General features: G+C 40.7%; 1 protein-coding gene across 1 annotated transcript; it reads right to left on the reverse strand.

Annotated features, from left to right (window-relative positions):
- Positions 1–6,512: 6,512 nt before the first annotated feature.
- On the reverse strand, positions 6,513–45,927 carry Mp20 (Muscle protein 20). Its single transcript, XM_067143662.2, has 4 exons — positions 45,769–45,927; positions 28,438–28,649; positions 10,524–10,644; positions 6,513–7,100 (listed from the first exon to the last, which is right to left on the reverse strand). The coding sequence occupies exons 1-4, from the start codon at positions 45,796–45,798 to the stop codon at positions 6,909–6,911; spliced, it is 555 nt and encodes a 184-aa protein (XP_066999763.2). The 5' UTR covers positions 45,799–45,927; the 3' UTR covers positions 6,513–6,908.
- Positions 45,928–72,089: the final 26,162 nt, after the last annotated feature.

Genomic DNA, 72,089 nt, shown 5'->3' on the forward strand with positions numbered 1-72,089 from the left:
TTGAATACCTTGAAACTAGCCTGCCGTATGTATGGAAATTTTATCGAGAACGTATCCATGAGGAAGAGAAGGATGGAAAATGGATTTTGGCTACTGTTTCTCTAACATAAGCAGCTGTGTTTTAATTTCTTGTAGGCTATGATTTCTGGGGTGGTGTGCACATTCATGTTTTCACCAACATTGCGTGTTGATATTGTTTCTCTTGTTTTAGTGGACGTAACGGGGTTCTATCACCATGAACATTCAAGTTTTTGTTTTACTATTGACAACTCAGCTCTAGTAGATCTGTGACAATGTTTATTTCATCTTGGTGTACGAGGAAAGCACAGTACTACTGCAGTACAATGTACAGACAGGAATTAGTTAATACATAAACTAAAGACTGATAGTAATTGGACTGTGAACTTTCGTGGTCCAGGAGGCAGTACGCCTGCCTTTGACCACTGGGTTCCGTGGTTCAAATCCCGGTCACACAATGTGAGATTTGTGCTGGACGAAGCGGAGGCCGGATAGGTAACTCCTATTTTCCCTGTCATCTTTCATCCCAGCAACACTCTTCAATATCATTTAATTCCACCTGTCAGTCATTCACCATCACAACAGACCAGGTGAGTTGGCCGTGCGGTTAGAAGCCCGCAGCTGTAAGCTTGCATCCGGTAATACCTTGCACACCACTGTCGGCAGCTCGGAAAAAGGTTTTCCGTGGTTTCCCGTTTTCACACCAAGGAAATGCTGGGGATGTACCTAATTAAGGCCACGGCCGATTCCTTCTCACTCCTAGACGGTTCCCCTTATCCCATCACCGTAAGACCTATGTGTGTCGGTGCGACGTAAAGCAAATAACAAAAAAAAAACAAAAAAATTGCACCAGAAGAGTGCGACAGGCATCGGCGGCGGGCACAGTTCCAATCTTCACCGCTAGATTGGGCTTCATTCATTCGAATGACTGGAAGCAAGTTGAGGATTATCTTCTTTCAATAATAATAATAATAATAATAATAATAATAATAATAATAATAATAATAATAATAATAATATGCCTTTGCTGGCGAGATGTAGTGTTTACAGTGCACTGTGTCTTCTGGTATGGGCTATATCAAATTTGTTACTTTCATTGATCTGTCTCAGTCTCATCCTTGGCTTTGACAATATGAAAGTGACTGAGGTATGAGTGATGCTAGTAATACCATTGCTTATGCAGCCAGTCCCTGTTATGAATGGTGTGAAACTATCGCTCATAGGGTCGGTTGGTGCACGCATTTCAGTGGGCTTGGCAGACTGATATGTAATAGCAGCGGCTGGCTCGGTGAGGAAAGCAACGGGAAACTACCCCATTCCTCATTTCCCTAGTACGCCCTTCAGTGAGGCCTAGGCTATTTATGACAGCTCTTGGCGGAGCTGCAGAGGATCAAACCAGCCTTCGGGTTGAATACCCAACGTACAACATACAATAACAATAATAATAATGCCAAACTATAAATAATCATCAACAGTCATATGATGTCATATTTTAAATTGGGTGCCATTTAGACTGCCTGCGAATCAATTTCAACGTTCCCTTTCACTCCGCCAGATGTCAGATAATCGGATCCCTGCTGGGCGACGTACGAATGAATTTTAATATTTTGTTGGTTAAACATCGAATGTGTCACTGGAGATTGTTTACATGGGCTACTTTTCGGTTTTCAAAAATCTGGTTACCTCTGTCGTGTTTGGATCCACGACTTTTGGATCCTAAGACTGACACTCTACCACTGATAGACAGGGGGATGGGAGCTGGTTTTGTTCTACACATCATACATTTACTCAAGAACCAGCATAGGACAATGATTATCTGAGTTCTTTACACTTGTGACCCCCAATTCTTAAGTATGATGAGTTAATTAGACTTCAGTTCTTTACTCCATTTAGATTTATCTTGACAGTCAATCTGTAGTGAGAATTAATGATAGAATGATAGATTAGTTACAGACGTATTGTTTACAGAAGAATTGAACGATAAGTTGAAACTGAGTTCAGAGAAAATCAATTTGGCTTCAGAAGCAATCATGACTTCACGACTCATCTTAGAGGACCGAATGAAGAACGATACGCCCTCGTACTCGGCGTTCGTAGATCTGGAAAAGGCATTCGATAATGTTGTTCGGACCAAGCTATTGGAGATTCTGGAGGTGATCGGGATCTGATACAGAGAAAGAAGAATGATCTACAATCTGTATAAAAATCAGTCTGCAGTGATAGGAATCGAGGGCTTTGAAAAAGTAGCATCAATCCAGAGAGGAGTGAGGCAAGGCTGAAGTTTGTCCCTCTCCTTTTAAACGTTTATATAGAACAGGTGGTAAAGGAAATCAAAGAGGAATTTGGGAAGAGAATCTCAACCTAAGGAGAGGAAGTCAAAACCCTGGGATTTGCCGATGACATTGTTATTTTGTATAAGACTGCGGAAGATCTGTAGAATATGCTGAATGGTGTGGACAGAGTCTTGGGAAAAGAGTACAACATGAAAATCAATAGGCCCAAAACAAATGTAACGGAATACAGTCGAACTAAATTAGCTGATGCAGGAAATATTAAATTAGGAAGTGAAGTCGTAAAGAAAGTACATGCATGTTGTTACTTGGGTAGTAAAATAACTAACGATGGCAGAAGTAAGGAGGACATAAAATGCAGTCTGGCACAAGCAAGGAAGAACTTTCGTAAGAAAAGAATTTTGCACACTTCGAACATTGATGTAGGATTTAGAAAGGTGTTTCTGAAGACCTAGAACGTTGCATTGTATGGAAGTGAAACATTGACGATAATGATAAAGAATGAAATGCGGTGTTACAGAAAAATGCTGAAGGTGAGATGGATAGATCGAATTACGAGTGAAGAGACTGAATCGAATTGGTGAGAGGAGATCGATTTAACTCAATTTGGCGAGAAGAAAAACAGCATGATAGGACACAACCTAAGAGACCCAAGACTTCTTCAGTTATTTTTTGAGCGAATTGTAGACGATAAAAACTGTAAGGGTAAACCCAGCCGTGAATATAGCAAACACATTAGAGAAAATGTAAGACGTAGTAGTTGTGTAGTAATGAAACATATATCATATGCAATAATTTAAAAACTATTTCAGATATTTCCACGACATGTGTATTTTGTTTGTACGAACAACGAGCTCTGGTCCTTTTTATTGACAGAAGCATTTCAACTGTCTTTAAATGATTAGTACTGCAGAGTTAAAGGAAAAGGAAAGGAAAACTTAAAATAAAGGAACAGATAAAAGAAAGAAAGAAAGAAAGAAAGAAAGAAAGAAAGGCAAGGATTAAGAACATTTTTCTGAGGGAATCTCCTAGAGATTGTAGAGTATGTTGATGTAAATAAATTCTTTGAACTTACTTCCCAAGGAAGAATATGGAAGGGAAGACCAAGGAGAGCCTCGACGGAGACGGTAAAATCAGGTGTGGAGGAGAGAGGTCTCGGATAGGAAGATATTCCTTAACAGTACGAGACAAGGTGACATAATTGCCTTTGAAGATAATGGCAAGAAGTACTTCATCATCAGCCCGACCATTAGGTCTCGGCGCCTGATATAGGCCTCTCGTTCTACAAAAACGAGTACCAGCTAAATGAAATAAAGATTATCGACCTAATAGTTCGGGCTCTGGAACTCTACCTGCCTTGCTCATGGAATACTGGAAGAAGTTTGAGCTGCCTAGGAACAGCACTGAAAGTATAGTTACCACCACCATGTGTAAGCATTCTGACAGCTCACTTGTTTTGACGCCCGTAATTTAAATATTATTCTACCACTATATTTTTGTAAGGTACAAATTTCTGTACTCTGATAATCTATAATTTATCAACTGTGGCAACTCGTAATTGCGGGAAGTAGTTGATTAATTGAATAAATATGTATCGTCGCTGTTACAGCAATTTCTCGTGTCCCACAATGCTCTTCCTATCCATTATTTTCCTTGAGACTGATCGCGCTCCCCAGCGACATGTGTAGTCCATCAGTACAAGTTTCATAGATTCATTTTCCTATCCTAATGTGTAAAGGAAAATGAAACTTCAATGCACTATACTGTAGGAGTGTGTAAACATGTCATATAAACATACATTCCTACGGTGCTGTACGGTAAGGTTCCATTTCCTTTATGGATAACCATAGGAATATGAACACAACGAACATTGTTCTGATGGACTGCATATCCATAAGGGGCTGGGAGGCGTGACCAGTCTTAAGGAGAATGATGGAGAGGAAGAGCATTAGGAGACACGGGATTGTGCCGGAACAGCGACTATATATGAAGACAGAATGAGACGGTGAGCGCTTGTACACCACACCCGACAAACTGGGGTTGAAAAAATGATTGTAATGATATTGATGATGACGAATCATGTACATATTATAGTATTTATAGTGGGGACACCACTTAAGGGGGATTCTGAATGAAATATTGCGTTTCTTGACCAAAAATCGAATTTTTCATTTTAAACTTAAAAATCTCCCAATTCTTCCGTTTTTTTTTCAGATCCCGTTATTAGTTTTGCCCTGACGCTATGTTTAAACCTCTAAATGCCGGAAATAAATAGCGCAACGGTGTATAAAGAGCAAAGCCCACGCCTTTCATGCGGTCAGATAATATAGGCTTCAAAATTCTACGGACTACTATTTCCCTGTGGTGTAGGGGTAGCGTGTCTGACTCTTACCTGGAGGCCCAAGGTTCGATTCCCGGCTAGGTCAGGGATTTTTATCTGGATGTGAGGCCTAGTTCGAGGTCCACTCAGCCTGCGTGATTGCAATTGAGAAGCTACCTGACGGTGACATCGCGGCCCCGGTCTCGAGGGCACCTCATAATCTGCAGGCCTTCGGGCTGTGCAGCGGTCGCTTGGTAGGCCAAGGCCCTTGAAGGGCTGTTGCGTCATGGATGTGTTTTTTACTATTTCAATAATCCCGCTGGCAGTAGCGGTTTTGGGGAATTAAAAGTGCGAGAGCCAAAAAAGTGTACAGACAACAAACAGTGCCCGGGTTTGTGGGATATAGCGGACTATTTTTTCATAAATCTCTGAGCGAATTTCGACAAAAAGGTAAAGGGTTGACAGTTTACCAATTTAACTGCGGTAATAATAGTTTGTGAGATTGTCATTCAATGCTATACAATGAAACTTTCACCAAAGGAACAATGTTACAAATGTATTACAATTAAAAAGAAGTACGGTGTGATTATACAATTAAAAAAATAGTATTTGACTAAACAATAAAAACTAACAGACCCTAAAGAGACTGCCAGACTGACGAATGAGCGCGGCAAGTGGATGAACCATATCTCAGTGTCCATGACCTTTGAGAAAAGTATACCCCAGCTCCCCTTCCTCACAGCACATGCAAACTCTCCACTACTTACTGTGACGCTATAGAAATTGGTTACCCGCGACGAACGGTATTTTGTGCGTATTTCCGCTAATAATTTTGTTAATAATTAAATAAAATAAAGGAAAGAACTAGCTGATAAGAAAACAGGGCTTGTACAAATTGTTTTTTTAATAATTCCTGTAATTCTTAGTTTCAGCCGGCCAAAATAGACTAAAAATGTAATATTTTCTCCAGACAGTAGGGTGGGTGGGGGGCGAGTGCCTCCCCTCCCCCTCTGATCACCACTACTGCCCGCTGGAATGTATTTACCTTTTAGTAGACCTACGCTGTGCAAAAGAGTAGAAAGAAATCTCAGGGAGTGACTTACAGTCCAGAACTGTTTTAAAGTAACCTTACAATTGCAATTTTCTAGCTTAAATTATTTTCAGCTCTTTGCCATGCATAAAATGCTCCTTTCGACAGAATTCTTATCAGATTGACCTGCAATTTTCATATAATGTTAAAATATATACAGGAATTAAAAATAGTTCTCCATTTTATCATCAATTCATATTTTTTGCTCCTAAAGTAGCACCATACTACAGTTTTACCTATTGTATGAATAAAGGAAAAAATACGTATATGTTCAATAGTTTAAACCAGACTGGAAAACCCAGAGATTCTGTTAAGAGTATGGGTATTTTTGACAAGCGTGTCAAATTATAGCCGAAAATAATTAACACTGTGCTGCAACGAACATTTTCCGTGCAACAAATTAAAAATGTTCTGTCATAACTTGGCTACAAATTAACTAATCAACTCCAAATTTTCTGTTGTGCTATTAATATATACTTGTGTTTTAAATTTGGTTGTGATAAGTTCCAGATTTCACCCGTGACTAATCTTTACAGCTTTACATGCCCTTACTATGTTGTTAAAAAGTCTGAAAACAATTTATCGAATAGTTATAATTGTTTATTGATCCTATCAAATTTGTTTAAGTAGCATTTTTACTTGCCGAACCATAAATATTTAAATTTTACTAAATTTAATCTAGAGAAATGTGCACCTCTCCACTTAATATCCAACGACCATGAACGTTCACCACTGACTTAGAGTGAGAGAGATGATGCTGAAATAAGGTGTCTTGTTAAAATGTATAAATGAGTACACTCAAAACTCACAAATTTATTGGTTCTCACAGCAAACAGTTATTACATTTTTATGATAGTAATAAATTAAACGATCAGAGCATTGTCTTAAGCTAAAAGGTAAGATGACCTGTCAAACTTTAGGTTCTAGTACACAGAATATTATAATATACAGACACTCTGGGTATAGCATGATCCTTCTTTAGAGACAAGGGTTTACTGATGCCTACACACATGGACTATCTTAAATCATCCTCCAATGGGAGGGTCGATCGACTTATTTAAGTGGGTTCACGATCTAGTTGATGGTAGAATGTAGAACCAACTTGTTAGCTTTGTGTGCAATTTGTGATTTCTCTATATTTTTATTATCATTTTAGTTTTATTTACAAAATGTTGTTGCGGTGAGGTGTTCACTTGCCGAGCAGAATCTTACGGCCAGCCCCCATGTTCTGTCCTGCCTGAGTTGCGCCCTTGTTCTGTCCCGCCTGCAGACCAATGATAGTCTGGCCTGATTTTAGCTGCTCCTCGGTGAAGTCTCGCTTGCATTCTTCAGAGGGCTTGGGTCCTAGGTAAGGTCCCTGCCACTCGGGGTGCCGGTACGTCTGAAACAATGAGATCGAATTGTTGTCGATAACGTAGGAACACAGCAAATGGTCAAAGCCGGTTTAATAGATGTGGAGGGATGCAAAGTTTTCAAAGTAGTACTAGTAGTAGTATTTTTTCACTAATTTTGTTGTTTACATATTTGCAGCACTCTGATTCTTATATACATAACTCTTCTAATAACATTAATACTTCACCAAAATTAATCTTGTAACTAAGTCTTAAATTAAACTTGTAACTCTTTCACACATTAAATACATTATTATTATTATTATTATTATTATTATTATTATTATTATTATTATTATTATTATTATTATTATTATTATTATCATATAAAAATATAACACCAACCTCAACATAGTCGAGTCAAGGTATTAGTAAAATACCACGTAAGGTAAAACCTTGTGTGTGGTAATTTAGAATGTTAATTATATAGAAATAAACTTATTTAACAATGATGACTAAAGTGAGAGTATGAGTATGAGTGAATGATAGGTATGATCAAAAGCAAATCGTAGAGGATCCAATACAAATTGAATATGAAGTGATGTTTTCATTTAGTTATTCCTTCAATAACAGTTTTATTATCCTTTAAAAATGATTTTAGACGCTTCAGACTCATTTTCTGGCTTAATGAAGTTGCTTGTAAAAAATCTGAATGGACATTAAAGTATTTTGGAATTAAATACAAGGAATTGCGTTTTGTTATTCAACAAACAATGTTCTAGAACGATTCAATAACTGAGAAGCATTAATAGCGAAGTTTGGGCATAAATCATTAAATCATTAAAATCATTAAAAACTGAATTTTAGTTTTACCATAAGGGCCATATGACCTAAGCTCAAATAAACTGAAGCTGCCAATAAAAATCAAGAAGACAAGGCGTCCAAACCACGAACGATTTAAGTTGGGAGTGGGGGGTCATTTTTGTTTGGTAACTATTCTCTCAGAACAAATTAAGTAGAAACAAAAGTGGAAATAAAACTAAATTATTTATTCAATGAGCAGATGTGAAAATTATTAAAAAATGACGAAAACAAACATAATTCTATTAAGCCAAATTTGACGCAGACACATCAAAAGGGAGCGTAAGTTTCCTGAGTAACAAAGCACTTGAAATTCATATGCACTTGATTAATTCAGTCGAACACATAAAGCGAATCACAAGATCAACAGTATTGTTGTCATCGACTAGTTTGAATTCGAGTGTCTCTTGCGGACCGGGGCACTGGCTCTTGTTATATGATGAAAATATCAATTATTTTTATTTTGACCCCATATATATTTTAATTTTTTTATGTTTCCAAGTACGCATATTTTTTGGGAACGATCCGATTCTTGTAAGTACCTTTAATTAATAATTTTTAACAACTGAGCGATTTGGCCTTTTGATTAGGTGCCCCAGCTATAAACTTGCATTCGGGAAACAGTGGATTCGAACCACACCGTCGGCAGCCCTGAAGATGGTTTTCCGTGGTTTTCCATTTTCATACCAGTAAAATGCTGGAGCTTTACCTAATTAAAGCCACGGTCACTTACTCTCCACTCCTAGCCAATTCTAGACCTATCTGTGTCGGTGTGACGTAAAGAAAATTCTAAAAAAAACAAAAGCAACCTTTCATTTTGTGCTTTGGTTTCCATTTACCTTGTACACACGTTGAGTGCCGAGCCGATTGTAGCACACTATTCCACTGGTGCCAGGCTTGTTTTTGAATTGCATTCCGCTGGTGCCAAAGCAATTGTACGCGTTGTAGTCTGTTTATATAATATTGGGATATATTTATATGATGTACTAAGTAAATTTTATCTCACCATACCATGGTCATGTGTGACGCCATATGGTGTCACATCAATTTTTAGGAAAGATAAAATATAGCGTGACGCCATATGGTGTCACAGAATTTTTTGACATGGAATGTGCAATACGAATTTCAAATACGAGATATTTATTTGCTAATTCAAATTAACGCAATATTTATGAAAACCTAGTAAAATGCAAAACAAGTACTTATATTATATTACATATTGTTGATAACAGTTTTCTGATAACTCTAAACATTGAAAATATGCATCTCGGCACGCCCGAGTTCTTGTTACTCGTTGTAATTTTTCAAACCTTATTGGCATCGTTGTTCAAACATCGTCCTTTGTACACTTGTTTCATGTGCTGTTTTCATATTTACGTTTTGCACATCTGATCGGGAAGTTAAGGGGAACGCGTTAACCTTACGCTACCTGGCTGCTGGCGCAGCTCGACGCAGCCCGGTTGGTTCACGTCCGCTGCTTCGCTCCGCCCTACCTCTCCGCCACACCCCGATACTCCCGCGGCACTTCTAATTTTATGACTATTTATTTGTTCAATTTTGGCGTTTAAACTTGCGCTGGGTACATGCAGTTTTCACCTTAGCATTCTACTGTCTCCCACGAATATTCCTACCAAATTTCAACCGAATCCGAGTGTAACACATGTATGTGTTCCCTCGTAAGATTATTACCAATATCTTCCATTTTTTTATATTTTTGCACAACTATATAAACTGAGTGATAATACGTACGTAAACGAGGAATAAACAATGCCTGGCGCGCTTTCACCTGTGACAACGACCACAGGCCACTCAGTGGCTTCGGAAGAATACTGTGGCGCCATATGGTGGCATACAGTAAAAATACATAGCTGGAATAGACCCTGAAGTTCGTCCTTCACGTAGTACCAATTTTACGCGCATAGATGTCACAGCTGATTATCTACGGCGCATCGCCTGAAACTCAACTGTGCCGCCATATGGCGTCACGCCAACTCTGATTTCAAGAACGGTGTGCCGCCATATGGCGTCACGCCATCTCAAATTTGAAGACCACCGTGACGCCATATGGCGGCACGTGGCACCCAACGTGTTAATTGTGTATAATTGTTATACATTTGTGAGGTGTTTCTCTCTTTCGCAGTAAAATATGCCTCACATCATTTAAACTAGTTACTTGCCACTTTCTCTAATTCCTGGTTCGGTAATAGACTGTATTGCACGAGATTTTAGGCCTTCGGTTCCTCTATCGTAAGTAAGGGGTTTGGAGTTTACTTCGGTAAACTTTGCCCTTTAGGGTTCCCCAAAGATAATAATCACAGTGGAGTTTGAAGGAATTCTACAGTCGGGATATTTATGAGTTAATCTCCGAATGCACTTTCTTTAGCTATCATTTTTAAAGCAAAGCTCCTGCAAATAATTTCACTGTTCAGGCGAATTGTTCATTTACCAAACGCGTACCTAAAACACAATAATACAGAAGCAATATCCGCACACACGTTCTCAGAAGCAACTAACTGCTGGAATGTTTTGTATGGTAGAGGGAGCAGAAATCGGCCTGCGGCTGAATGTTGAGGGATTTTATGCGTTAAATGAGATCGGTGTGAGACACTTACCGTCCTGCCAAGGGCGAACAGGGTTGTTGTGACCTGGGCGATATCCTTCTTCTCCCACAAGTCGACGGTCTGGAAGACGTCTACGTCAGCGACACCGTAATCTTTCAACGCCTTCTGGAACCTGCATGAGAAAAGAAAAACAAACTATTTCAAGTCGGTGTTCTTACTTTACACTACATAAATATCTGAAATCGTTACAGCGAAGGGCTGCAAGGTGAGAATGATTGAGAAACTACGGTGGGAGACAGTGGAGGCCAGCAGTTCAATCTGTACGAATAAGTCAGTTCCGGGGCGGGAGGAGTTAATGGTTGACAAGAAAAGTCGAGGACCAATCAGTCGCGTAAAGTAAAAGGTCGACAGCAAAAAATTAACTATGATAAATATTCGAAAACCGGGGATTTCAAAATGGGAATGTGGGAACATTTCAAGGAAATCCCCTAATATCCTAAATTTTTTTATGTGTAGGCCTGTGTGATAATGTTTGTTTTTACAATGTTAAGCTAGTAGTAAGTAATTGTGCCGGCTCCGTGGTGTAGGGGTAGCGTCCCTGCCTCTTAGCTGGCGGCCCCGGGTTCGAATCCCGGCCAGGTCAGGGACTTTTGCCTGAACCTGAGGGCTGGTTCGAGGTCCACTCAGCCTACGTGATTAGAATTGAGAAGCTATCTGATGGTGAGATAGCGGCCCCGATCTAGAAAGCCAAGAATAACGACCGAGAGGATTCGTCGTGCTGACCACACGAAATCTCGTAATTTGCAGGCCTTCGGGCTGAGCAGCGGTCGCTTTGTAGGCCAAGGCCCTTCAAAGGCTGTAGTGCCATGGGATTTGGTTTTAGTAAGTAATTGTACTGCTCATTCTACTGAAAACGTAGTGTTATTGTCTTAGAATTATTCAAGGTATCTGTTTATTTGTATGTGACTGTCTTGTAATTATTATGCTAAGCTATAAGTAATGGATATTTCTTTTGCAAATTTTGGGTGATTTCCTGATTGACTACCGTATAATTATGTTGCAAGAAATCAGCTCGTCGCCATAAGACCTATCTGTGTCGGTGCGACGTAAAGCCCCTAGCAAAAAAAAAAAAAAAATCAGCTTGATTTCCCGTATCAAATCTTATTTACATTGAAGCAATGACAGTGAATTTCCACCTTTTTGATACTTCAGCAAACCAATTATTGTAATCAATTTATCGGACATGTTTGGTTCCATTTGAAATATCCTCAGCTATATTACAACGCTTAGGTGAAATTAAAAAATATATTATCTTCTTAAAACATCTTAATGATTACCTTGTTTTGCTTAAAATCTATGTGAATTTAAAAAATTAATATAATTAAAATCAATGTGGACGGTTCAATGGGGCTGTGGAATGGGAAGGAAAATGGATTTACCTATTTTAACCAATTTTAACCTATTCATTTCAACAGATGTTAAAATATGTTTTTGTTCTCAGCACTTTTCCACTATGATTTTCTAGTTGCCTACTAAAAAAAGTTTTGAAAATTGATTTTTCTTTGTCACTGTTCTATTTTTCACAAGGATGTTCTCTTCAATAGCTCTCTCCAATGCGAAAGTTGTTTATCTTAATGTTATAAAAGTGTCTCTTGAACTCAGTTAATGCAGAATCCATGAATCTGGTTGCTGCCATACTGTTATTAAAAGAGCTTCCCCGAAATCTTGTTGTTGATGACAAATCTACTGAGTCCTTGGAGGATGCAGCCTTCCGTCTTGTGAAGTACTGATCAAACAGGTGGAAATTTACTGTTATTGATTCAGTGTATATAATTATGTTGCACTTCTTGTAAGGAAATATTTTACGTTATAACGTAGACTTACGTTCCTCGCCAACGGGTTCATGGAAGGAAAACTATTAAGACGCTTTTAGTGTTTTGGGTAGAACGCGTAAATCGTCCAGAGTATTTAACTTACTATCGTGTTTAATGTCTTAATTGACAGATGAAAGATGATGATACTTGTTGCCAATAACAAAAAACAAAACAAAAGGATTGATAATATGAATCTTGGTCTTCATGAAACAGCGTTTCAAAGTAAGGCAAAATTTGTGCTAAATATGTCACGTCACACTCAAACTCTGTTATAAGAAGGCGCTGTGCTGACTCGCGCGCTAAGGTGGAGGTTAGCTGTCGTTGTGAATACATCGTGGTCAGTTTCTATTAAGAGAGAGTTACAAAAGGGACAACCTACAAACAGTATTTTTTCTCTAAATTTTGTGTGTTCTGTGCCGTTGTTTCTTATTGTTAAGCTACTCGTTTTACATTCCTTGAGATATTGCTTTATTTGTTGCTGTTATGTAATCGACATTTAAATTTAGTTTCACTGCTTACTATTGTAAACAGGCATTGCCACCGGGATATCTCCAAAGCACCATGTATTTGACAATAATACGAGGGCTGATCAACAAAGACTGAGACGGATTTTTTCCTGTAGTTTCCGTGATAGTTTCCTTTCTGTTACATAAATATTTGAAAAGAGAGGGTTTTTATGTATGATGTCCGTAGGCGCCAGCACTCTCGTATCGGTATTTTTTTAGTAACGCTCTATCTTGTAGACGCTACGTGCATTTCACATACAAGGCAATGCGTGCAGTTCCCCCTCACACTACTGTTACTACATGTCAGTAATGGCTACACTGAGGAAGCACATTGCAAAGAAACGACCAGAGCTGTCCCGGACTGGGTGGCGACTTTTGCTATTTGCTTTACGTCGCACCGACACAGATAGGTCTTATGGCGACGATGGGACAGGAAAGGCCTAAGAATTTGAAGGAAGCGACCGTGGCCTTAATTAAGGTGAAAATGGAAAACCATCTTCAGGGCTGCCAACAGTGCGGCTCGAACCCACTATCTCCCGATTACTGGATACTGGATACTGGCCGCACTTAAGCGACTGCAGCTATCGAGCTCGGTGGTGGCAACTTCATCATGACAATGCACGGCCTCACGTCGCAAATCAAGACATGCATTTTCTGGCTCGATTCAACATTACCTGTGTACCGCATCCACCTTATAGCCAAGATCTTGCACCCTGTGATTTTTTTATTCCCATCACTAAAGGAAAAGCTTAGGGGCATTCGATTTGAGAACTCTGAAGCAGTGCTCAAGAAAAGTGACGCGATTCTCAAGGACCTGACAAAGAATGGTCTGCAGCATGTGTTCAAGGACTGGCAGAGGCACTATAAAAAGTGCATTGAAATAGGAGGGAACTACTTTGAAAAATATCATGTAAACATTGCAATGGATTAATAAACATCTGTAAAAAATCAGTCTCATTCTTAATTGATCAGCCTTCGTAATATTAATAATAATAATAATAATAATAATAATAATAATAATAATAATAATAATAATAATAATAATTAAAATTAGACTCTGGATATTTAGACAGGAAATGGTTAGAATGAAAACTAATTTGGTTATTAAAAAGTGTCGACTAGCCCACTCTTCCGTAATGTAGAGAGAGTAACATAACATCTAGGGGTTATAACAGGCCGGCCACTAAAGTGTATGCAAATCTCACTGCAGAAATGTTCTGCGGGCTAGTGTATACTTGTTCCTCGCTTTACTAAGTTCGTATTCTAACCTATTAATATATAAACATCTGGTATCTTATAATAATAATAATAATAATAATAATAATAATAATAATAATAATAATAATAATAATAATAATAATAATAATACTCAAACTAAAAATATTTTTCGATTAATTTGTCTATTTTAGTGTAAAACAGTACATTATGCAATAAGCCTATAATGACAATAATTATAAAATAAGCGATGCCAGTTTTATAATTTCCCTATGAGTGTCTTAATTACCATTATAGGCGAGTTGAATACGACTGTTTATGCTCGACAATAATTATTACCCTATTTTTTTCCATAAATTTCTGTCGAGATGTCGCTTGACAGTTGAGTTTAGTGAACAGGCACAGAGCGCATGCGCTGGGTTATTGATCTTCCGTGACTGGATCCGAGAGCTTCACAATGTCATATGTTTTCAGAGCTTTGATAGAAGGTTGTGGAATATTGGAAGTAGAAGGTGCATTGATGTTATTACGTGTGTCCGACATGTTTGATTTTGCTATCCTTACCTAATTGGTCAAGCAGTTGTATAATAATGTAAATATGAACTCTGATTGGTGGAGAACCTATATCATAATGTAAATATGAACTCTGATTGGTGGAGAATTTGTATCATAATGCAACCAATGCTTTTATATCCTTAATCTAGTTCTAATTTCTACTGTAGGATGAGTAGACCCCAGAGTTCTGGGGTTTCACGATCAGTATTTTGTCTCTAAATTTCTCCTTCTCACATCTAGTTCACAAATTCACCGTCATACATCGAAGTCGCTAACTTGTATACAAATAATGTAAGCATGAAACTAACGAAGCTGACATGATGACATGGAAGCACCCTGCTAACACCGTGCAATTACTTAACGACATGTCGTTACGTCCTCAACTAATTTAATGATGAAATTATTATTATTATTATTACTATGATTATTTTTATCTATATATATATAGAACGCTAATGTGTATGTTTCACAAAACTCAAGCTCTTAGACCAGAGGGAGTTAAAAAGTGCGATCAAAATAATCCAATCGTCCCAAGTTACAGGAACATTTTTACATTTCTTAAAAAGTGGACAGAAATGTATTTATTTTAAAGATCAAGTCATTAAATGTTTACTCCAATAACTGAAGGCGAATGCTTACCGTAACCCGCAATACATTCTGTACTAGCAGGTTGCTAAGCGAGTAACACTTCTATTAATCATTACTACCTGTCAAGCCAGAGAGTATACACTTCCTCTGATGACGAAAGAATACTATTCTTTGCTAGATACTCTTTGATTCTCTGACCTTCCTCAGCTTCTAAATATTCCCAACAGATGGCAGAATGTTCCTAATAACTTACATGCTGCTACGTACGTACAGACGGCAAGGTATCAAGTCGACTAGCCTTCGGTATGACCATTAATAAAACGCAGGACAAACGCTTGAAAAAGTGGGTTTCTACTTATCCGAACCAGTATTCAGCCACGTTGCTCTATCTCGGGCAAGATCGTTTGAAAATGTTAAGATCCGGATACGGCCGAAGCACAGTGAACACTGGGTGGAAGGAAGTGTTATAAACTACGTTAAGAAAGAATCATTTACTATGTTCTGGTATTAAATGTTCATGAAACTATTGAAAAGGGCAGGCAAAACAATATGATTTCGACAGGCATAACAAGACGAGTTATCTGACCTATTTATAATAATAATAATTATTATTATTTTACTTCAGAATCGTCCTTGAGCATTTACAGGCTGCCGTAATAACACAGAGTACCGAATATATTCAAATATTTGTATTGAGGTACTAAGTATTTTGTTGTGTCATTTAAAAGTAATGCCCATGTTCATGGTTCCTAAATTTGCAAATAGAACCTCGGAGTGCAAATAAAGCAATTGGTGTAATATAGTCCTTGGTTAGGCAGAACAGTTTTAAGATATCAACAAAGAATTTAGGAAAAAGTCTCTATCGCTCCTAAAATTAAACCAATGGCTGTCATGAACATGAGGTGGTAAGTATTCAATAGTAGGCTCGTAGATAGGCCTCTTTCCTGCGTCAGCTTGTTGAGGCTCTCGAATGTGATAGTGGTATCTATAATGGATCCATTATTTTAGACAATAATTATAGCCGACCCTCTTTGACACACAATAACATTTAAATTCCTTCGAACGTATTCCGTTTGAAGACTGACTTAGATGATGTAAAATAATCAGTAGAGTACTTTTCTTGTTGCCACCACTTAGCTTGCAGCTCTTATCTCGTTTAGCCTAATGCAATATTCTTCTCGCAGATATATCATCCATAAAGGGGTGACTATATTTAATATGCCACGTTCTGCGTTGGGGTATGAGCTGGTGTCCTAAATCAATACCTCTACCAAAGCAGGTACGGTTTAAATTTCACACACATTGCATGTGATATTTTCGATGTGCCACCTGGATTATTGTTAAAACGTATTATTCTTAAATTTGATTTACATCGCACCGACGCAGATAGATCTACTGGCGTCGATGAGATAGGGAAAGGCGAGGTACAGCCCCGGAATTTGACTGGTGTGTAAATGGGAAACCACAGAAAACGATCTTCATGGCTGCCGACAGGCGGGTTCGGACTCACTATCTTCCGAATGCAAGATCACTTATTTGTTTATGTACTGCGTAGAATTAGAATTAAAAGTTCATGGATTCATCTCTTATTCGTAAATGTATCGAAAGTTCAAACGAATGGCTGCAATATGTGCTGTGTCCTTTATTTGTACAATGCATTTTTTGTGGTGGTAACTTTGGAATATTTCGTATTACTTCCCAAGGATTTTTTCAGGTATTCTTTTTCTCAGTGTAAACAGATGCACAAATGAAGGGATAAGCAAACTTTCTTAGCAAGTAGGCTACATGGTACGGGTCGTAACCAAGCAAATCAGCGTGTTCGTCAACGTGATTGTTGATATTGTTATCCGAATATTTGCAACCACAATACGTGACTTTAAATTAAAAAAAGGTCAGTTGCTTTAGTCACGACCGCCAATGTCATTCGCAATTACGCTTCGTGAAAGTCGCTCAAGTATGAGGTGGCAAATCTATTTTTTTTTTTTTTTTGCTAGTTGTTTTACGTCGCACCGACATAGATAGGTCTTACGGCGACGATGGGACAGTAAAGGGCTAGGAGTGGGAAGGAAGCGGCCGTGGCCTTAATTAAGGTACAGCCCCAGCATTTGCCTGGTGTGAAAATGGGAAACCACGGAAAACCAATTTCAGGGCTGCCGACAGTGGGGTTCGAACCTACTATCTCCCGAATACTGGATACTGGCCGCACTTAAGCGACTTCAGCTATCGAGCTCGGTAGGTGACAAATCGATCGCCTATTACCCCTAAACATTTCAATCGCCTCCGACGGGTTTGAACATTGCTTCTGAAGGTCGACATTGATCTACACAAATGGGTATCTAAGAAAGATTCTTCGGTTTCGAATTTAAGCATTAATTTTGGTGGTTGAACTGAGAGTCTTGATAGTGGCCTGTTCAGCCAGACAGTGAAGTGCGTATAGAAAATACAGTGGAATGTGGCGATTACGGGTTGTTAGAAATCGAAGGTTTTGAGTGTGGATTCACAAGCTTCAAAACATTAAAATTCACCTCTGGAGTTGTTTCCAAGCATTTACGGTATACCTAAGTGTTATATGATACTTGATAAACTAACGGTGTTCTAGAAAGATGGTATTAATACAGTAATGAAAAACCTGATAGGTAACGTAGTTAAGTAAATAATTAAGAAGTCTGAAGAGGGTATTAAGGATACCAGTGTTCACGGAATTAAAGATAGAAGACGGGCTCATTTAAACGTATCATCATTCATCGGATGCGAAGGGAATTTATGTAACAATGTTATACCTTCAACGACCTTACATCTCATATTACTTTTGGGAAACACTGCAAATTGGCACATTTCTCTGAAGAAAGGTTGCTTGAGGAAACTATTAAGATAAAGCCTTCTTATTTTATTTAGTATGCGACAATAATGACCATCGCAAAACCGTGTAAGGTTTTAAACGTTTCTTGTTTCTACTGGCTAGAGGGGGTTGGGGTGAGGTATGGTTGGTGAGGGGAGGTAGTCCAAGCAGTATCCTGAACACGACACACATTGCTTAGAACTATGTGCAGCCTTGGAGGGGAGGGCGACCCGCGAAAATCACAGCTCTGTTCAAGTTCTATTTAGCAGAGGGGAGTGTCCAGTGCCTATCGACCCCTCAAAAGTTTCGTGATTTATTTTCTTCTACACTAATTGAGATAGGAGTAAATTTTGAAGATGCTTGCTTACAATACTATTTTCGACCACCACTTCAAATGACGTAACTTATTTCATTCACACACTGTATAAACAAATGATCGAAATTGGTGGTTTCAAAGCAACCAATAAAGCTTACACTGACGTTAAAGTATTTTATAGAACTGATGTACTCTGGAACCTGTAATATTGAAACCTGTTTGCCCCATCTTCATTTGTTGATAGGAGTTGAATATTTTCAGAAACAAGGGAATAGAGTTGTAGAGAAATCAACTTCACGCTGGAAGTGGGCATATTACACTTTTTCTACAATTTTATTTTACGTCGCAACGACACAGAGAGGTATTATGGTGACGATGGGATGGGAAAGGGATAGGGGTTTGAACCGACTATCTTCCGAATTCAAGCTCAGAACTGCGTAATCCTAACCGCACGGCCAACTTGCTCGGCGGGTATAAAATAAGACTATATACACCTTCTTCTGAAAAATACCTTATTTCACAGTCACCATCTACTATGTACTATCTCGCTAGGTATCAAGGACGTGGGCCTTGACGTTGTCAGGATGTATTTGTGCAATCTGATTATTGTCCTTTACATATGTGCTTCATGGATTTCTACATCAGAAATTACAAACATGTTTCAGCATGTGTAAGGATAGCAGAAATTTGTAGAATAATCATTACTTATAAGTGAGTTTCCTCTCATATTAATTACTATAACATATGCAGTTTCTTTTCAGTGTTTACATTGAACAAGCGGTAAAGGAAACCAAAGAGGGGTTTGGGAAGGAAATCACAATCCAAGGAGAGGAAATCAAAACTGTGATGTTTGCTAATGACACTGCTATTTTATCTGACGTCTGTAGAACATGTGGAGAAATTGCTCAATGGTATGGACAAAGTCTTCGAGAAAGAATACAAGATGAAAGTAAATAAGTCCAAAACAAAAGTAATGGAGTGGAGTCAAACACATCGCGAGTGTTTCTTGTAAGTCAGAACACTGATCACACATGCTGAGCCGGGGTTTAATTGCGTTACGGTGCCAGTTCCTTTTACTCCTTCTGCGGCCAACGATAAGCGATCTATTCATGCACATGGTAGTCATATTAAATGGTGCTTTCAGATATCTTGAACTTTGTATCAACTAAAAGTTTATTAAACATTTCTACTTATTTTGAAACCAGTATTTAATGATATGTACCTTGTATTTCAACATCGCTCGACTCAGTCCGGCTGTATTGCTAAATGGTTAGCGTGCTGGCGTTTGGTCACAGGTGCCCCGGGTTCGATTCCCGGCCGGGTTGGGAATTTTAACCATCATTGGTTAATTTCCCTGACACGGGCTGGGTACATGTGTTGTCTTCATCATCATTTCATCCTCATCACGATACGCAGGTCGCCTAAGGGAGTCAAATCAAAAGACCTGCACCTGGCAAGCCAAACCCGTCCTGGGATCTCCCGGCACTAAAAGCCATACGCCATTTCATTTCATCGCTGGATTCAACGATTCGTAGCGTAGTTGCCCAGGTTGAAAGGTTCAATTGTCGTTTAATAGTGCCTACATACACGGATCGCCTCATTGTATAGGTACTGGCAACTCCCTTCCAGCGCCGAAAATCTGCCATCTCTAGGGAGCAAATTGTTATTATTATTATTATTATTATTATTATTATTATTATTATTCACTTTACGTCGCACCATCACAGACAGGTCTTATGGCGACGATGGTACAAGAGAGAGGAAAGGAAGTGACCGACCGTGGCCTAAATTAACGTATAGCTCGAGCATTTTCCTGGTGTGAAAATGGGAAACCACCTTCAGAGCTGCGGATGGTGGGATTCAAACCCACTATCTCCCGAATGCAAACTCACATCTGCGCGACCCTAACCGCACGACCAAGGCATTCGGTATTTACAATTTCCTTTAGGTCGCGCCAACAGAGGTAGAACTTATAGCGGCGACGGGACAGAAAAGGGCTAGGAGTGCGATACAAGCGATTTGGGCCCGAGCATTTTCCTGGTGTGAAAATGGAGCACAATTTTCATGGGTGCCGACAATAGACTTTGAACCCACCATCTCCCGAATGCAAGATGAGAGTTACGAGCTCGAACCTGGCTGCCACACGGTAGGTATAATTATTATTAGGTATGGCGCTTTAATACCGTAATATTGCACAACTGACATTCTCGTCTAGAGATATCATTTCTCGCTGTCTATTTTTTCTTTCTTCTTTCTTAATCTGCTTACCCTCCAGGGTTGGTTTTTCCCTCGGACTCAGCGAGGGATCCCACCTCTACCGCCTCAAGGGCAGTGTCCTGGAGCTTCAGACTCTGGGTCGGGGATACAACTAGAGAGAATGACCAGTACCTCGCCCAGGCGGCCTCACCTGCTATGCTGAGCAGGGGCCTTGTCGGGGGATGGGAAGATTGAAGGGATGGACAAGAAATAGGGAAGGAAGCGGCCGTGGTCTTAAGTTAGGTACCATCCCGGCATTTGCCTGGAGGAGAAGTGGGAAACCAAGGAAAACCACTTCCAGGATGGCTGAGGTGTGAATCGAACCCACTTCTATTTAGTTGACCTCCCGAGGCTGAGTGAACCCCGTTCCAGCCCTCGTACCACTTTTCAAATTTCGTGGCAGAGCCGGGAATCGAACCCGGGCCTCCGGGGATGGCAGCTAATCATACTAACCACTACACCACAGAGGCGGACGGTATGGCGTTTTAATATCGTAATATTGCACAACTGACATTCTCGTCTAGGGATATCATTTTGTCGCTGCCTATTTTTTCGAAACTTCTTCTACGCATCTGCGACTGTTAAGTGCTCTTCGCCAATTAACGGCCTCACTCAATTATCACAGCTGTGTGCCAAGACATTTGCTGGCAGATGTCCCATTATCTGCGAGCTGATCATTGAGCGATACAATGGCAATTAACACATCAACTAAAAGGCGAGAGTTACTCAGTAGATCTGCGGGCAAGTGGTTGCATACCGCAGTGCACTTGACTGATGTGACAATACCTCATGCGTGCATTTGTACGGATTTTGCGTTGTTAGTGCCATTAGATTCAGAATTTTAAGCTGCATACTAATGAATAATGTTATTCGCTTTGCATTCCACTAACTAGCTACGTTTACGGCTTTCGGAGACGCCGAGATGCCGGAATTTAGTCCCACAGGAGTTCTTTTACGTGCCAGTAAATCTACCGACACGAGGCTGATGTATTTGAATACCTTCTCAACCATCTTAGTCCCTCAGCCCGACAAGCTGGATACTAATGCAATATATATTAGGGGCAGAAACAACATCCCAGTGGCGTTTTAAGGAAGATGTGAGTGAGACTGTTGTGAATGAAATGAAAGTGGAGTTTTAGATAGTTATACAAATATGCAGTACGGTGGAACCTCACCAATAGAATATAATTCAGATTCAGAGTGGTTATCAATTTGTACTCAACTTTGCTTCATTCAAATACTATGTACAAAGAAAGCACGTTTCAACGTATTCATCAATGAAATATCTTGTAACATATGCGCCCTGTTGACATACTAATGACCGATAAAGTGTATGATTAACACTGTTCTTAAAGTTTGGTGTTGTTGTTAAGATTTTAAAAGTCCGACACCTTCCCTGAATAGTCAACGTCGGGGTCTTAGATTCAGTCCGTCCTGGGGTCGACTCGCGGCCGGGTCGAGGATTTGAATTGCGTATATATATATTACATAATATCAATTCCTCAATTTAGAGGTTGCCTAAAAAGCAAAATACCAACTGATATTGTGTAACAAAGAATTACATAGAAGTCTATTGAATGTTAAAGCAAATCACCGAAGGTGGTGTCTTAAAATACTTATAGATGATTTCAAGGCAGAAAGTACAATATTAATAGTGAAGGATTTTCTTCTCCTCACAATCAACATCGTCAAGTTGACTCGCGGACGGTTCGATCGATTATATATATCCTACATTGTTGTCTTTGTAAGCAATTACATCGATCTTTCGAGTGCTTCCCAACTCTCTTCTCTTCATATTGAGACAACAGACCACTCTACGAACCACCACAGAAACAAGCTAAAGTGTTTACATCCCTCCATAGGGTTGCCGTCAGGAAGGGAAACCGGCCACAAAACAGGGTCAAATCCACTTGTGATATGCTGTTCGCCCTCGCAGGAGTGGGACAAAGCGCTAGGAGACGTTTAAGGTTTATAAACTTCATGAACAATATTTTATCCGAAAAAAGTCCTTTATTTTTCAATGGAACTGATCGGCACAAGTGTTAAAAATGTCGTGCTTTCGGTATTTACCTCATTTGAAATGAGAATTTTTTTTTGTGTAATATTAATTTCAAATAAATGTATGCACGTAGTCCTGTTTTCTGATCGGCGATGAGGTGAGGTGGTAATGATGGTGAATCAAACAGGGTAGTGAAGTGGAGTCTTTGAATAAGAAATATCACGCCATTTGCCTGGACGTGAAAATGGGAAATCGCAGAAAACCATACTCAGGACAGCAGACGCTTGGGTTCGAACCCACTCGTGTCCCTAGTGCAGAACTTGGCTTCAAACTCGTAGCCCGTTAACACGCACAACCACTTTTAAATAAATACACTGAAGAAAATAGAAATTGCACACCCAGAAGGAGTGGTGCTACATTGCTGCAATTGAACATGCAGGACGAGTGTTCGGTTGTGATTCGATGATTATACTTTCAGGTCCTTCTGAATGCAAGTTTGGATAACAATCAATATATGATGTGCCCACCACGAGCTGCAATACATTGATGAATTCGTCGAGGCATGGAGTCAATAAGGCCCTGGATCGCTTCCTAAGGAATTGTGGCCCATGCTTGCTGCACTGCACTGGTCAGTAGTTCCAGAGTTGTGGGTGGCTGAGGACGGTTGGCCAGTTGTCGACCCATCATGCCCCACACATGCTCAATAGGACTTAGGTCCGGGGATCTGGCGGGCCATTCTAAGGTTGTGATGCCGTGGAGAGCTTTTCTGGAGATGCGTGCGGTGTGAACCCGGGCATTGTCCTGCTGAAGCATCCCATTAGCAGTGTTCGCCATCATAGTGACAACCACCCTATCAACGTACTGTCGAGCAGTCATAGTGCCCTCAACAAGAACTAATTGTGATTTCACATTAAAGCCAATAGCTCCCCAGACCATAATGCTTGGTGTTGGCCCTGTGTACCTCTCGACAATAAGATCTGAGCGGCCCCTCTCCCCGGTACGTCGGCGCACACGATTCCGGCGATCACTGCGGGCAAGACAGAAGCGCGCTTCATCACTAAAGACGACCCTATGCCATTCGTCGACACACGTCGATCTTTCTCGACACCAGGCCAGCCTTACACGTCGCTGTTGTGGGGTCAATGGAACACCTCTTGCAGGGACACGGGCTCATAAGCCTGCTGCACGCAGGCGATTACCAACTGTTTGTTGTGTAACGAGGGGTGCCACAGCCGCTCGAATTTGCGGGCCATCCGAATGATGCGGCGATCCTCTCTCACAGTTGTCTGTCGCGCCAGGCCTGTGCCAGGTCTACGAGTGTGGGTACCTTCATTTAACCACTGCTGCCATACACGTTGTACCGTAGATGCCTGTCGGCCAACACGTGCAGCGACAGTCCTTAGCGATAATCCAGCCTCACACAGCCCAATTATCCGAGCCCTCTCAAACGGCGACAGTTGTTGATAGCGTGTTCTTTTCTATCGTCGAGGCCTGTTTGAATGGGAACACTTCACTACACAAACTGCAAGTCAACTAAGCTACACCAGAGTCCGTTTACTGGAGTTGCTTCCTCCGCGACCAATCACGTGGGGAGACCTGTAGCAACAATCCAGCGGGTCTGAAAATTTGATCGTTTACATACCTACACGGCATCCTTCCATATCCTGAAAATCAACACAAACGACCAATGCCTTCATGGTGTTGCAATTTCCATTTTCTTAAGTGTATAATATGAAATATACGTGACTGTATTTAAATTGTATGAGTACAAAATTACCGCACTAAAATTTCAGACTTAAAGTATGTTCTCATCAACAGAGTCCGCATTTTGAAAACCTAATATATGCCTAAAAAGACTTATGATATGGCCTAAAACTCCTCAAAAAGTGATTTAAAATGAGCGAAAACATCTTCCAAAAACACGACGGAAAGAAATTATGTATTTACCCAACATAATAAATACATACTTACGTACATTATCTTTAACTCGCAAATTGAGTGTCAACAAATAATAATAATAATAATAATAATAATAATAATAATAATAATAATAATAATAATAATAATAATAATAATAATAATAATAATAATAATAATTTCGTGTGGCTATTTCAATGCTATGTGCTTTACGTCGCACCGACACAGATAGGTCTTATGGCGACGATGGGATAGGGAAGGCCTAGGAATGGGAAGGAAGCGGTCGTGGCCTTAATTAAGGTACAGCCCCAGCATTTGCCTGGTGTGAAAATGGGAAACGACGGAAAACCATCTTCAGGGCTGCCGGCAGTGGGGTTAGAACCCACTCTCTCCCAGATGCAAGCTCATAGCTGCGCCTTCCTAACCGCACGGCCAACTGGCCCGGTGTGGCTATTTCTATCCGAGTGCAGCCCTTGTAAGGCAGACCCTCCGATGAGGGTGGGTGGCATCGGCCACGTGTAGGTAACTGTAGATCATAGTGTTATGTGTGGGGTATGAGTTGCAGGGATGTTGGGGACAGCACAAAAATCCAGTCTCCGTGTCATTGGAATTAACTAATGAAGGTTAAAATCCCCAACCTGGGCGGGAATCGAACCCGGAACCCTATGACCATTCAGTCGGCGGTCGGGCAATATCGTCATTATTAGGATATTATGGAATCCACTGATATTCTGGACACCACTTGTTTGTCGCGACTTACAAGTCGTAAATCTTTTATCTGGTGTCCCTTCGCGTATTTCTCAGAGAGCTATCTGACCATCTGAAGAACAAAATTATCCTCGCTGAGTTTGGACAGCTTTAGATGACTTTATATTTGGCTTTCTAACATGATGAAAGTAACAAGCACGTGCAAGTATGTTAGTACACGCACACTTTTTTTATTTGCTTTACGTCGCACCGACACAGATAGGTCTTAGGGTGACGATGGGATAGGGTAGGCCTAGGAATTAGAAGGAAGCGGCCGTGGCCTTAATAAAGGTACAGCCCCGGCATTTTCCTGGTGTGTAAACGGGAAACCACGGAAAACTATCTTCAGGGCTGCCGACAGTGGGGCTCGAACCTACTATCTGCCGATTACTGGATACTGGCCGCACTTACGCGACTGCAGCTATCGAGCTCGGTCACACGCGCACTTTAACATCTTACTTAAATGTGGATTTTTACTTACTGTACTACGGTGATAATACGTCCCCCTCTCATCGCCAGCCCATCCAGATTATAAGTAATGTCTCATCATACTTAAGCGATGTGAATTTCCAAACAGTACGGATATACGATGTATACGTTATTTCACAGTTTTCAAACTGAGTACTGAAACTTTTGAGTGTTGTCATTTATTAAAAGCTCCAATGTTTATTCAGATACAATAATTAACAAACGCAAATGCATGAAAATGACTTTGCGAAAATCGAATTATCATAAATATGTCTCCCGATCATAGCAAAAAGTCAACAGCTGCTAATTTCAGATGGCAATCAGCCATAAGACACAGCCTGCACGTTTGCTAGGTAACATTGTCTGACCATCTATCCGTACCTTACATCACAGCCTGCACGTTTGCTAGGTAACATTGTCTGACCATCTATCCGTACCTTACATCACAGCCTGCACGGTTGCTAGGTAACATTGTCTGACCATCTATCCGTACCTTACATCACAGCCTGCACGGTTGCTAGGTAACATTGTCTGACCATCTATCCGTACCTTACATCACAGCCTGCACGGTTGCTAGGTAACATTGTCTGACCATCTATCCGTACCTTACATCACAGCCTGCACGGTTGTTATGGTTACACTTCGGTCACACGTTTTGTGGCATAACGTTACACAAATTTTCTGGTGACCCCCAGCCATAAGGCGTATTTATGTCAAATCTCTCAGATACTTGATAATAGACCTAAAGCCTTTCGAGACTCTCCCTATATGCACCATCGCGATCTATGTCGCATTCGTATCGCTCCGCACCAATATGCACTCCGCCTCAACGATATAAACAGTGTTGTGTTTTCCCGATCTCGGAGTGCGATAGGTTCCTCCATGGTACAGTCCTCCCGTTCAGTGACACCTGTCGGTGTATACAGTCGGCCTTATGTAGGAGAACTCGACAGAGACGCATTTCCGCCACTATATTCGATACGAAGAGAGGTATCTTAAATATTTTCTCCTGGAACACATCACTAATTGTCACAATTTTTAACCATAGGAATAGGAATTGGAACCTGAAAGGCGAACCAGCAAGAGGAGAATGCATATTAAATAGTAGGAAGCAACGGGAGTTCTTACAAAAGAAAAGACAGTAGCTTGTGATGATCTGTATGAAGACCTGGGTATACAACAAAGAGAGAGAGAGAGAGAGAGAGAGGAAAAAGAACACAGACTGCGTATCAAGTAAAACAGTTGAGGTCAGGATACTACAAATGACAATTGCATTCAGTGGAAAGAGTATTAAGAAAAGGTCCTAACTGATGAACACTCAAGAGCCATGTATGGGCGCGGTGTAAATACAAAAACCAAACAGGCGGTGGATTAGGCACTTAGAATTGAATGATGTTAAGGCTATGGGACCAGAAAATACACCATCACAAATATGGAAAGCCATTGCACGAACCAGGGGTGGCTCGGCTCATATGCCTATTCAGCAGGTGAAGAAATGTCGGTTCATTGGATGGAGATAACTATTCAATATTATGGGAACTATGGAAGATTTAAATTGATGGGTCACACGGTGAAGGTATGGGAACGAATGATTGATCAGAAACGGATGCAGGGATTGGAATGTAACGTTGCATTATGTGAAATAAGAGCAACAGACGTTGTATTTGCCCTGGGATAGCTGGTAGAAAAGTGCATGGAAGGCAATGATGTTTTTTCTATAATTTTAATCGGCGTTGAGAAGGCGCCACATGACGTGACTACGATGAAATTTGGTGCCAGAGAGGTATGTCTGTCTGATATGAGGTATGTATAAGAATAGCCGAACGTTTACTACATGTGCGTTAGGAACGGCTATCCTGTTTCTGGTTAACGTAGGAGTACACCAAGGTTCAGTTCTGAGCCCCTTACTGTTTACTGTTGTTGAGGATGTGTTTGAAGTAGAGGATAAGGAAAGAGACACCATGGTCATTGATATCCGCTGATGACGCGGTGCTCTGAACAGAGGCAAACATGGAAGCTGAAAAGTGATTGGCGGAAAAATAGAGAGAATCGCTAGAAAGTGGAGAAATAAGGATAAGCACTACCAAGAAAAAGTTTATGAGCCTTAGAGAAAAGGAATCAAGTGTAGATTAATGGAATATATGTACTAACAACTAACAAATTCGGGTATCTTGGTTCATTTATCCAAAGAGTTGGTCGATCTGTGTCAAGAAAAAGAAGCCAGATACAATCTGCATGGTGGAATTGGAATAATGTGTCCAATGTTTTATATGACTGAAAGATGACTCAAAACTTGAAGTGGAAATCTAAAAGAAGGTAGCCATGATAGCTACTACCAGAAACCTGAACGATGAAAAGAAAATGCGCTGAGAAACTGGATGTTGCAGAAGTGAGAATGATAAGCTTTGCAACAGGACACACAAAAATAGGTAAAGTAAGAAACGAGGTGGTAGGAGGAAGGATAGATGTAAGTGTTGCAGATGACTTAAAAGGTCAGGGAAACCTGACTCAAGTGGTCAAAAGAATAGACCAGAAAAATTCAGAAGGAGGATGCTGGAAAGGGGAGTAGACAGGTTTGAGAAGACGATGGATTGACAATATTTAAGACAGTATGAACCTACGCAGTCTTTCCTAGGAGATGGTAAACAATAGACCCTCGCATCAGTGACCCCACGTACTACTCACATGTTGATGTTCTCCATCATCTTGAACTGGCTGCCGGATGTGTTGATCTTGGGCACGCTTCCTGGAGAGATCTTGTTCATGAGCTGGCACAGGACGACACCGTCTCTGATAACATCCTCGTAAGCTTCACCAGGAGGGAATTTCTTGCCAAGGATGGTCTCGATCCATTCTTGTGCTTCCTTCTCCTGTTCGAGGTTTCGCTTGCCAGCCAACTGGAAGACAAACACACTTAAATTATTAGATGAAAAGCAGTAAGGTTATTGAACCCTAATTAAAGCTGCAGAAAATGATTTTAAAGCAAACATGGAACACTGGAAAATAATACGTAGTATCTATGGTGCACTAACGATGTTCGCGATTCAAGAGGGGGATTAGTTATGTTTATGGTAGGAAGAACTGTGCAAAGTATAAGTCTTCATTTTTCCTCCTATTCAATACCTTATTCAACCCCCCTGAGAGGGTTACAAATTCATCTCAAATTTATTTTTAAAATATACATGTCCGCTGAAGATGGCCCATAAGTAAGGGCTGACACATGAATGTCGTCCAAGTCGTCCCGTTTCTTGAAAGTTTCTCCTGGTGCCCTAATAAAGTCTATCCGTCACACGCTTCACTGAAGGGTGAAACATATCTTAATCACCACTAGCACTGACCGCTGATAATTGCAAACAGTAAAAAAATACCCATGGCCCAACAGTCCCGAAGGGCCATGACCTTCCAAGCGACCGCTGCTCAGCCCGAAGGCCTGCAGATTACGAGATGTCGTGTGGTCACTACGACGGATAATCTTGGCCGTTATTCTTGGATTTTTAGACCGGAACCGCTGTATCACCGTCATATAGTTCCTCAATTGTAATCACGTATGGTGAGTGGACCTCGAACCAGCCCTCAGATGCAGGTAAAAATCCCTGATCTGGCCGGGAATCGAACCCGAAGCTTCCGAGTAAGAGGCAGGCACGCTACCCGTACACCACGGGGTGTGGTAGGCAGCATTAGGTACAGAAATACGTGCATTGTAATAAGAAATGATAAACAATTTGAAATTTTTATAGCTTTAATTAACAACTATTGAACAGCGGTGAGAGACAACAGACGTATGATTTAAAATGTTATTTGGTTTCTCTTTCGTTTATGTTTTTTTTTACCTAGAGGCTCAAATTTGCGACGCTTTTATATCCGCCTCATTCGTTTCTAAGACGTGCTTTTGTTCTCACTCTGTCTCTTATTGAGTCTAGTTTCCTCACGCATGCGTTTGATATAGTATATATATTGTACCTTTTGAAATTCAGTTTTTGTACACGTAATACTGTTTGAACTTTTTTTCTTGTGACCGCACCCAACCCCCGACTTGAAGGACCATCAAAAGGCCAGGGGTGATAATTATTATTACTATTATTATGGGATATGGCCTCCGGAAAGGTCGGTTGATGGTCTTCTCCTAGTAGACGATCTATTGGAAACCTGCATATCTGTGAGGATGGGGCCCTACCTTACATGATTTCTAACGATAGAGACAGCACATATACAAAGTCCCCGAGCCATCACAATTAACTAATTAAGGTTAAAATCTCCGACTCGCCGGGTATCGAACCCGCAAGACAAGCACGCTAACCATTTAGGCATAGAGCCGGACGGAAGGCCGTGGAGGTTCTGGTATCGTAATAAGGAAGCATTAAGAATTAGATGAATCCATGTCAGATTTTTATTTTGCTTGTGGTTTAATGTCCAAGGTTTACGGCACGCAGGGATAGGGAAGGGAAGGTACAGCCCTGGTATAGCTGAGCTGAGTGACTCAGGCGGTTGAGGCGCTCGTCTTCTGACCCCAACTTGGCCCAGTCCGGTGGTATTTGAAGGTGAAGCCTCGTGTCGGTAGATTTACTGGCACGTACAATATCTCCCGCGGGACCAAATTCCGACACCTCGACGTCTCCGAAAACCGCAACAGTAGTGAGTGAGACGTAAAGCAAGTAGCATTATTATTTACCTGGTGTGAAACTCGGAAATTACGGAAAGCCATATTAAGGTATAATTCGAACCCACAATCCCCCGAATAAAAGATTAAATTTGTCTAAAACTAAACGTAACTTTAGAGACAATCTATTTAAATGCGTTACCCGATTCCTATGAGTGGTCGAAACACGAGAGAAATGTGAAGTTGGTCTGTTCCATCTTTCCCTCTAGTCATTTCCTGGTGATAAGGTCAACTAAATGTTTATAATTGTAAGTCACAACTCTGTAGAACAACTGAGCATTTGCACTCGTGTCGAACAATGACACACCGTTAGGTTTCATTACACTTTTAGAAATGCTAGTGCGATTTCTTCTTCGTCACTCAGGAACACCGACTTCAGCTAATTATTGCGGGGGCATGATTAACATGGCCACAGCATGTGAAATGAGGAACAACTATTAATGCAAACATTCCTATATAATAACAATATTCACAAACAGAAAAAAGCAGACTGTAATGGAGCTTGTTTTTCATTTTTTTGCTATTTGCTTTACGTCGCACCGACAAAGATAGGTCTTATGGCGACGATGGGACAGGAAAGATCTAGGAATGGGAAGGAAGCGGCCGTAGTCTTAATTAAGGTATAGCCCCAGCATTTTCCTGGTGTGAAAAAGGGAAACCACGGAAATAATATTCACAAGTAAACAAAAAATAGGACATGATCCATAAATACAGTCAATATTTTGAAGGAATATTTTATGTACGAAGCTATCAAAAATTACCATAAGTAAAAATGTTAGAACTTGCTTCATAAATATATTTTCTTAATAAATATCCTGGTCCGCCTCTGTGATGTAGTGGTTAGTGTGATTATCTGCCACCCCCGGAGGCCCGGGTTCGATTTCCGGCTCTGCCACGAAATTTGAAAAGTGGTACGAGGGCTGGAACGGGGTCCACTCAGCCTTGGGAGGTCAACTGAGTAGAGGTGGGTTCGATTCGTTCCTCTGCCATCCTGGAAGTGGTTTTCCGTGGTTTCCCACTTCTCCTCTAGGCAAATGCCGGCCACGGCCGCTTCCTTTCCTCTTCCTTGTCTATCCCTTCCAATCTTCCCGTCCACCGACAAGGCCCCTGTTCAGCATAGCAGGCGAAGTCGCCTGGGCGAGGTACTAGTCATTCTCCCAGTTGTATCCCTGAACCCAGAGTCTGAAAATCCAGGACACTGCCCGTAAGGTGGTAGAGGCGGGATCCCTCCCTGAGTCCGAGGGAAAACCAACCCTGGAGGGTAAACAGATTAAGAAAGAAAGAATAAATATCCTATTACCGTGCTGTATATTTTGCATGTAATGATAGGAAATGTGAAAAGCTCTACCAACAGAAGTACCACCGGTACAGTCTATATCTAGTTCTCTGAAGGAAAGGAATGCTCGATTTTTACCTCATTTCTTGATACAAATCCATGTACCACGTTCTCCAGATTTAACGCCTTAGTAGCCTCCGGAGACTACCAGACTGCACGTCTCAAGGGGAGGTGGACGACATTACAAGGAAAAGTGACATAAAGATAGGTATGATTCGAACTAGAATATCTTACTCCATTTTTGCAACATACACTGACTGTCAGAGCAAATGCAACACCAAGAAGGAGTGGTCAGAACTTTATGTCAATTGCAGGGTAGACTGACGTCACTGAGGTATGCTCATGATGTGAAATGCGCCGCTGTGCTGCGCACGTAGCGAACGATAAATGGGACACGGCGTTGGCGAATGGCCCACTTCGTACCGTGATTTCTCAGCCGACAGTCATTGCAGAACGTGTTGTCGTGTGCCACAGGACACGTGTATAGCTAAGAATGCCAGGCCGCCGTCAACGAAGGCATTTCCAGCAGACAGACGACTTTACGAGGGGTATGGTGATCGGGCTGAGAAGGGCAGGTTGGTCGCTTCGTCAAATCGCAGCCGATACCCATAGGGATGTGTCCACGGTGCAGCGCCTGTGGCGAAGATGGTTGGCGCAGGGACATGTGGCACGTGCGAGGGGTCCAGGCGCAGCCCGAGTGACGTCAGCACGCGAGGATCGCCGCATCCGCCGCCAAGCGGTGGCAGCCCCGCACGCCACGTCAACCGCCATTCTTCAGCATGTGCAAGACACCCTGGCTGTTCCAATATCGACCAGAACAATTTCCCGTCGATTGGTTGAAGGAGGCCTGCACTCCCGGCGTCCGCTCAGAAGACTACCATTGACTCCACAGCATAGACGTGCTCGCCTGGCATGGTGCCGGGCTAGAGCGACTTGGATGAGGGAATGGCGGAACGTCGTGTTCTCCGATGAGTCACGCTTCTGTTCTGTCAGTGATAGTCACCGCAGACGAGTGTGGCGTCGGCGTGGAGAAAGGTCAAATCCGGCAGTAACTGTGGAACGCCCTACCGCTAGACAACGCGGCATCATGGTTTGGGGCGCTATTGCGTATGATTCCACGTCACCTCTAGTGCGTATTCAAGGCACGGTAAATGCCCACCGCTACGTGCAGCATGTGCTGCGGCCGGTGGCACTCCCGTACCTTCAGGGGCTGCCCAATGCTCTGTTTCAGCAGGATAATGCCCGCCCACACACTGCTCGCATCTCCCAACAGGCTCTACGAGGTGTACAGATGCTTCCGTGGCCAGCGTACTCTCCGGATCTCTCACCAATCGAACACGTGTGGGATCTCATTGACGCCGTTTGCAAACTCTGCCCCAGCCTCGTACGGACGATCAACTGTGGCAAATGGTTGACAGAGAATGGAGAACCATCCCTCAGGACACCATGCGCACTCTTATTGACTCTGTACCTCGACGTGTTTCTGCGTGCATCGCCGCTCGCGGTGGTCCTACATCCTACTGTGTCGATGCCGTGCGCATTGTGTAACCTGCATATCGGTTTGAAATAAACATCAATTATTCGTCCGTGCCGTCTCTGTTTTTTTCCCCAACTTTCATCCCTTTCGAACCACTCCTCCTTGGTGTTGCATTGTCACTGTCAGTCAGTGTAAATTAAAAACGCTCAGAACAGGTAAATTTGTATATTTTTAACTGTCAGTATCCTAAAAGTGCCTAATAAAGAGACAAACCCCATGGCACTACCCTTGAAGGGCCTTGGCCTGCCAAGCGACCATTGCTCAGCCCGAAGTGCTGCAGATTATGAGGTGTCGTGTGGTCAGCACCACGAATCCTCTCGGACGTTATTCTTGGCTTTCTAACCGGGGCCGCCATCTCACCTTCAGATAGCTCCTCAATTCTAATCACGCAGGCTGAGTGGACCTCGAACCAGCCCTCGGGAATCGAACCCGGGGCCTCCGGGTAAGAGGGAGGCACGCTACCCCTACACCACGGGGCCGGCTAAAAGTTTTTAATATTACTAGGAAACAGAGTTATTAAATATATTTGAAATATAGGTTTTAGTACTCATCCCAAATTTCAGGTACACTTTACTTAGGAACTAGTAAATATACAGAGCTGAAATTAAACATGCCCCCTCTGTGGTGTAGTGGTTGGTGTGATTAGCTGCCACCCCCGGATGCCCGGGTTCGATTCCCGGCTCTGCCACAAAACTTGAAAGTGGTACGAGGGCTGGAACGGCCTCTACTCAGCCTCGGGAGGTCAACTGAGTAGAAGTGGGTTCAATTCCCACCTCAGCCATCCTTGAAGTGGTTTTCCGTGGTTTCCCACTTCTCCTCCAGGCAAATGCCGGGATGGTACAAAACTTAAGGCCACGACCACTTCCTTCCCTTTTTCTTGTCTATCCCTTCCAATCTTCCCCCCCCCCCCCGCAAGACCCCTCTTCAGCATAGCAGGTGAGGCCACTTGGACGAGGTACTGGTCATCCTCCATTTGTAACCCCCGACCCAGAGTCTGAAGCTCCAGAAAACTGCCCTTGAGGCGGTAGAGGTGGGATCCCTCGCTGAACCCGAGGGAAAACCGACCCTGGAGGGTAAACAGATGAAGAGAAGAAAAAATTAAACATTATATTTATGTGTACTGTCATCTGTGAGATAGATTTAAGAAAACAACAAATTTAATCTTTAGTGACCCACAGGTCGAATTCATGATCAGAAATTTAAAGTGCCTGAAAAGAAGAAATAAGTATAATTTTTGTTCTAACCGAAATCTGTTATCACATACCAAGCCTATTAGGCATGATTCTGAAATTTTACTTCCTGAAGTACAGCCATTAGCTAGAAAAGTGTACCTGAAATTCGGGATGCATACGAAAATAAAATTGTGCTGTATGTAGGTCTTATAAGACCTATCTGTGTCGGAGCGACGTAAAACAAATAGCCATATGTAGGCCTAAATAAATATAGAATAACACTATTTTCTCGTACAAATGAAAACTTTTATGATACTAACAGTTAAGAAGAAGTACAAATTTACCTTTCCTGAGAGTTTTGAAGTTATATTGCAAAAATGGAGTAAGATATTCTAGATCAAATCTTACCTATTTTTATGCCACTTTCCCCCATAATGTCGTCCACTTCCCCTGAGGGGACTTATCATCTAGGAGGAGATTTTTTGGGGGAGCAAAATGAAACTCTGCCCCTAAGATATTTTTTGTGGAGGCGGGTGGAAGGAAACGCCTCCCCCCCCACCCCAATAAAGTCGGCGCCACAGTGACGTTACGACTGAATGAGAGGTTCCAGTGGGTGTTCTTTATTTAGTCAGCGGAACTTGGCACGTGTTTTGGCATATCGCTGTGTACCATTCCTTTGTCATGAAGAACACTTAAAGCAAACAAACTGCTAGTATTTGGCAGGGCACATGCCAGCCGCTGGCCCTCACCGTGGGAGGACATGGCTAATTTAAAAGGTGCATTTCTATGGGAGCGAATGGAGATGTTTACAAATCTCTTAGTGGAGATTTATAGTCCCTATTTTTAGCATCATATACAAAAATAAGTCGAACAGCTGAGGCATGATCGGCATAACAGATAGTGACGGCCTAAAATATCTTCTTGCGTTCTGTGAACGGCATTTTTAGACCAGAATTACGTAATATTAAATTCTATTAAATGCATTTGAGTTATTCATTGTGTTTCCGTGAAAGTAGCCAGCCCCGTGGTGTAGCGGTAAAGTGCCTACCTCTTAACCAGAAGTCTCTGTTTCGATTCCCGGAGAGGTCAGGAAATTTTACCTGTACCTGAGGGCAGGTTTGAACTCCATTCAGCCCATTGAGGAGCCATCTGACAGCAAGATAGCGGCCGTTATTCTAGAAAGCCAAGAATAACGGCCGAGAGGATTCGCCGTGCCGACCACACGACACCTCGTAATTTGCATTCCTTTGGGCTGAGTAGTGGTCACTTCGTAGGGTTCACTGGGGGAGTCTCCGTAAAAACAACCAAATTTTTGTTTGGACCATCAGTCCGTAGAATGGTTTGATACAATGTTTGACCAATGTCACTCAACGCTCTGGTGACCATTTCATGTCTACGTAACTACCAGTGAACAAGTCCTATGAAGCTATGCCAACATAATTCAATAAATCGTTTTCCTCTCACAAAATCAATTCATTTGAGATCTGATTTACCCTTCTCACCTTAAACATTCTTCCGCAACACCACATTTCAATAGCTTCTATTCTCCTAATTTATTCACTAGTTATTGCCCATTTTTCACTTTCATACAATGCTACGCACCACACGAAAGTCTTCAAAAACATCTCTCTTAATCTCTGAAGTGAACAAATGCATTTTCCTAAGAAAAGTATAACTTGGTTGTGTCTGCATTTTATGTCATCCTTATCTCTGCCCGTGTCACAGTACCGAAGCTTAACCAAAGTAATGATTCTCCTTGCACTTATTTTAATACTTTATTTACTAATCTAATATTTCCTGCTTCACTGGACTTCCTTTGGCTGCATTTTATTAGTTTTGTTTTGGATTTAATACACTTCTTAACTGTGCCCATACCATTCAGCGAGTTTTCTGCAGACTCAGATGAAATAGGAGTATTATTCTTTTTTCCCCTGCGGGTAGGAATAACACTCAACACAGGTACCCATTTAATTGTTAGGAGAATAAGATTTTGTGTCTCAATCCCCTAGAGTGGTCTAGTGGTTAGCTTGATTAGCTGCCACCCCTGCAGACCCCGCTTCAATTCCCGGCTCTGTCACGAAGTTTGAGAAGTGGTGCGAGGGCTGGAATGGGGTCCACTCAACTGAATAGAGGGGTATTCGATTCCCACCTCAGCCATCCTCGAAATGGTTTTCCGTGGGACCTAACTTAAGGCCACGGCCGATTCCTTCCGTATTCCATGTCTATCCCCTCCGATCTTCCCATTCCTCACACCAGGCCCCTGTTCAACATAGCATTAAACAATTTTATATCAAGGATAAGTTAACTTGTAGCCGCACGAGGCCTATAGTAACGTCACATTCGTCACACATGTTGTCGCGTTATGACCCCCAGTCGTGTCTCTTAAGGAGACATTCCTACACTATGGTACGGTAAGGAAAGTAAACAACGAAAAGTCTTCCTGATGGACGGCATATCCATAGCTTGCTTGGAGGCGTAACCAGTCTTAAGGAAAATAATGGATTGGATGAGCATTGTCAGATACATCGTATTATTTTCGCAGTGACGATCTGTGGAAATTTACAGTGACGGAGAATCAAACCAACCACATCTGTCTCTCTCTAGAATTGCTATGAATCACTTAAAGAATTTCAGCTATATATTTCTAACAATAAAAATTTCTCCTTAGTACATAAGCTGTATTATTTTGAATTGAGATAGAAGATTACAGTGCTTCGTCATTCATGATATCCTTTTTTTATTCAAAGAAAAATTTCCAAGCGGTGTTTTTTCACTGTGACACAAATGCAACGAACAGAAGTTGAGTTCCCTAAAGACGTCTATGGTGGTGGTTATAATTGTTCTAAGAAGAAGTACAATTGGGAAACAATCCTCTATTACCGCTTATCAGAAATGAAATTGGAAGATGTCCTGCACCTCTTCGAAGTTGTAAGCTGTTTCATAAAGGCAATGTTATTGGTTAACAGTATCCATTTATAGATCTTCAGATTAATTATATTTAAAAGGAAATGTTTAATGTGGTGCTCATACCTGTAGAAATCATGTCTCACTAAAGTAACAAAACTTTTTAATCATCAAGGCTACAAAATTGTAGAGGTTTAGTAAATTAATTTTAGTGATATTTATAAACTGTATGTTTGACTAATGATTATACGTATACTATTAACATTATTCTATTCACTGTATAACGGTGGTCGGTGGTGCATAATATTGGTCTGTATAATAACAGGCTTCATAGCATGAGCTCCGCCATATATGAAAGGCAATAAACCAAACTGAACTAACGTAACATAATAAATATCACGAAGTTATTTTGTCAAATGAGGAACACATTTGTATTTTAAATACAAACTAATAAATAGCTCAAAGTTGCGAAATGAAGTGGAAGAAATTAATGTTTTGGAAGAGACTCGAGACTGTTGTGATACAACGTTAGATCAGACAGCGGCTTTCAGCTGTGTCATAAGAAAGTGTTGTAAAACATGTGCTGTCATGTGGTGTTGATAGCATTAAAACCGATGTCAACATAAAATTCTTTCTAACTGCCAAGATAGTAAAAAACACGCCCTGTAATCAATATAAGAGCTACGTAGAACAGTATTTCATTTCTACATGAGTGTTATTCCCCGTTAAGGTAATGTGATGAGTGTAAAATGTTCACATTTTTTTACTGAACACTTCCAAGCTTCAACTTTATCTTCGATTAGGTACACAAAAATCGAAAATAGGTTCAATTCAGTTTTCCTGATTGTTTATTTGCATTTAACGACACTATGGGAAAACTGCTTAAAATATTTCCTGAAATCTTCTTACTTAAATCGAGCGATACCCAGGATGTGCACTGAACCATATATTCGTGCAGCGGAGGTAAATCGCACTAAGTTCTTTTAATATGGACTTGTTTTTTGGGCTGGAGGTCTGTCTGAAATCAATGTAAGCAATTTAGCGTAGACAAAAAGCAGACACCATTGCCAGCAACCAGTGTACAATGAAAGAACGACGCCATTTTGGTGGAGGGAAATTCATATTTTTGGACGATGTTGATGTCTGAGGTATTTGACCTACAAAGACAGGCTGTAAACGAAAAAAAATGGCGAATAATTTTAACTACACGAACATTGATTGAAATTCTGAACACCGCGCAAGAGAGAGACAATAATTTATTAATTTATTTATTTCGATTTATTTATTTATTTATTTATTTATTTATTTACTTATTTATTTATTTATTTTATTTATTTATTTATTTATTTATTTATTTATTTATTTATTTATTTATTTATTTATTTATTTATTTATTTATTTATTTATTTATTTCGATTTATCGGAGCGTTTTATCTCCCCTACGAGTGGAGTTAAATTTTGTATTAATTATCCGTGCCCCCTGCATGCCATAAGAGGCTACTAAGAGGGGAACGATCAAAGAATCGGTACTCACTATTTCCTCTTCTAAGCCAAAATCCACATCAGTAAATGTATGATCTATCGTGTAGCGGAGAAATTTACATATATATCCTGTTTTGGAAATATACTGGATTTGGTAGCTTTTGCCACAAACTGGCTAGATCGCATATTATTGCACATATGATAGTCCTTAGCACAAGGCACATTAAACGTAATATCTCCACCCATAAATCGAAAGAAATGTGTAGCATCATGATCAACGTCCAATTAAATGGCTGCTGGTTTAGCACTATATTTTATGACTATAATATTCCAGTCCTACTATATGAATGCCAATCCTGGGCGCTAACACTAAAACAAAGGAAAATAATCCAGATATGCCAGCGCAAAATGGAAAGAAAAATACTCCAGGTCTCATTGAGAGACAGAATACGGAACGAAGATATACGAAGGAGAACCGGCATGAAAGACGCTCTGACGACAGCCTATCAGCTAAAGTGAAAATGGGGAGGACACGTAGCGAGACTGGAGCAAAATCGATGGACCTACAAAATGACAATGTGGGATCCCAGACAAGGAAGACGGAACGTGGGAAGGCAAAGAACTAGATGGGCAGACTGGTTTGCGAGATGGGGAGGAAAACAATGGACAAGAACAGCAAAGATACGGCAAGAGTAGAAAGAGCTGGGAAAAATTGTGTGCAGAGATCACTGACCTTACGGGATACTCCTTTGCTCAAGCCCTGTGTTAACATAGGTCGATCAAGACACATATTATAGATATTGTGCAGGAGTGAAATATGCAACAGTGCACTTCCACAAAGAGACCTGAAGGTCACCTCTCTGATCACTGCGGCATAATACAGTAAAATTGATAAAAAGAGGTTTTTATGAAGTGGTGAATATAAAATTATCATACTCGCGTACACTGCGGAAAAAAGCCATGCAAGTGTAAAATATGTTGAAGTATGCTCTCAGGACAGAGGCGAAGAATACAACATACAATTGTACGCTTCGACGAAGAGGATACCGTGATGGTCATCTTCTGTGCACTCGGGAGAATAGCAAGACGAATGTCAAACAGACAGACGTTTGCATGAAGTAGTGATATGATAACTCATCACGTAACACATAGTGGAAGGAGGATATGCACCTGCAATGTATGTCAAAAGAATTTCAATGGAGGATAAGGTCAAGAAGTTACAAGAAACGTCTACAACATTCGGAGAAGAAGCTATGCAAGAACGAAGAGTGCAAGTTTACGCTTTCACCTAGAAGCAACCTGAACCCTCCCTGGGATAAAAGTGTACACGTGTCACGAATGCAACAGTGCGTTTTCGCGAATTGTTGTTCCAGAAAAACACCATTGCATTCACTCGGGAGTGAGACTACACAAGTGTACAATATGGGGTAATACGTTATCATGAAAAACTACAGATTAGCCAACATAATAATGCTCTTCAGGACCTGCTCACCTGATGAGCTAAACTGAGCACAGTCCCTGCATTGCAGGAGGCCATTGCCCTTAGGGGATTCATACGGCTAATTTATTTATTCTCGTCGCCATAAGACCTATCTGTGTCGGTGCGACGTAAAGCCCCTAGCAAAAAAATTATTTATTTATTTATTTATTAATATTCGCAAAATACTTATTATGGGAATAATTCTCCTGCCGTCGGTGACGTTACCATGTGTAGGGGGCTTTGCGGTGACCTAGACGAAACGTCAGTCAACGACAGTGAAATCTCGTTTAAAATACGGTGCCATTTGTACCTATTGTGTATAGAAGGCAGTGTAATAACGTGAGAAAGAAGATGACGAACATTGGTTGCCTGGTTACCACACTGTCGGTTTTCTGTCCACGCCAAATTGATGGCGCTAATTCAAGATGGATCTCCAGTCCAAAAACATATCCGTGATAAAATAAATAATCAAATGTGTGAATTGGATGTTAAGAAATCGAACGGAAAATTATATGTGTTATTATGAAAAGAAAGTTTACGAAGATTAAAAAAATTGGCAAGTGAAGGAATACCTCGGAGGTACAGATATTATTTGATTATATTATCAATAAACTCTTTATATATAATAAATATAAATTTTCAATCATTTGCGTTTGATGTGTGTTTACAGTATTATGAAGATTAACGGAGATGTTTGGGTTTATTACATATTTAGCAATATTCCAGATATATCCTCAAATATTAGTCATACCTAAAAAGTGTAAAATTCAAGCAGAGTAAAGTCATCACCAAACAGGTCCGCGGGGTGGTGGTCAGACAAGGTTTCCAGTATCCTAACCTCGCCACTAAGTGAATAAGTGAGATAGAGTGTAAGCTTTACGCCAGACCGTCTATGTGCTAGTGAAATAAATAAAAGAAAGATTCGTTGTCGACTCAGAAACACGCACCCTTCATTAAGCAGCTATCACCTTGACTACTATGGTAAGAATAGCATTTTCTTAATGCTGGCTTTTATGACGTCTTATAAATTCGAAATCTCAAAAATTAAAGCCGTTTCCAAAGAATTTCTGAATAGGTTTTAATTTTATGCCCACAACTATTAACCTCACGTAAAATGGACGAAGTCCGTGTCCGGCACACTTGTGAGTATATCTTCAATGTCAGTGTGGTATGGATTTATTAATGGTACTGAAAAGATATAAGAGAATGTAGAATATTATTGAGATTACGAAAGCTATTAGCCTAGATCCAGGTCCTACAAGTTGTCAGCGAAAAGTGACTTCAGTAGTGAGGAATATTAATAGCCCGCGATCGCTGCCAAAAAATATAGTTATTGAGGACAGACATAGTTTGTTTGGACGCACCAGTGTGGCTAATTATATTTCCTCCCGGTTACATAACACAGAAATATTGTCAAACGAAATATAACTCTCGCCTTAAAGCGAGACAAATCAGCTGGTGGTCTCACATACTACCTGTAATTCCTAAGAGCGTTCATTGTATATAATTGTTGTCTTGGCGAGGGATACATCAGCAGGTAGATGTGAAGAATATCCCACCTCGTTTTCCAGTATGGATACTTCTTTCTATCCATTGAGTATATACCAGGATAGAAGTTAAAATGCTTGTTAGGAAATTTTTAAAAGAAGCCATTTCTTAAAACATTACATCTAAATATTGTCCACGTTCATCAGACTTAAATTAACACCGGCTACAACGTACGGCACACAGCTAATGTAGCACAACATCCCTAGGCAAACAGCAGGAGCTTAGAAAGTAATCGAGGGATGATATGTGAAGATCTGAAAATTAACTAAACGCAATTGACGTATGTTAGGGCCTACCGAAATGTTATCCTTGGAAGACAGAGTCAAGGAGGGCATGGATGGCCCATGTACGGACGTATATAAGTAATGATGGCAGACGTTTGAAATGGCCCTAAGTTTCTTCTGGGTGATATTTGTATAAGGTTTACCGCTCCTAGGTTATACAGAAATGACTCACAACAATTTCCAAGTGTAAACTGTGTTGAGAAGTTTTCCCTCGCTGCAACCTCAAAGATTGTGTAACAGGAAACATGTGTGCACGCTAATCGATTAGTTTTATTTTTTAATTTTAATATCGTGCGCACTCTGTGTTTATTACCAAACAATTCGACGGACGTATAGACCAATTGCGTTGCCTCGTTGTAACATAGATGACAATCACTCAGGTTGTAGTACAGACTTCATACACAATACATTCATGATCAGTAATACTTGCACTTTATTCTGGTATGAAGAATAGCTATCTATGATTGTGGTTCAGATAATAAAATATAAAGCATGGTTCACATTAATATTTCCGTTCGTAGCCTCTAAAGTTACTGAACTCATCGTGAAATTGTCAGTAACTGAAATTATCTTGCACATTCTTCCAAACAATTCTCCGCTACACAATAGCAGACTGATTATGCCTGGGCATGTGACTCAACTACTGACTTTAATCAGCTTGACGGTTAGATGAATAGTCTCGTTCTTCCACGAAATGCTCTAGAAAGTAGAAATATTATATCCCCACGATATCATCATTATCATCATCTTTCTTCTAAGTTAGTGATTTCTTCAATGGAAGTTCAAGTTTTCTGAGCCTAGACTGTTATGATATTTTGGACAAATTTCAACCCATTTATAGTTCTTTTAATATTAAAATCTCTACAGAGAATAGGAGTAAACGCGACAGAGGATCTTAAAATGTGAATCAATTCATAATGTTTACATATTTAAGGAGAAAAAAATACAAAGGTAGAAAAATAAGTAACTTTTAAGATTTTTGGCCAACCACAGGATTACAAAATTTCGGTATGAAGTTGATGTGTTATTTGTTGAGATTCTCGACCTAGAAACTAGTTTCTGAGGTTGATCATGTTATCAAATTATTCCAAATGTTAAGAGTTTCCATTAAACTCTTCTCCTAAATCAACTGATATTGAGGGATTTACACTTATTACATATGTAGACAAGGCTTCATTCTGGATAGTTATGACTATCTAGTGTAAAGCACTTGGTTGGGAATTAAATGCTACATTGTATGCGTATTATTTACTTTCTATATCATTCTATACTTTCAATAAATGAGAAGAACTTCGAGAGAGCAAGCGAAAGCAACTTGTTAGTGAAATCAGCGCACAAGTTTTAAAATACTAAATTTTAAAACACACGGCTGCAAACAGTGTTAATTATTGCCCAGGAGGTTTAATACTTTATCCATCATTATTTTCGAAAGATTATGTTCGAAAAGATGTTGAAATTGCCTGCAGATTAGTATGTGTTCTACTGACTTTCCTCGTCTTGATTTCAGATATTCGTATTGTTATTGAAATTTTAATAATCCATAATGAGGTTATGAATATTCCCTATTTATTAACTTTCTTGCACTGGGGGTGGTTACTATTGGCTTTATACCTAGACGACCAAGCTTCAAATCTCGCACAATTCCCGGATGTAATTTTCATCTGAAAATTCACGTCACATCGAGAAGAGCTTTAAACCCCCGGCCATAGACCAAATATATCTGGTAAAAACTCAAGAAAATTGATTGACTCTTTACAACGGCCAGGTATGCCCGAATGGAAACAAGAATTGTTTATATGTTACACTGAAGAGAGCTTTTTTAAGGAAGGCATCGAGTGGTTATTCTAAGATTTTAGCAAAAAGCCACTACACACATGTAAGGCTATTTGAATGACTAGTATTATATAAAAAATGCTATGAGCATGTTCTTAATTTAGGGGCTACTGGCCGAAGTGGTAAAGGGATGTTCGATTCAGCTGGAAGGGCTTGGCTTTAATTCCCCGTCAGGAAGTAGAAACATTTAGAAGCAAGATTTCTACTTCCGGGGTTAACTAAGGTTAATTCCTGGGAGAAAGTCGACTGGGTACAGGTTGAGGATAGTGGAAGCCTTTACAAAAAATATTAATGTTGTTTTTTCGTACCCCTAACTACTGTACTTGTACCGCTTTCAGAGAAGCCCAAGTGCCGGAATTTTGTCCCGCACGAGTTCTTTAACGTTCCCGTAAAATTACCGCCATGAGTTTGGCGTATTTGAGCACCTTCATATACCAGCGGACTGAGCCGGTGTCGAACCCGTGAATTTGAGGTCAGAGAAGACTTTACCTTCCACTTCTCCAAAGGCTTTCATGGCCGTATGGAGATGGCTTTCGTTTATCCTTTTACGCATGGTGGTCGCTAATCTCACGTATCTTCAAGTTTACGAAAGAAACAAATAATGAAAGAAAGAAAGAAAGAAAGAAAGAAGGAAAGAAAGAAAGAAAGAAAGAAAAAAAGAAAATTCACATTGGCTTAAGGGGAGACGGAAAGCAATTAAAATAACATTTTTCCAAAAGTTGTCTCGTAAAATTATCTGGACTTGTGCAGAATCAAATGGTGTATAATTTATTACGATACGCTACCTGTAAATATTAAAAAAAATATTTTAGAACTTTAATGCACAAGTGAGAAATTTTACAACTTCGGACATGCTTCATTTTAAAGTTACCTATTTCTGTAACCGTCTGTGGTTTTCACTAATTTATTCCAGAATTATGAGCGAAGAAGTTTTCGGCTTGTCACAACAACCACTGCACATAACTCAGATTGACCGGAGTTTATCTGTGATTTATTGTTGTGAATACGCATTATCCACTGAAATAGAGCTGTTTTATGTCAATTCAATTCAATTTGAACTATTAAAAGGCTAAAAAGTGTGTTTAAAAAGCGTAAGTTTCACAGAAATAGGTACACGCATAATGCTGGTCTATGTGCTGATATTGTAAATACACTTCAAGCTTTCCCATCAAATGTATAAACGGAGGATAAACAAGGCGCAGCGAGCAGCAGGGCAAATGACTGCAGAAGCCAGGGGAAGAATAACACTTCAACTTCTAAGCATCCAGGATGAACAGAAAGAGAGAAAATGGTGACTATAGACCAGGTTGTTTTTAGGTGCTGATATGGGTAAATGCGTGAGTGAATTTTGTGTGTTACTTTGAACTGAAGTTCTGAAAATTGACTTTTCTTACGTGTCCGACTGACCCATTATCTCTTAATGTATACGAGATAAAAAGATAATTGTTTTCAGAGAGTTATTTTATGCAGCTACAGAGCTAGAAAAAAGAATTTCCCTAGATTAGTTTCTAATTTAGAGAGATTTATATTGACTTTTTTTCTAAATCATGTAACATTAAAAAATTAATAAATTTACAACTGTTCACTCGATCCACTTTGTTCTAGTTGAGTACTTAGACGAAGATTGAAATTAGCAGTGGTAAAGAGTTCAAAACCCTAAACTTAATAGTTCCTGATACATTGGGGTATGTTTTCTGTTTCCGACTCCCCTACTCGTTTACGTTTTGTATTGAACACACTCCATGCTTGAAACACACTGTGCGGTCCTCTCCTCACAACCTACCTTAGCACGAACTTGACGTTCCAGAGCCATTGTGATATGAGTATTGCGGGTTGCAGCAGTAGGGGCGGCTCTCTCGAAGTTTCGCTGTGATTTAGTTTTTGCACACTGGCCACGGGGTTGGCTCACTTGATGCTTTTATAGGTTCCGCCTTCCTCGAACCGCCTCTCCCTTCCGCCGCGGCTCGCCAGACATCCCACCACTACACTCCCCACCTCGCTCTTGGATTTTCACACTGGAGTCTAAAAATACATGGATTATTCAGAAAAAAATGTTACGTATTTTCTACTTGCGAAACCTTTGGGGTTGGTATCAGACTTCCCACGCCTCTGGCAGCTGTTTTCCTGTCACCACTTTGAGCAATGTTACCAACTGCATTGAAAGACATAATGCCGACTTGTAATAAAACAAGGTGACTATTGTTTCACCCTAATAAATTACGTAAGCAGCCTACTTCGTACCAAGATTTCCTCTCCAATATTCTAGCTCATCTTCTCGACATGGAAGGAACTTATTCACTTACTTCGTCTTCAAATCAGCTTTTCATTGGTGAGCAATAGTAGCCTATACAAGGCCGAACTTGGATATTCTATCGTTCTTCATCTTTAGAACGAGATTTCTCCAATTTGACCTAACATAATATTTAAATTTTATAGAAAAAATGTCAAATTGTTGCCTAATTTCCGTATGTGTTTACGACTGCATCTTGTTCATGTAATTATTTTTATTCATTCATGTCTCACTTCCGCACATTAAGGTTGGCAGTTTCCTCTCGTACATTAGTATTCGTCAAATAGTGGAGATTTTTATCAATCAATCAATCAATCAATCAATCAATCAATCAATCAATCAATCAATCAATCAATCAATCAATCAATCAATCAATCAATCAATCAATCAATCAATCAATCAATCAATCAATCAATCAATCAATCAATCAATCAATCAATCAATCAATCAATCAATCAATCAATCAATCAATCAATCAATCAATCAATCAATCAATCAATCAATCAATCAATCAATCAATCAATCAATCAATCAATCAATCAATCAATCAATCAATCAATCAATCGATCAATCAATCAATCAATCAATCAATCAATCAATCAATCAATCAATCAATCGATCGATCCTGATCTGCATTTAGGGCAGTCTCCCAGGGGAAAGATTCCCTATCTGTTGTTTTCCTAGCATTCTCTTAAATGATTGCAATGAAATTGGAAATTTACTGAACATCTCCCTCGGTAAGTTAAAACCAAACCCTAACTCACCTTCCTATAAATGAATATTTGCCCCAATCTGGCTCTTGAATTCCAGCTGTATCTTCATATTGTGCTCTTTCCTACTTGTAAAGACACCACTCAAACTTACTGGTCTACTGATGTCATTCCACGCCATCGCTCCACTGACAGCTCGGAACATACCAATTAGTCGAGCAGCTCGTCTCCTTTCTCCCAGTTCTTCCCAACCCAAACTTTGCAACATTTTTGTAACGCTACTCTTTTGTCGGAAATCACCCGCAACAAATCGAGCTATTTTTATTTTGATTTTTTCCAGTTCTTCAGTTCATCAATACATATTCCACAACCTAGAGATACATGTGGCGATGGTGATAATTGTTTGAAGAGGAAGTACTATGATGCACCCATCCTCTCTTAACACTAGCAAGAGAAAAAGAAGCACTCATCTTCATACAGGCTATGGAGGCCCTGGGAGGGAGGAGGGAAGGTAAAGGCCTCCACTATCCGTAGAGTAGAGTGGTTAGCACTACGCCTGGCTGCCTTTCACCCCCTCACGAATAAATTTGGTACTCATTTATGTTGTAGGGTGAGTGAGGCTCAGCGCCATGTGTACCTCCGGAAGTGGAAGCCTCGTTTCTTAAATTGTTAGACTTCATGACGCTGAATCGAGCCCACGTTCTACCGGGAGAAGAAAAGCACGCCTTTACCACCGCAGCCAGGCAGCTCCTTCTTTCAACACTTCATTGGAAGGGATCCAGCCTATCGGAGAATGAAGGTATGGTGAAAAGTAACGGAGACGCCGAGGTTGCGGAAACTTTCACTTAGGGGTTCTTTTACATGCCACTAAATATAGCAATACGAGGCTGGCGTATTTGAGCACCGGACCGAGCCCAGGATCGAACCTGGCAAGTTGAGCTCAGAAGGCCAGTGCTCTACCGTCTGAGCGACTCAGGTCGAAGAAAATGAAAAAAAAAACCTTTAAGTAAAAGTTCCACTGGATATTGTCAGTTACTATCCTTGAACTAAGAGGATACTCTGGCCGGGCGTGCCATAATTTTTTTTGTTATGAACTGAAGACAGTGTATTGTCTTTTGTGTTGATATTCTTCTTCTTAATCTGTTTACCTTCCAGAGTTGGCTTTTCCCTCGGACTCAGCGAGGGATAACTACCACCTCTACCGCCTAAAGAGCAATGTCCTGGAGCGTGAGACTTAGGATCGGGAATACAACTGGGGAGGAAGACCAGTACTTCGCCCAATGCAGCCTCCCCTGCTATGCTGAACAGTGGCGTTGTAGGGGGATGGGGAGATTGGAAGCGGTAGACAAGGACGAGGGAAGGAAGCGGCCGTGGTCTTCAGCTAGGTACCATTCCGGCATTTGCGTGGAGGAGAAGTGGAAAACCACGGAAAACCACTTCCAGGATAGCTGAGGTGGAAATCGAACCCACCTCAACTCAGTTGACCTCCCGAGGCTAAGTGGACCCCGTTCCAGCCCTCATACCACTTTTCAAGTTTTGTGGCAGAGCCAGAAATCGAACCCGAGCATCCGGGGGTCGCAGCTAATCACACTAACCAGTAAACCACAGAGGCGGACTTGTGTTGGTATTTGGAAATTAAATTAATAGTTGCAACAACGTACTATTTATTTGAAGAAACTATTCATCATATGTAAATAACCCGAAATGTCGGTCGTCTCCCGTCGAGAATGGATAAAAATTTAATGTAAATTTGTGTACGTCGTCGTTGCGCCTGGAAATGCCATTGTGTGACAATGTTGAGGGGTAAAATACTGGCCCGCAGCACATGTGTCACTTAGAATGAAAATTCGTTGAAGTGGTTCATGCAACACTGAACCTCAGATGGCAGAACATTTCTAAGCTGAAATATCATCATATAGGCTAAATGAAGAGCTGCAGGCACTCAGAAGCTGACGACTAAGGAGATGTGCAGGTTGCTGCCAGTTTCAGTGTGCCACAAGAATGTAAGATGATTCAAGAAAAAACTTTAATAAGCTATTTTGTGTGATTTTCTATATGAGAGTGTTGTACTTACAATTAATCTGGTAGCAAGACTAAACCACTGAAGGTATGTCGGTGATGCACACCCTACACTACACTTCTTAATATGTTTACCGTCCAGGGTTGGATTTCTCTCGGACTCAGCGAGGAATCCAAGCTGTACCACCTGAAGGGCAGTGAAACACTTTGTTGGGATACAACTGGGAAGGAGGACCAGTACCTCCCCAAGGTGGTTCATATCACCTGCTATGATGAACAGAGGCCGTGTGGTGGATGGGAAGATTGGAAGGGCAAGGTAAGGAAGAGGAAAGAAAGCGGCTGAGGCCTTAAGTTAGGTTCCATCCCTACATTTGCCTGGAGGAGAAGTGGGAGACCACGGAAAACCACTTCGGGAATGGCTGAGGTGGGAATCGAATCCCCTCTTCTCAGTTCACCTCTACAGGCTGAGTGGACCCTCTTCTACCTCTCGTACTACTTTTCAAATCGTGGCAGAGCTCGACTCGTGAGCTTAGGAATTCGTTCATTTATAACGTTAGTAACAATGAGAGTTATTTTCCTTCAGTATTTTAACCGTTGCATCGTGTAAAGTGAGCTCATTTATCTATGCCTATTGTTTGTCATTACAATGACTTCAGTGGCTCTGGTGGTTGACTGAAGAAGGTCAGTTAGGACCACCACCAGTAAATAATACAAAAATGATTCTATTTCGTGGTGTACTCTTGTTGATGATGCTGGATGAAGAACAATGAACACGTTTGCAATTTAATAACTTACCTACTTCAAGGCTACTTTACGATAATTTTCCGTATTATTCCTCTTCCTAGCCAGGTAAGTGACACGCTCGGAAGTGTTGGTCGTGCGGTTACGGTCACGTAGCTGTTAGCATACATTCAAAAGATGTTGAATTCGAATCCCATCGTCAGCAGACCTCAGATGGTTTTCCGAGGTTGCCCGTTTTCAAACCAGGCAAATACTGTGGCTGTACCTTAAGTAAGGCCTTTTACGTTACGAGTAAGATGTAAACTTATCAGTTTGGTGGCTGTTGCGTACAATATTGGTCGAATTTACTTATTTGAATTTTTAGTGCATATTATGATTCGTCGCGACGCAAATCGTCCATGTTTGATCGAGGCATCGACGTTTGTTGTTCGTGTCTTGCTATTAAAGATATACGAGTTGTTTAGTCTACATGTTTAAAACATTTCTTGGCAGACAAAGTAGGAGCCCCCATATTACGAAAAACGTAAAATTAAGAAATTTCCTCAATTGTGCCACAAGGTGAAGGGCTAAAGGGACCGGATAGATTTCAATTTTTGGTCTTGAATAGCTTTATAAAACTTAACAAAATATTTGAAATCACATCCGGTCTAAATATAGCCTAAAATAGCTTGTTTCTTTATTTGTTTTCTTTTTTACTCAAGTCCTAGGCAAATGCATAATTCTTTCTGTAATCTGTTCCTTCGTTCATTACCCTCAGGGTAATTTTTGAATTTTTGATAAAGTCCACACTGAATGTAGTTATAAGGGCTTAAGTGAAACTCTGCATTGACTCACATTAGCGCTCGTAGTGGTGCTTAAGTGAAACAATCCATTGATAGAAAATTTCTAATTGCTAATACAATCGATCGGATAAAGATTATTAAGAAAATTATTGGTCGGCCTCTGTGGTGTAGTGGTTAGTGTGATTAGCTGCCACCCCCCCTCCGAGGCCCGGGTTCGACTCCCGCCTCTGCCACGAAATTTGAAAAGTGGTACGAGGGCTGGAACGGGGTCCACTCAGCCTCGGAAGGTCAACTGAGTAGAGGGGATTTCGATTCCCTCCTCAGCCATCCTCGGAATGGTTTTCCTTGGTTTCCCACTTCTCCTCCAGGTAAATGCCGGGATGGTACCTAACTTAAGGCGACGTTCGCTTCCTTCCCTCTTCCTTGTCTAACCCTTCCAATCTTCCCGTCCCCCGACAAGGCCCCTGTTCAGCATAGCAGGCGAAGTCGCCTGGGCGAGGTACTAGTCATTCTTCCAGTTGTATCCCCCGACCCAAAGTCGGGACATGCCCTTGAGGCGGTAGAGGTGTGATATCTCGCAGAGTCCGAGGAAAAAACCAACCCATGGAGCGTAAACAGATTAAGAAGAAGAAGATTGTAATTTTTAGGAATAAATAAAGGATATATTCTCAAACTTTATTTTATTTACCTAAAATTCGTAGCTCGTATCCCTAGAGCATTGAGTTACTTGCCTGAGGTACTAGAACTGTGGATTTTTGTCTTTCAGTTCATACTCATTTAGTTCACTTCTCTCCAACACTGCGTGTACCCCTCTGACTTACATGTGCACTGCGAAACTATCATCAGTTGATAGACTCTCGAAACTCGGTCTTATACACCACAGCTCCAAGTCTGTCTACTCGCTAGGGACTTTACTCCGGGTGAAGAAGATGGTCATGAAAGCTGACTGGTTATTCACCTGATTCCCCCCCCCCCCCCCATAATTTGGAAATTTTCAGTTATAACATTCTTTCGTTGCCTTTTAAAGGATACGCATTTGTTGAGTCAGTAGAGACAGTGAGTGTGACACCAGATCAACTTTCCTACTTAGCCGGACACGCTCCGATCCTCAGAGCCAAACATTATCCCGAACTTACGGATCCAATTTTCGACTTCCCTTAGCTACATTAATCCATCGACTAGAGGCTCTTCACCTTGGAAACCTGCTGCGGATGTGGATATGAGCCTACGCGACGCCTCCACGTGGCCCTCTCCCGGATTTTCAAGGGCCGAGGATAAGACAGGGACACCACCGCAATTGTGGTGCTCTTCGCGTTCCAAACACTATCTTTCTGCTAGAGGATTCTAGGGAACTCGGAAGTGCTTCCCCGATCTCCCGACGCCATCTCCGGGTCCTTTAGGTTTACCCCTAGTAGCTACTCATTCGATCAAAGACTATCGATAATGAATAAAGGACAAGACTGCCTACTGTCAAACAGCCGAAGGAAAATGGACCCTTAATTGTGTCTCGTTATTACTCCGTCAGAAGAGTACGAAGGCATCATACAAAACTGGCTTGAGGTTCTGTTAATTAACTGTTCCTTCGAACGACGCTGCTTATCAGTACCGACCTTCCTGAACTCTTCTGATTAATTTTGAACCTAACATTTACTACATGACTTGTTTTTCGTTTCTGTTTGGGGACGAAAATTTCAAGCTTTAAAGTTCAACTTGCTTTCAGTGTCTTAGATTTACCAACAATTCTTAACTGGGGCTAATACTGTAACACTCGTATGTGATGCAGATTGCAATAATGCAATAAGCCTATATATACGATTTTCGCGATTTCTCGCTAAGCGTTTAACATTCAACGACCAAATCAGAGAGACGTAAGTGTTCATTTCAAAAATCTCCGGGACTTTGGAAACCGAAGTTCAGACGGAACATTCTCGTGAAGTACATCCATTTTTTATGTACTTCATGAGTACTTTGAGAGAATGTTCCATATTATTCCGTATCCTGGCCAGGTTTGAACCTTATCTGACGCCTTGTGCAGCATAACAGCTGAGGCTTTCACAACATGTGTTACTAGTTGGACCACAGTATAGAATACAACCGATGAAAATTTCTTTTACATTAGGATACTGTACCTAACTAATGAAATTCCACAGCCTGTTTCCAGTCATTCGACCGGGTCAGGAATGGAGTGAATGAAGCCTTCTATCTAGTTGCGAGGATAGGAATTGTGCCGGCTGCCGAAGCCTGTCGCACTCCTCTGGGGCAATGAATAATGACTGACAGATGAAATGAAATGATATTGGAGAGTGTTGCTGGAATGAAACATGACAGTGAAAACCGGAGTACCCGGAGATAAACCTGTCTCGCCTCCGATTTGTCCAGCACAAATCTCACATGAAGTGACTGGGATTTGAACCAAGGAACACAGCGGTGAGAGGCCGACGCGCTGCCGCCTGAGCCACTAATATCTCAGATAATTTATTTTTCAATTTATTTTATGTCGCACCGGCACAGATAGGTCTTATGGCGAAGATGGTGCAGGAAAGAGCTAGGAGTGGAAGGAAGCGGCCGTGGCAATAATTCACTTATCCCGGAGAAAAACCAGATAAGTAAATTATCGGTTTTTAATTTTTTCAGTAATCTACTAAGATCAGTGCTCTCTATATAAGTAATTTCGTCATAATACTGAAGTAATAGCCAAATTTTACTTACAGATTATTCAAGAATAAAAAACAGTCCCCTGTAAGAACCAGATAAGTTGAGTTATCCTGTTAATACTGTGAATAGTACGGCCCCGCGGTGTAGGTGGCAACGCGTCCGTGTGTTAGCCGCCGGCCCCGGGTTCGATTCCCGGCCGGATCAGGGGTTTTTGATTGTAAATGATTAATATCCCTGGCCTGGGAACTGGGTGTTTGTGTCGTCCTTAACAATCCTTTCCTCACATTCAACACATTACACTTCCGAAATTTCCGAATACACGCAGGTTCATAACATATGGTGCACAGTAGGGGCAAAAGTTCTTTCTAGGTTTGACGCCCCGAATAAATAGCATAAAAAAATATTGTGACTACTGTTAATAAAAGTGGTTTCAGCAGATAAGTCAGTTTGTGTTATGTGTAATACATTTTCTGTGGTGAGTGCGGACGAGGTCCGCCTCTGTGGTGTAGTGGTTAGTTTGATTAGCTGCCACCCCCGGAGGCCTGGGTTCGATGTTCTGCCACGAAATTTGAAAAGTGGTACGAGGGCTGGAACAGGGGCCACTCAGCCTCGGGAGGTCAACTGAGTAGAGGTGGGTTCGATTCCCACCTCAGCCATCCTGGCAGTGGTTTTCCGTGGTTTCCCACTTCTCGTCCACGCAAATGCCGGGATGGTACCTAACTTAAGTTCACGGCCGCTTCCTTCCCTGTTCCCCGTCTATCCCTTCCAATCTTCCCATCCCCCACCAAGGCCCCTGTGCAGCATAGCAGGTGAGGCCACCTGGCGAGGTACTGGTCATCCTCTCTAGTTCTATCCCCCTAACCAATGTCACACGCTCCAGGACACTGCCCTTGAGGCGGTAGAGGTAGGATCCCTCGCTGAGTCCGAGGGAAAATCCAACCCTGGAGGGTAAACAGATTATGGAAGAAATATTGCTGACGAGGACATTATCATCCTGTAAATGAATAATTTACACATCTGTCGCTGTTAGAGAGATCTGTTAATTCTCTCTAGCTAACAATATACAAATGTGACTTATACGCTTTGGTTTTTACTGGTCCACATAAAAAAATAATGCCTGGTCATTACAGGACAAGTCAGATTCATTCACTCTCCAATGCAGATGCTTCATTCAATTTTCAATTAAACAAGATCCAACTAAAACCATTATTTAATAAGCAGCTTCATGAATGGTTTGACAACATCTGGTGAACCGGTGATTTGCTATTGTTTAAAAACAAAAAATGCTGCCCCTGAAAAATTCAGCTTTTTTTTACTTGTAATTTTATTCCCTGGGAAGAGTCAATTAATGCAGAGCCCGGCGAGAAAATGGGAAACTACTCAAAACAACTTTCAGACCTTCCGACAGTGGGGTTCGAACCGACTATATCCCGAATGCACGCTCCCAGTTGCACGACAATGACCACACAGCCAATTAGCTCGGTTTATTTTTATTAATCACCTGGTTTTTTATTGCGTACATCCAGGTCCTTCACACCTGGAATAAAATAAATAACAAATTAAGAAAATACCTTGAGGTGTCGTCCAGACATAACGCTGTCTCTGTAACCTATGTTTCTCGGTTGACATGGATTAGGCATAAGCCAACTATATTTTCTGGAAAATATTTTTATTTTATTAACAATTAATGCAAATTTTGTTTCCTCCTTCTATTTTACCATTTTTACACATAGCTGAGCACCTCCCCGGAAATGCTGTGATGTTTTACATTAGATCTTCAAGCTGGTTTAAAGTCAGCGGAACTTCGTCCTGCGTGGTGTAAGTCAAGATGGTGAACAGTGCTTGCATTGGTTCATCACTGAAATGAAGGCCAGAGACGAAAATACATCTATATTTTGAAATACTTCCTTTTTTCTTGTTCTTGTTGTTACTGTTCCGGGGGTTCACCTTCTCCTTCCCGTTGAACTGCGCGCCTTCTAGAAGGCCATCTCTGCTAGGAATCTCGAACTAATGTAACTCAAGATACTGGGACATATAGCCTTTAAATGGCGTGAATACGGATAATTAAATTCAATTTTCAATATTTGTGAATCTTAATTTTTTGTAGCACTTTGGGAGTCGCGACCCCATCGTACTTATAGCTTATATATGATTCATTTATTCCTTCCCTGACCCGGCCAATGCCTGGAAAACAGGTTATAGGTTTTCATTTTCATTTTAAAGTTTTTGTAGATTGTTTTTGTATGCTAAGATTGTCAATATTCCTATGGCTTCCCTCTTCCTTAAATTAGTAACCAATCAGGAATTCTGTGTATATTTCTCTAGCCAATTAAAACTGGGGGGGGGGGTGTACAATCATTCTGTTCATTTCAAGAGAGTTGTGGCACTTTCCCCTCTGAGATGCTATAAAAGCTGAACGCTTTAGGACCATATTGTCGTCTTCATCACTCCGGTCTAGAGTGTGTGCGGCGTAATAAGGAGGCAGGGGCTCCTGCCGTTCTTCGGAAAGCCCAACTACTCAAGGTAATGGATCTTTTAATATTTGACAGCTCCAGGCAGATAACTTGAAGGAAAGGTTTCAAATTTCTCTTCTTAATGTAAAATCATTGTTTAAATGTAAATTTTCGGTAAGTATGAAGACGCTCTTCTAATCCCTGCTGGGAAATATGTAAATTAAGGGAATAAAGAGTGTCCACCCTCTGTTAATTCTCATTGAACTTGCTATGGGGTGACTAAGATTTTCTAAACCTCTAAATTCTTCACACTACTTTTGTACTCAATATGTTTCATTTAGTCACTCCTCTGTAGTATAGTTAGTCTCCGCTACCTCGGGCCATAAGCTCTCTAAACGGAGTGCAAGCGTTTCCCCTCCTAGCCTTTTGTTCATGGCCGATCGTCTGAAACCTTTTACTTTTGCATTAAGGCCATTTAGTATGGGCACTCATAGCCCCGGTTACTGATAAACAAATGTGCAAATAACATAACTGTTGAGTAGAAGTGAATGTAAACGCAGTATTTGAAGTTTATCTGGCGTAATTTTGTAAGAAGCTTGTGCATCTGAGAGGCTGGACTGTAGGATATTTTGAAGCTCAGTCACCTGGAAAGCAAATGAATGGAGCGAACATGCTCTTGTAAAAGTGTAACTATTTTGAGCTATATTGCTTAGCTCTTATAAATTATTGTGTCAACAATTTTCGCTGTTGTACCTGATTTTTTCACTGATAGTCCGTTGTTATTCCATTTAGCTGGTATTTGTTGTATATTCGAATTTTCTAAATACGTAATATTAAAATTTAAAAAGAGGAATGCAATTTTTTCAAAATTTAGTGCTTTAACTTATGCGTTGGTCATTTCCGTGTCCAGCCATTCATCCCAGCACCTTCTTACACCTCTGTGAACCACGGAAACCTATCATTTTTGTTCCAAGTCCATGTACAGAATTTCTTACCTGGTATAACACATACTTATAGATTATTTTCCATTGTAACACACATTATTTTTAAAGTTATAAAAATAGAAGAACTCATATGTAATGCAATTGATTCAAGTAGTGTATACCATGGAATAAACCCCAAAAATAATCTTCTTTCCTGAAAAATTATTGTTTTGTTGGTTACATATTCCGGGGAGGTTAGAATTATAATTCAGTAACGATGTTTGTGTTATGGTGTCTTTATATATGAGATCAGTCACTAGAGTCCAGGGCCTCTCAAAGTGCATTGGTGCATGTACTGTGCACGGTGCAAAAGACGACTTCGCTTGGTTGACCAGAGTGCAGATCCCCACTCCTCGATTTGGAGCAATAGCACTGTCTCTCTCTTTCCCCACGCTTATCTCCCTCTTCCTCACTTGCTCCGTAGCGCTCCAAATCCGAGCCGAGTTGAGCCGAGTTGAGCCGAGCTTAGCCGAGTAGCCCAGAGACGAAGCGTTGGTCCGAGCCGAGCCGATCCGAGTGGAACCGATGGACTGTGCACAGGAAGTCTGCACCGCAATTTGCAGTTACCCACAAGTCAAGTTGACGTTGAAGTTTCATGAAGAGGAACACATTTAGAGTCTTTTTCATTTTCTGCGGGTCGACAGACGTCTTGATGAGACGTGGCGTATATTCCGATACAAAACACCTGCTGAACACATGGTCTGATCCACCTCATTAGTCATTCCTTTTTGTGCTTCGTGTCTTTACTTAGACATGGATATTATCACAACGCTCGAAATATCAGCGGCGCCAAATTCCTTCGAATACTGAAAATATGTCATGGTCACTGAATTACACCAAGTAATTTCTGAATATAATTATTTAAAAGTGGCTTGTCGGTTTGTTTGTAGGCGATAAATCGCGCTTACGTGAACAATCAGTTCTACAGAAGGTCGTTCGGGATCTCTGAAGGCCGCTGGCACGTCAAAACGGGGAGGGATGATTCACGTCAGTACTGAGAATGTGTGTGACTTTAGCTGCAGCCATGTCGAAGGGCTACATAACAGCCCTTTCCGATGCTAAATATAGCCGTACACCAGTTATGGTGAGGAAAGTGAAGGCACTTGTCTCAGGAGGTAACCCTGCCCCTCCCCCACCTAAAGGACTATCGCACGTAATTTGGGGATGTCCGTTTCAACAGTTAACACCATAAGAAACAAGGACCTGCAATTAGAAACGCGACAACGAGCTCGATAGCTGCAGTCGCTTAAGTGCGGCCAGTATCCAGTATACGGGAGATAGTGGGTTCGAACCCCACTGTCCGTAGCCCTGAAGATGGTTTTCCGTGGTTTCCCATTTTCACACCAGGCAAATGGGGCTGTACCTTAATTAAGGCTACGGCCGCTTCCTTCCAACTCCTAGACCTTCCCACTCCCATCGTCGCCATAAGAACTATCTGTTTCGGTGCGACGTAAAGCAACTTGCAAAAAAAAAAAAAAAAAAAAAAAAAGCGGTATAACCGCTGAGTTCGCAAGCTGTCACCTCGTCACATTTCAGAACGTCGCACTGACACAAGACGGCTGTATGAGGGCTCTGGCAGGGGATAGATGGAAACATGTGATGATATCAGACGAAGAATATGTGTACCTTAGTGAATGTAACAAACCCAACTAGATTTACTACGTCCTAGAGACAAACAAAATTATGAAACATTCTATAAAGAATGCCGCGAGAGTTGTCCAACGGATTTCATGATCATTGCTGGATACTGCTAAAATGGCAAATTAACCATTCGCTGTGTCGCTAACAGTGTGAAGGTGAACTCTACATAGTATCAGCAAGAGGTTCTAAAACTCATTTACAACAGAGATAATCCAGCACTGTATGGGAGGGCGAAATATCAGGTGTGGGTACATCAAGATAATGCATCCAGTCACACCTCTTGTTCGAGTCATCTGTTCTTAGAAAGAATGATGATGGGAACGAGAATCCATGCCATTCCGTGAAGGCACCTGATGGGTCACCCATGGATTTCTGTTCATTTGGACTCCTAAAAACGGCCTTAGGATATAAGTTATATGTCCGCGCACTATCAATAGCCTATGAAAGGCCTGTCAGAAGGAGTGGCATAAGGTAGACATGCTAGCTCTGCAAAAACGTCTGCTGCGACGGAAATTACGTTGTTGGTTTATAGCTAGAAATGATGGATTTCCAATTGAGCATGATCGTTGGTGGAGACATGGCTTTTCATAAGCTAGTTACATCGTCCCCAGAGATAATGAAAGACCTTCTGTAGATAACAAATTGACAAGTATTGGTCGTGTCCATAATTCGTGCATTCTCTTTTCCATTCCACGAACTCTTTGCGGTAGTCCTAGGGAATTGTAAAATACAAATTATTCGTAATTGAAACTGTGCAGTATTCAAAACAACATTTATACTCAGACTGGGGGATTTTCAATATGTTTTACGTCACATCGACACAGGTCTTATGGGGATCATGCGATAGTACAGGGATAGGTCAAGGAAGCAGCCGTGGGAAAATAGGATACCACGGAAAAAACATCTTCAGGGGTGCAGACAGTGGGGTTCGAATCCATTATCTCACTAGTGAAAATGAAAACCTACAACCTGTTTTCCAGTCTTTGACCGGGTCAGGGATGTAATGAATGAACCATATAGGCTATTATTACAATGGGGTCGCCACTCCCAAGGTGATATATTAATGAGTGATAGATGCTATGAAATGAGAATGGAGAGTGTTGCTGGAATGAAAGATGACAGGGAAAACCGGAGTACCCGGAGAAAAACCTGTCCCGCCTCCGCTTTGTCCAGCACAAATCTCACATGGAGTGACCGGAATTTGAACCACGGTATCCAGCGGTGAGAGGCCGACGCGCTGCCGCCTGAGCCTCGGAGGCTCTACCTCACTAGTGATTTTCCATAATTTTAGAATATCCATGTTGAAATTGAGGGGCTAGTAAAAAATTTGTATTAAAAGTGGGACAACTGAAAATATTTTTACAATACCTACAATGAAACCAAAGTACTAATCAAGAATTATATAATATTTTAATTGAAAGCACCTGTGGTGTAGTGGTTAGTGCGATTAACTGCCCCCACCCCTGGAGGCCAGCGTCCGATTCCTGGCTCTGCCACGAAATCTGAAAAGTGGTACGAGGAAGGGAACGGGGCCTAGTGAGGCTCAGGAGGTCAACTGAGCACAGGAGTGGGGCACGGCCGCTTCTTTCCCTCTTCCTTGCTTATCCCTTCGAATCTTGGTATCCGCCAATTAAGTCTCTGTTCAGCAGAGCGGGTGAGGCCGCCTGGGCGAGGTTCTAGCAGTTCTTTCCACTTGTATCCCCGACCAAATGTGTCACGCTCCAGGACACTGCCCTTGAGGCGGTTGAGGTGTAATCCCTCGCTGAGTCCTGGAGTTAAACGAATCGTGGAAGATAAACGGAATAAGAAAGAAAGAAAGAAAGAAAGAAAGAAAGAAAGAAAGAAAGAAAAAAGAAAGAAAGAAAGAAAGACATAATCAATAAATATATATATCTTATGTACAGATCTACCATTAAACATTACGACTGCCTAATGCACGGACAAGGACAACAAATTATCAGCGAATGTGGCGTGTCTTAAGTGCTCCACCTCTGCACAGTACATTGCACATTCTTGGCACGTGCCGATCGTTACGTGTCGTTATAGAATGCCACTGACTCACGAGAGACGGTTCAAAAGTGGTGTCACTCAACTGCGATTCCTATGCATCGAAATATACTTACTGCAATATGTACAGATGGTACAATATGTCATGCGTAGCAGAATTCCATGACCACACCTCGTACTAATAAATAAATAAATAAATAAATAAATAAATAAATAAATAAATAAATAAATAAATACATTTTAATTTCCTTGCATTAATTTTACCTTCTTCTTTGGCAGTGTGAAAATAGTCCGTGCGATGGGCGGTGCGAAAGTAGAGTCGATTTACTGAGTACACTTCAGTGACTTTGGAAAATTTTTATTGCTCTTTTTCTTGTTTTTTGTTTGGGCTATCAGTCCATAGACTGCTTTCATGCAACCCTCCACTCCACCCTATCCTTTACCAACTTTTTCATTCCTACTTAACTACTACATCCTACATCTGCTCCAATGTCAGTGACTTAGTCCACCTGTATTGTTACTGCATTACATCCCTCCGCCTATACTTCTATCAAAACCCAACTGAACACTCCGGAATTAAAATTGATATTTTGTTCATTTTGGAGAAATTTTTTGATGACTGAAATTGAAAGGATTGAGTTTCTGTTTTCTTGTCACGAAGTTATTCCTCTGAAAGCAAACAATTTATCGCTGTAATAATGCTCTGTTTGCCAATTATAATTTTGCATTTAAGTCCCATTTTTCTCACATAATATTCTGCCAAATGTAACAACATTTTTTATGGTAAGTTATATGTAATACAGCTATATTAAGAAACCTGCTTATGGAATTTTTGATTGCAGAATTTTTTCAAGTAGTCCAAAATTTTAGAACATAAAAATGACACAAATTTTAGTACGATATATCTCCTTTAATAAATTATATACAGAAAAATCGATACGTAGTGCTTTTAAAAGATGTATTATCTACCTAATTACGAATTTACATTAACATGTTAATTAAATTTCATGAAAAAATGGAAATCAAATTTCAAAACAAGCATTTCTCTTGGAAAAACTACTAATATATGAAAGAAATGTTTGTGATATCTCTACTTTTATGTAGGTGACATTCCCACAAAGTTCCGTGAAAATCCATGCATTAGGTAAAATATATGCTTATCTCCGGAATTTCGTCTTAATATGTGTCCTATCTCTTCTTTTTGTCAAATTTCGCCATAAATTATCCTCTCACCAATTCGATTCAGTATCTTTTAACTCGTGATTCGGTCTATCCACCACCTTCACATTTCAAAAGCTTTATTCTCTATCTTTTTGCTACCCATTTTTCACTTCCATACAACACAGTGCTCCAGACGAAAGTCCTCAGAAACATATTTCTTACGTGTAGAGTACGTCTGTGTTTCATATGGACATAACTATTTTTTAAAGAAAGGTCTCCATCGCTTGTGCTAGTTTCCGCCTTTTTTGTATTTTGATATACTGGGACCTTTCCTATCCACCCCCATAGCTCATGGGACCATGCGACAACGCAAATTTTACCCCGACCGGGTCATGAACACATGGGACCACGCGCCACAGAAGAAGACAGTCAAGGGACCTTTTCTGTCTAGTGACAAATGTCGCCTCATTTGGATTGAAAAACTAATCCGAACACATGAGATGATAAATGACCTTACAACATAGCGAGGTCAACCGCTACCCTTCCGTTCCGAGATATGAGCACAAGCCTCTCATGGCCATGGTGCGTACGTGGCTACGAATTACAAACAACTTAAATCTAACTTAGAGGCATAAAATGAACGGAGGAGATACGGATGCAATTATCGGCAAAGATAGGCACAAATAAAGTTTTCTAAAGGTTTAATTAGCTATCGTTGCAACATATAATGTACACTCTACAACCTTGATGATTAAATTCATTAATTTTCGTAAATATATTTGACACTCAATAAAGCAACGGGAAATCAATTCCGTGCTAACAATTAAGTAAACTTTCAGTCCACATCCTCACAAGTGTCTCTATGTGGTATATTGAAATCACGGTGTCGAAATTCCCCTAATGACAAAGCAATCCATACATATTTTAATTACTCACTTGAGTGTTCCTCCATTCGATTCAAACAAATTTTCTCTAAATACAAGGTTAAATTACCTTTTAAACCTTAAATATTTCTAATTTTTTTTACTCTTGACGTTGATTTGCCGTTCATGAAATAACAGCTGTTGGATACGACAAATTTTTCCTTTCTTAATACATAAGGAAAACCATTTTTCTATTTACAGTGGTAAGTTACGACCTTTCGAATGAAAATATTCCCCGGGAAGGCTCCCCATTTACATATTCAAAACACTGATTTACTCTGAGATTCTTCTTAGAGTGGGCGCCTAATTTAAATATAGTACGGATGAATTATTATGTAAAATATAAATTAAAAGAAAACAATAAACAAATTCCACATAATCACAACATAATACCACAAATAAGAAAAGTAAACAGAACTCTGGTGGAAACGAATCACCATATTTGATGAACCTACTGTACATGTCATAAGGGTCTCAGCACCTTCACTTGAAATAAACTACCAATGGATTCTTACGAAATCTAGCTTCAATAAAACAATGATTATCAAAACATCATATTCAAACACTTCTACAACCTGGAAGAGAAAACATATAACACACACATGTGACTAGCGGTCCTCATCGTGCCTGCAAGGTTCGAACTGGTGGCCTCGGTTTCGACATCATTAGGGACCCTATAAGCATTTGCGTTCTTAGGGGTAACAATTAAATATTCCAAAATTAATTTTATCATAGCCTGTTACAAATGTGGAAATCAAATAAAATATCTTTCCTGCTAAAAGGTGAATATTGTGTCTGAAAAACCTTCATTTCTCCAACAGCCAGTATAGAGATCACGGGTCGCCTGTCTTCCCTTTTAAACGCTCCTCACCCTCGGGTAGACCGTCATAAATCTACCTCTTTGAAACAAACTTCTTCACAAATAAATATATACTCAATCCTTCGTCAGCGGCTCATTATTTTAACGCAATAACACTGTCGCACTTATTATACGCTAAAATCAGCTTAGGCGTTCATCATATCCTATAAGTATTTCTCAAAATCATGCCGCTATATCATTCCAATATATCTCAATATTACAAAAGGCCAGAGTTCGGACACGGTTCCTGCACCGCAGAATTAACATGGTTTCCCTTCCTCACAAGCTAACATTTACCATCACCTCATACAGAGATATAAGAGTGTATACTTATAATGGAGTGAATCTACTTTCAGTAAAGTCAGCATTTACTATCAAACCAATTAAATAAATGTAATTAAAATAAGAAAAAAATCACATGGGCTTAACTAATGTGGAAGGGTGGACTTTCGAAACCGGGCACGACGTATTCTTCACACACAGATCATACAGCCACTTCTAATCCTAATATGAAATAAGCTCTATAACTTTACATTATAGATAGAGTGCCCTAACTATCCCCACATTTAAAACACTGTCCGGGCAACGGTGAAGATCTTACCGTCATATTATCCTGACTCATATTAATTAATTCAGAGGAAAACTACTACATTAACTCATCAAATTAAATAAATTTTCTCCGCCTTTCCTATCAGCACTCTTGATCACAAATATCCCCAGTACATGCTCATGCAATTAAGTAAAATGGGCTAAAATACATGCAATTATCCTAGCTTGTTCCCTTTCCAAATAACCTCAAGTAAGTCAACTTATAAAAAATCCTACTGACCACTCTAAGCAAACAAATCTGATAATTTAATATTGATAAAATGATACTAACCCTATCCTTAAATTCACTATCTATTTACAAAGGGAATTTTAGCATTACAAAGTCATAACTGGTAATCAACAGCCATTAGAAGTCCTCCATCGTCCGAGTCCTCAAGGGACTCGCCTGGTGAGTTTAGTCCATGGTTCCGCGTTGAAGGATCACGGGTTCAAAACATCCCTCGATGACTCTTGATGAATCCATGGTCTTGAGTTCATGAACACCGGAAAGATACTATTCACACCACGTTTCACAAATACTCCTTATGCACGCGTCACAGTCAATATTTTCCTTGTACAGTTATGGTTGCGATCTCCCTCAGAATGAAAATTACAGATATGTTAATCTGATTCCGGTACAAACTAATTTACTTCAATCAGACCAAACTAGTATAAAGTCACTGTTTTGACATTGTAAGAGTAAAAATAGCGTGACATTGGGTTCTTATTTTTTAAACCCTGTCTCGTATGTCTGTTTTCCTCTTAATGACAATTCATGGGTGGGTGGGTAAATAGAGTTAAGTCAAGGAATTATGAAAATTGAGTTATTTTGTATGCCCCCTGCAGAAAATGATCTCTACGCGTGGGTATAGAGAGTCAAGTCGTATCTCGCATAGAACGTTGGGTAGGACTCTGCGTAATTTGGGGTAGATCATAAATTGTAAAATGATGGGCGGGAACAGTGGGTTATGTCAACTTACCTCTCTTTACATGCATTAAAGCAATGTATTTCTGCGTGCAAAGAGGGTTATGCCACTTTCAGACTGACTTACCTCTCTACGCACATTGATTTCATGCAGGCATTAATGCAGAGACTAGTTCTGCATTATTAGAAACTGTGTTGATAGCAGTGGAAGGGAAGAGACACACGTTTTTTTGTCCCACTTTCTTCATTCTACTCAATACTACAGTTTTCTTAGAATCGTCCGCTTTGTGATTGAGTTAATGATCAGTGGTGAATCATGGACAGCGAATGGCTGCACTGGTGTATTAACAGGGCCTGCAAGCAGACTCAGGTAAGGGATAGCCTGCCACTTATATGTTTGTATAACGTGTATTATTTGGAGACCATGTGTCGTGTATTAATACAACTTCTTTCTTTCTCAGATTCAAGCGAAGCTCCGTCCTTGCCAGGTGATGACATCACTGATGATCCACGTTATTTTCCTGACACACAGCAGAGGTCAGATTCTTTTTTTGCTAGTTGCTTTACGTCGCACTGACACAGATAGGTCTTATAGCGACGATGGGACAGGGAAGGGCTAGGAGTGGGAAGGAAGCGGCCGTGGCCTTAATTAAGGTACAGCCCCAGCATTTGCCTGGTGTGAAAATGGAAAACCACGGAAAACCATCTTCAAGGCTGCCGACAGTGGGGTTCGAACCTACTGTCTCCCGAATACTGGATATTGGCCGCACTTAAGCGACTGCAGCTATCGAGCTCGGTAGGTCAGATTCTAAAGGGAGCGAAATTCCTCAGTTGGTACCAAGAAAGAAGTTAAAACTACCAATGGCACCCATCCTTCCCCGAGCATTGGTTCGAAAGTGACTCAAGAAATGGACTTGACTGACGAAAATGTAATAGAGGACAGTCTTGCGGTTGTTTTGAAACAAAGTTGTGAAAAGGAAGGCAGTGAAACATTAGTGCAAATTGTGACTGAGAGTAAGGAAGGGGTAGATATGGAAGTGAGCGACAAAGCACATGGTCAGGGACTAAATGTTGATAATAACAAAACAACAAAACAAAGTGACCGCTCCCGGAAAAACAGGGGCGAACATCGGATCCGTGGTGTTAAAGGCGAAACGAGAAAAGTGAGACAGGAAAGAAAAACTGCCAGGAATCTAGGACTGGAATACGTAACAAGTAAGGGAAAGCGTGCGCTTGCGAGAAAATTGGAGTCTCTACAGAAATGCAGAAAGAATGGTAAAACTTATTTTCCTAACACATTATATGAAACCAACCGATTTATGGACACAATTGTTAGAAAGAAGCGTTGTTCCATCGCTGGCATTCCCCAGCTAGATCAAAGAGGAAAATGTGAGCCACCTCAAAAGAAAACAAAAGAAGAAATAGGTGAAGCACGCCAACATTTACTTTCCATTCGCAGCTATGAGAGCCATTATACAAGGAGAGATTCTCAACGTAGATATTTGCCATTCCATCTGACCATTTGTCAGTTACACGATGAGTATAAGAAGCAGTGTTCACAAAGTCCAGTTAGCCGTCGGATTTACAAATCATTATTTCATGAATTAAAATTAACTATCAAGAACCCCCAAGCTGATATATGTCAGACATGCGACTTTCTTTGCAATTCAGAGTGGCGGAAAGCAAGCAAGAAATCCAGGCACAGATTGAAGACCACCATATACAAGCTGATCAGGCATACATAGCTAAAACTACATATAAAGAGATGTTAAGAGATGATCGTCATAAGAAAACGATCACCTTTGACATGCAGCAGTGTCTTCCTACACCAGTGGTTCGATGATCCTTGGCATTTTATAAGCGCCAGTTATGGACCTTCAATTTGACTGTCCACGACGTTGACGAAGATCAAGCGCATTGATCTATGTGGAATGAAAGCATCGCTGGGAGAGGTGCTAATGATGTGGCTTCATGTATGTACAAGTTCTTAACAAGTATATAATCATCAGTTAAGCATCTAACCATGTACTCAGACACATGTGGAGACCAAAATAAAAACAGTCACATGTCTGTGGCGTTCATGACTGGACTTCAAGATACACCCAACCTAGAAACTATTGATCACAAATTTCTTCTTCCAGGTCACACATGCATAGAGTGTGATTGCGACCACAGCCAAATAGAAAAGAAGAAGAAGAAATTCCAAGGAACCATTGAACATTCACATGACTGGGTAATGCTGGTTCGGCAGACCGGAAAAAGCAAACCGTTTGGAGTGAAGGAAATGGCTTGGAATGATTTTAGGAGCTATTCATCTCTGTTGAAAGGGCCTCTCCAACTACGAAAGATTAATATCAGTGGAGAAAAGCTGAACTGGAGGGATATCAAATGGCTGCGTTACAAGAAAAGCAATCCAGGAATGGTCATGTACAAAATCAACTCTTGACCATGGTGCCAAATTTAAAGTAGTCAGTTTCAGAAGGCGGGGGAAGGCAAATCAGGTTTTGCGCCCACTTCTAAGCTATAATGGACCACAGCTGATCTCAGTGGAAAAGAAGAAAGATCGTTTGTCTCTCCTTCCCCACATTTCACCCGTGTTTCATAAGTTCTACAGGGATTTGAAAACCAGCACTCAAGCACGCAATATCCTGCAGGATGGCGATGACAGTCATGTCTAACAACCTGCTCTGAAGAACTGCCCATACTTATTATTGAAGTGTTCTGAGTTGTATCAACATATTCAGATAATGTTTTCATTTAGATCACATTCATGCCACTGGTGTAAAGGGATTTATGTGTAAAATAAATAATGTGTAAAGATATATAAGTCAGTGAAAATATTTTTCTGTTACTTTAAGTAATAGTATAATCCGAATTAAATAATGTAGTGCTATTTAATAGTCGTGACATGTTTGGACTAGGACCAGGCTCACGTAAGTACGTAATGGCGGTGTTGTTGGTTTGTGCCACGATCTTGCAAATGTGTTTAAACATAAAACTCGCGTTTTTTCAAAACTAACATTTGTTGACTTAACTGTCTTTCCCCACCCACCATGAATTACTCACGCACATGCCACGTTCTCTATCTCTACTGTGAGAAATTAATCAAAGCACAGTTTTCTTCGTCCGACAGTCGGTATTTCACCACGTCACAGTTTCGCGACGCGAACGTAAGGCATAGTCACTTAATTACGCGGCGCGTCGCGACTGGTCCGTAATTCATACAGCACTGTCTCTAAAATTCAGTTTTCCACTGACGATACCCACAAGAAATTAAACTATCTTTTCATTCCCATTTAGATCCACATTTTCTACACGAAGACAAAGAAGAGTCAGACCTCAAAATGTCCGTGTGGTCACCTCATAGACTGCCTGTTGACCAGTAAACCACCCTGAGAAGTGCAAGCATATATAGTCTGACATGTATTGGGGGGTTGGACAGAGGTACTGTCCCCACTCCAACTCTGAGATCTCCAGATCCACTAAGTTTATGGAAATCAGCGATGCGTCAGATTGTGTGGCCCGCCAATCACTACTACGTGATGTAATGCGTAACGCAAAGCGACCAGTAGAATTATAACAATTCAGCCGTCTAAATGAAGGGCCCACCGGGGAACCCCTATTGGCTGTCTGCTTCATAGTTAGCGTCATGACGCTCCAGTAGCGTATGTGATTCCTTTGACGCGTAATTTCATAAATAATATTATTTTATTTTATTTTATAATTTTGCCAACGACCGAATATTCTTACTGTTACTTCGATGAGTACTTCATGTTTAATTTAAGCATTATTTTCCCAAAAGTACATATAAAATCACCTCCTCACGTTGGCTCTACTGTGAGTCGGCATTTGTTTTAGGGCCGGAGTCAGCACAAACTATTTTTCCTCCTTGTCTTCCCTCATCATGCATGCCCACTTTGAGGGTTTCATAAGTTAGGCACCATGCTGGCGAAGATGTTACGCAATATGATGAAACTGCGCACCTGTCCTGACAAAGAAGCTCCAAGCATATACACTCCCCACATATTAATTTCCTAATAAATATTCATAGTGACGATACGGTCACAATACAAATAAAAGTACTTTCTTTAGTATTTAATTTTCTAATCTAATTTTTCCTGCACCACCTGACTTTATTCGAGTGGCTTCCATTTCTTTTATTTGGGTTGTTTTCTTTCTTTTTACTACTTCTCGAAGGCTGTGTCCGTACCTTTCAGGAGTTTCTCGAGATCTTCTGTAGATCAGATAACAATATCATCGACATATCTTAAGGATCTTATTACTCTCTTCTTGAACTTTGACTCCCGATTAATTCAGAAAGGCTAGCTCAGAGAGGAAAGGTACGGGAAACACTTCACATCCCTAATATGTCTCTTCATGAGAAGTAATGGTGGAAGGGTTGAGGACTCAGCCAGCTCTAGAACTGAGGACTCATCATACATACACATGTACAACATGGCACGGTAGCTTTGATCCTCTAAGGTTAAGAATATGTACAGTTTAATGGAAGAAAAGGAAAATGATTTGTAAGTCTTGCCGCATGTTATTCTCGGTATTGGCCGAATGCTGAAGATTAACACGGAAATAGTTTCCAAGACGGGATTAACATTTATTAAAAAGGGTTTTGTCCACTTCCGTGGTGTAGTGGTTAGTGTGATTAGCTTCCACCCTCGGAGGCATGGGCTTGATTCTTGGCTCTACCACGAAATTTGAAAAGTGGTACGAGGGCTGGAAGGAGGTCTACTCAGCCTCGGGAGGTGAACTGGGTAGAAGTGGGCCCAATTCCCTCCTCATCCATCCTCGAAGTGAGTTTGCGTGGTCTCCCACTGCTCCTCCAGATAATTGAAGGGATGGTACCTAACTTAAGGACACGGCCGGTTCCTTCGCTCTTCCTTACCCATCCCCTTCCAATCTTCCCGCCTACCATAAGGCCCAGAGTACCTGGGCTATTTACTGGTCCTCCACCCCAGTTTCATCCCCGTCCGAATGTATCACGCTCCAGGATATTACTATTGAGACGTAAGAGGTGGAATCCCCGCTGAGTTCGAGGAAAAACCAATCGTAGAGGGTAAACTAAGTAAGAAAGAAAGAAAGAAAGAAAGAAAGAAAGAAAGAAAGAAAGAAAGAAAAGAAAAGGGTTTTACATTATGTACGGTAACAATTTGGGACCCTGGATCATTGGTCAGCGTACTGGCCTTTGATTCAGAGAGCCTGAATTCAATTACCGCACGGGTCGGAAATTTTCATTTTTTTCTACCTTCGCCTTTTCTCAATCATCTGGGGTCAGCATTAACGTATATTAAGTCCGTTTTACGGCCAGGGGTGTCCTTCCTGATGCCTCCGCTATATGTAAGGATACAATCACTGTTAAATGTTGCTGAGGTAGTTAATAGAGTGATCACAAAGGAATAAACTATACCAGACAAAATCTTCGATCCAGCCTGGAATCGAATCCGAACTGACAGTCGGAGCCCAAGTTGGCACCTAGGATTCTGGCTCAGTCCGGTGATATTTGAAGGTGCCTCGTGTCGGTAGATTTACTTGTGATAGTACATATATCACACCCTCGCACTACATGTAGAAGTGAGAGATATTGTTGTCAGTATTCGATTTATTATTATATTTATTATTATTATTATTATTATTATTATTATTATTATTATTATTATTATTATTGTTATCGCCAGTATTTCTGTTGTATATTTTGTCATTAATATTTGTCCAAAATATTGTCCATATATGTAGTGTACCGGGTGGTACACCTCCACGCCGCTAATTTAAATGCGCGCCAGTTAAAACTCCTCTGCTGGAGGAAGTCTGAACTTTATTGACGGTATTAATTTTCTACCTTCTCAGAAGATGTCACTACCTGTAAATTTTGGAGTTTTAGAACTGTGTCACTTTTGATGTGTTTTTGTTTCGCTTGAAGTAAGAAGTGTGAACTTTCTCTTCTAGAGGACACTACTGAAGATCTACAATAGTGCAACCTAGTGCGGAGTCAAAGAACTATTTTTTTGGAGAAAATTTAATTTCAAGAGTTTGTTCTTTGTTAAATTTCTTTCTGTCATTGTTTAAGTTGGCAATATTTACCCCTTTCTTCCCCTTGTTATGAATGTATCCAATCCCGAATTTCTTCTATTAATTTCTGACCAATCTGGTGTATCTTCCCCCAACTTGAATCTGTTGCGGGGTCCTACCCAATAAAGAGTTTGTGGGAGGGTGTTTTCTTTCCCCTAACGCCTAGAACCTTCCGCGAGAGGATATAAACTGCTGATTTTCGGGTCTCCGGGCCACTTCTGTTCCATCTTTCAGTGCGTAAGGTACACAGCAGGGGGCGGGAAGCGCCTCTTTCTTCTCCAGCCGTTCAACACAAGGTAATGGCCAATTAATAACTTCTTTCGTTGCTAGATCAGCAGTTTAACTCTCGGGGCGGGTTCTAGGCCTTCCACCATGTAACTTTCCTTTAAAATGTAAAAACTACTGGTATCTATTCTATCTTTCAAACGACATATCGGGATAGAGAGTGCTTAACCCTCTCGAGCTCCCACTCACATCGTCTTGAGGTGAACTTATTTTTCTCAACCAATTCTTCCGTAATGTAATGTAAATTGTTATTAAGTCACCTCTGTAGTATGGGATTAGCCCTTGTATTAATGGCCTAGTGCCAAGTAGGTCTTAAGCAAAGTGTATTAGGAGTGCAAGTTCGCCTCCTCTCAAATTTTATTTTAGAGGTCATGTATTAACCTTCTTGTCATTTAACAGACCTCAGTAGGTTGGGTATTTTACCCCTGTGTATATGGCCTTTGAGGACAGCTTAAAGGTGGAGTTCGGAGTGGCCTATGATAGGCTTGTATTTTAGGGGGAAGTTGCCCTTTATTGAAAATTGTGTCTCTGCCTCAAGGAGGCTTTTGGGTGTAATTGGAAGCAAATGTTTCTGGCATGTTTGGGGGTTTTCGGCCCCTTTGTTGTATGGTGTTCATTGTAAGGTTGGGCTCTTTGCTCAAGAATTATGTTTCTGACTTTTGAATCCCCAAATGGGGTACCTATGTAAATGTATTTTTCAATCGTGTTTCGGCTACTGAGTACCTGTTCTATTTGTTGTTACCTAATTTTGCAAAGAAAATATAACCTTGTTAAATTTTAAAATTAATTTCACTTTAGTAGCTTGAGACCTATTCACCACCCAGCACCTTCTTTCATGCATAACTACCACCAAAACACGGTAACAAGTGGTAGCAGAGCGTGGTTGAATGGGTCTCAATTTAGCCCCTTTTGACGGCTAGACATTGTTTTGATCCGAACTCTAACCATTTTCTCAGCTGCTGGAATTTTTTGACTTTTTCAAAATTGTTCTGTCACCATGCCCG

Source organism: Anabrus simplex, chromosome 3 (genome assembly GCF_040414725.1).
Source record: "Anabrus simplex isolate iqAnaSimp1 chromosome 3, ASM4041472v1, whole genome shotgun sequence".
Taxonomy (NCBI): domain Eukaryota; kingdom Metazoa; phylum Arthropoda; class Insecta; order Orthoptera; family Tettigoniidae; genus Anabrus; species Anabrus simplex.

Bases quoted from the DNA above. Each gene is read 5' to 3' on its own strand.
- Mp20 (XM_067143662.2), bottom strand. From the start codon at position 45,798: ATGGCTCTGGAACGTCAAGTTCGTGCTAAG. The intron at 28,650-45,768 runs GTAGGTTGTGAG...TTTGTCTTCCAG, and splicing joins AACGTCAAGTTCGTGCTAAG to TTGGCTGGCAAGCGAAACCT. The intron at 10,645-28,437 runs GTGAGTAGTACG...TTTCTCATGCAG, and splicing joins ATGATGGAGAACATCAACAT to GTTCCAGAAGGCGTTGAAAG.